The following is a 72,089-nucleotide window of genomic DNA, read 5'->3' as shown; positions in this document are numbered from 1 at the left end:
CATAAAGTGAATCCATTTTGGACATTATAACCCTCAGTGAAATAATCTATAGGAGTAGTGACTATTTTGATTCGACAGGCACTTTCCGGAAATTAGCACGCAGTGGATGTTGGAGAGTGAAAATTACAAATTTATAATTTCAGTACCCAACACATAGTGTCCAGATTGTGCTCCAGGAGACACACACCGTAAATTTAGTGGGTTCTTCTCACTATAGTAATGTCATATACATGGATGCTAAATGTATTTTGGGCACACTGCAAGGCTCAGAAGCGAGGGGGAGATCTGACTTTGGGAGAGTGGATATTGCTGAATTGGTTTATGGAAGCCATGTTGTTTTTCAAAAGCCTTTGAGCCACTAATAATGTGGAAACTTCTGATTTTCCATTGACAGATGATGGACCTGAGTGGGGACTTGTTTTTTGTGAGATGAGTAGAAGTTTTTATTGATATTATTTTCCCCTACATAACATTGTTTGATGGCTTTTTATTCCATATTTGGGAGGCAGAATGAACAAACAGTTGAACACCACGATCCACTGGTTCATCTTATGGGGTTTTCTATTAGAATGTGAACTGTTATTGTCTTGATGAATAATGACGGCTAACATAGGGCAAAATTTAAAAAAAATCACAGAAAAACATACAGCCTTACCAGCACCAAATCATATAACAAATGCACTAGCAGGATGCCGCAGACCCCCATGATAAAGGTGGGGGCAAAATACTGATGGAGAAACCACTCCCAGACCTACCAAATTCATGGAGGGTGTGGTTGCCTAGTATTAAAGATGCACACAGAAGAAGCTTGCATAGGACGCCAGTCACACAGGTAGGTGTGATGCACAGTGTCTGGCTTAGGATAGTGATGATGCCCATACTATTAGATCAGGAGGGCTGCCCAGCACTATATAAGTGCACCCCACATGGACAGACACCCCAGTACACCCAACCAACACTAAAATGCTAATGCATTTGTTATCTGATTTGGTGTTGGTAAGGCTGATTTTTTTCTGTGATGTTTTCTTGGTAAATAATGATACTTTTACATAATGTACATTTTTATGGAGACTTTAAGTAGAAATATTCAACAATATAAATTTTAAGGATATGTTATTCATAAATAATAATTGGTTTTATTCTTGGCAGATGACTGTACCAGGAGATCAGAGGGACAGCTGACATCTTCAATTTTTAAATCAGATGATCTTGAGATCACACAAGATACAATTGAAGTGAATGCCATTAACCCAGATATACCATCATCCCTTCACAGCAAAGATCTGTCATCTGATCCTATGAAACAGGTCCTGTCTTCTGATTCATTACCGACCACTAAGGAAAATCAAAGTCACAAAATAAGCATTAAAAAACAAATTGCTCCTAAAGCAAAGAAGCCATTTTCATGTTCAGAATATGGAAATAGTTTTTCCCTCGAAAAGTCTTTTCTTAAACATCAAAGCATTCACACAGCAGAGAATAGATTTTTTTTGTTTCAAGTGTGGGAAATTTTTTAACCAGAAAGCACATCTTGTTAATCACCAGAGAAGTCACATAGAGGAGAAGCCATTTTCTTGTTCAGAAAGTGGAAAATGTTTTACAGAGAAATCAAGTTTAATCAGACATCAGAGAACTCACACAGGGGAGAAGCCTTTTTCATGCTCAGAATGTGGGAAAGGTTTTACATTGAAATCAAATTGTATCAGACATCAGAGAACTCAAACAGGGGAGAAACCTTTTTCCTGTTCAGAATGTGGAAAATGTTTTAGCTGCAAATCAGATTTGGTTAAGCACCAGAGAATTCACACAGGGGAGAAGCCTTTTTCCTGTTCAGAATGTAGAAAATGTTTTAGCCGGAAAAAAGATTTGGTTGAGCACAAGAGAATTCACACAGGGGAGAAGCCTTTTTTTCTGTTCAGAATGTGGAAAATATTTTAGCTGGAAATCAGGTTTTGTTACACACAAGAGAATTCACAGAGGGGAGAAGCCTTTTTCCTGTTCAGAATGTGGAAAATGTTTTAGCTACAAATCACATTTGGTTGAACACAAGAAAACTCACACAGGGGAGAAGCCTTTTTCCTGTTCAGAATGTGGAAAATATTTTAGCTGCAAATCAGATTTGGTTAAGCACCAGAGAATTCACACAGGGGAGAAGCCTTTTTCCTGTTCAGAATGTAGAAAATGTTTTAGCCGGAAAAAAGATTTGGTTGAGCACAAGAGAATTCACACAGGGGAGAAGCCTTTTTTTCTGTTCAGAATGTGGAAAATATTTTAGCTGGAAATCAGGTTTTGTTACACACAAGAGAACTCACACAGGGGAAAAGCCTTTTTCCTGTTCAGAATGTGGAAAATGTTTTATCCAGAAATCAGATTTGGTTATACACCAGAGAAATCACACAGGGGAGAAGCCTTTTTCCTGTTCAGAATGTGGGAAATGTTTTATCCATAAATCAGGTTTAGTTAAGCACAAGAGAACTCACACAGGGGAAAAGCCTTTTTCCTGTTCAGAATGTGGGAAATGTTTTAGCCAAAAATCAGATTTGGTTAAGCACAAGAGAAATCACACATGGGAGAAACCTTTTTCCTGTTCAGAATGTGGGAAATGTTTTGTGAAGAAATCATCACTTCTTAGTCACTAGAGAACTCACACAGACGAGAAGCCATTTTCATGTTCTTAATGCAGGAAATGTTTTACACGGAAATCAACCCTTAACAAACTTCAGAGAAACAGGGGAGAATACTTTTTCATTTTTAGCCAAAAATTATATCTTCATAAAGGGGTTGTCCACTACTAGGATAACTCCTTCTCATTCCTCATGTTTGGCCTTTTTAAAATAAAAACACTCATACGCACTTCCTGTTCTGGCGTCATTCCATTGGCGTCACAACTCGCATTTCCGTAAGGATGTTACATCACACAAGATTGTTACATCACACAATCCTGCTTCCAATCAACGCCACCTTCAGACGTATTGTACATCAACAAGAAGGACATGGCCTGGACACAGCACCAAGAGAATGCACACACTGAAAGCACTCTCTTCAGACCGTGTTCCTGGGGGAATTATAAGCAATTTACAGCCTCAAACATGACTTTCGATATGGGAAAGAAAAAAGAGATCAGAGGTTAATCTGAGGTCTGTCACCTCTGTCAGCATGTCTGGTATGCAGCGTTTCTTATGGAAGGTCTTATCTTCCTGCTCCGGAGCTATTACTGCCTCACCTCAGCGTGGAAAAAGAAGCAGTCTTAACCCTCATGATGCCAGACAGCTCCAGACTGTAAGTCCTGCACCAACTTCTCTCTTAATGTCGGCCTCACAAGAAAACAGCTCCACCAATCTCCCTGTACTCTCACCAAAGCCCACATACTGAGCAGTGCTTGCTTCACAGGGACATTTACCTCCCAGCCACAGGTTATTCTGATATGGGGAACAACATAACTTATTTGTATATCAGATTGCGTTTATCCCGACTAAAGAAGACATGGAGCAATATATTCAGAGGCTGGAGACAACATACAATACTGAAATACGTCCCCTCACTTCTATCCTGTCACAGCTTACTGATAAGGTACAGAGATTAGAGGATAATCTCATCCAAGTTAGAGGCCATCATAATGCTCAGAAACTAAAGGCCCCGTCACACTTAGCGACGCTGCAACGATCCGGACAACGATACGACCTGTCAGGGATCGTTGCTGCGTCGCTATGTGGTCGCTGGTGAGCTGTCAAACAGGCAGGCTCACCAATGATCAGGGGAGCAGCGACATCGTGGAAAGAATCGTTCCACGATGTCCTGCTCCTGGTTACGAGCCTGCTGAAGCAGGAGCAGGCTGGTAACTATGGTAAACATCGGGTTACTAGGGGCACACGCGCTCCTAGTAACCCGTTGTTTATCATGGTTACCACTCTGCTACAGTGAGCGGGAGGTTACCGCTCACTTTAGCAAGCTCATAACCATGATAAACAGCGGGTTACTAGGTGCGCGTGTGCCCCTAGTAACCCGATGTTTACCATAGTTACCAGCCTGATCGCTGCTCCCGCTGGTCACACACAGCGATGTGTGCTGACCAGCGGGAGAGCAACGACCAAAAAATGGTCCAGGACACTTTGCAGCGATCAGCGACCTCATGTCACGGGTGTGTCGCCACGAAGATCGTCACGAGTACACAGCCTGACTTCTCGCAGCTGACTTGTTTGTGCTTTGTGTTTTTCGGCAGTGAGGGAGTTAATTCTCTCTCTCTCTGTGCTAGACGAGGTCCAGCCTCGCCCAGCTGCAATCAATACTTCTGTAGTGAGACTCCTTCAAATGCCTGCTGGTCTGTTTGGGAAGTGTCGGTGAAAGCTTTTCATTCAGACTTACAGAGCGGATCGTGGTGTTTGGAGTTTCTGAGATAAGTGTACTTGGAGTGTATTTTCCCTTCCTCGCTTTATCATTTATCTCCTTTCCCGTTGGTGTTCCCTCTGTTGTAGTTGTGTAGTTGTTGTATGCAAGGTGGTTTTGGTTTTTCCCTTGTACTGTCTCGTTCGTCTAAGTACTGTGTGTGGGCATATTATTTCTTGTCCCCTTTTGTTGTGATCGGGGTCCTTCTCAGGACTAGATTACTTAGGTGCAGGGATCGTCAGGAGGTAGGGGTTACGCTGGCGGCCTGGACCTCTGTACCTTTAACAGTACCTCCAGGTTGAGGGATTAGTCAGGTCCCCAGCTTAGGGTCAGCTTAGGCCCCCTACCTCCAGTATACTGAGACAGCGTGACACCTCACAGCAGGGGCCTGATCGTTGCAAAGTGTCACACATAGCGACATCGCTGGTGAGGTCGCTGTTGCATCACCAAAACCGTGACACAGCAGCGATCTCGCTATGTGAGACGGGGGCTTAACACTGGATCTTCACAGCCAGTAAATAAACCATCTGGTTGATGATCAAGAAAATCACAATAATATCTGGATAAGGGGTATACCTGAAAGCATCAATGCACAAGTGATTATGCCAACACTGCGATCATTATTCATAATGTCCTTGGTGATTCTATTGATAAGGAGGTGGAGATTTAAAAGGCGCACCATACAATAGGCAATCATGCCCAGATCCTGAGTGTCCAAGGGACATTATCTGTCGCATACTTTTTTTCAATGTAAAAGATGCCATTGTGAGGAAAGCAGAAGAGTTGGGTCCTGGTGATTTCAATGGAAAACGCATATAATTGCTCACATATCTATCCTGAATGACACTTGCTAAAAGAATGGTATTGAAACCACTACTTGATGCCATCCGGGAAAATGGCCTGATGTACTCCTGGGGGTACCCATTACAGCTGTATATTTTCAAAGATCCAAGCAACATGAGACCTTTCTGTGATGCCCTGGACATTCCATATATCTGACTGTCCACCTGCTCCACCATTGCCACAGAGAGTTCCAGCACGTCACAGAAGATGTTCAATGGATCAGGAACTTGATGGTGATGCAGCAGGTGGGAAAGGAACCTGCCAATCATATGAGCTCCTGAAATGAATCTTGTCTTCCTTGATGAGAGACAGTTTGCAGATGCTTACTTATTTCTTTAAGCATATAATTAGATGTATCTAAATAGAGCATTAGGTGCCACTCTTCCACTATATAGAATGTCTAAGTTCATATAACATCTTAGACCAGCATATAAATTGAGTTCACATGATACTACTGTAATATCAGGCTGTATTACTTTACTTGCTTTATATTCCATGGTTCCACCTAATAGGAATCCTAGAACTGAAAGTTTGACTTACGCCTGTAGAGACATCCTCCAGTTAGGGACTTGCATTGGGATCTGCTTGTTTCACAATTTCCTACTGTTTTGATATATTCATAATCTATACTTCTTAGACACAGAGATTACTATCTACCATCTATAAATCCTCTTTTCTCTTAACCTTTCTCTCTTCCATTCCCCCTTTTTTTCATATAATATGGCACTACTCAAAACTTGTTCATTAAATGTCAGAGGACTTAATGTTCCAGAGAAAGGAGCTCAAGTGTTTTATCATTGGCATAAACAGCACGTACATTTTCTCTTTCTTCAGGAGTCACACTTTAGAGGCGATCATATACTGTACCTCACTTTACTAATAGATAGCATTTTTCTGGGATGCCAAGATGATTAATGTTTTGAAGTCTAGGGTGCTGAGTATAGGCCGCCACAGATCACTGCTGCATACTATTGTAGAAACACTGTCTGACACGAAGAGGAGGTTCGTGTTTGTTAAGATCTCCGTCTACTCCAAAATTTTGACTTTGGAAAACTTCTATCTCCCTAATTGTGACCAAATTAAGACATGCCGTCATTACTTAAACAAACTAAAATATTTTGCGGAGGACCTTATCATCATTGGAGGTGACATTAATTTTGTCTTGGATCCTTCTTTAGACGCGTCCCGGGGCTGGTGTCACCAATCTAAAACACAAACAAAAGCTTTGCTAAACGTGCTCCGGTCTCAATCGGTCGATATATGGAGGATACTACATGCAGACGTAAAGGATTATACCTATTATTCTCCTTTACACAATATGCATAGCCATATAGTCCTTTTCTTAATTAGCCGTCACTTGCCTACATTACAACCTACATCTCAGGTAGGAACTGCTGTATGGTCAGATCATGCTCCTGTATATTGTAATCTGACTATGCCGGACTCCACCAAGACTTCAGATGTTGGATCCTAAATGATAATCTGCTGAAAGACTCACTCTGTGTCTCAGACCTTCTTGAGGCTATAGACTGCTTCAAATATATGAGCATGATGAAACTGCCTTACCATTTAAATGGGAAGCGCTCACATGCGTCCTCAGAGGGATAATAATAAAACTTAGATAAAGGCTAAAAAAAGGAGAGAACAGCTAAAGTCTCCCATTTGCTTGAGCGGATTGATCTCCTTGACAAACAACATAAATGATCTGCTTCCCTCCAGGTATATATAGACCTGCTTAACACTAGAAGTGAGCTAAAGTAGTTTCATGGATGGGGTACTTGCAAATATTGTGTAATTTCAAGGCACCTACTTATGGAAGGAACCAAGTGGAAACTTCCATTCTCGGTACTAGATATGGGGCCTCCTCGAGAAAATGACTTAAAATGTCGTACACTAAAGTTAATATATAAGGCGCAGGATAGGGGTAAAAATATTCTGGGAATTGGAAAGTACACAAGCTATACTCCTTTATGGCAGAACTATAACTTACCAGAACTACATAAACTAAAAAATGTTAGTGAGTGTGAGGATAGGGGTATACGTTTGGTGTCACAACTCTTGAGGGATGGATTATTCAAGAGGTTTGAACAAATAAAGGCAGATTTTAACCTTCCACATAGGGTGTTTTATCAATATCTGCAAATACATCTTGCATATAGTACACAACTAAAATAAACGCCATACTGATTTATAGACATCACCCAATAGATACCATTACTACATCGTTGGATACAAAAGGTCTAATATCCATTATTTATAAGCGGTTACTGGCCCTACATTTGGATAAATATCCTTTGATAGTTAAGACATGGGAGGGGGGTGAGGGTCCCTTATCTGAGGAGCAATGGGGGAGATACTGGATTTGACAACGAAACTTTCATTGTCAGTCACAAAGATTGTCCCGAATTCTTCTCATTCATAGGGTATATAGATCCCCAAGTATTTTATTTGAAATTGAAATACAAATGGATGACACATGTCCTAGATGTGGTCTAAAGGACGCCCACCTGATGCATGTGACGTGGGAATGTGTAAATATTGGCGACTACTGGAAGGGGGTGATCGCTCTTGTACTCTCTGTATTTGGAATACAACTTCAGTTGGAACCTAAAATCTGTATCCTAGGACTCCTGGGAGAGGACGTAGATCCAGACTCCCATATGGCAGTAGCTAGCTCAAGAATATTATTCCAAGCCAGAAAGTTGTTGGCACTACATTGGATAGACAATTCTCCCCCAACGATAACAGAACTAAAATCCAGGATAAATAACACTCTATGCTTGGAAAGTGGATCTTATATTAAAGGAACGCTCTCAAGAAATCCATACACATATGGGAGCAATGGTTAATTACCCCAGATTACTTCAGAAATACTATACTGGACCATTTGTACATTATCCCTGCAGAAAACCAGGAATTTATATCCTTTATACCGAAGGCGTCAGCAAATAATAATTGTCTCAGTCCACACAATTGCCCCTTCTTAGATAGATTCTTTTTCTTTTGATGTCCCAATAGGGAAAAAAAGCCGTCAGGAAGTATTCAGATATTTATGTACAAATGTAAAATTACTATTCCAAAACATTGTACTATAGAGCGATATTGGGATTTATATCATTGTAAACCGGTTCTTGTATTGTTTACTGTTTTTTCTTTCTTTTTATTTATTTTTTTGTCACAAAGTTTATATGACAAAAACAAAATGTTGGTCTTTCTTTTGTTAAATAAAAATTATCTGATTGAAAAAAAGAAAGGAGCGAAGGTCTTTACTAGATCAAACGTATACAAAATATCAAGATCGCATGTGAAGGTACTCGTATGAATTCACAGATAAATGTGGTCTCTCATTGACAAGGAAGTTACATCCACGGATGCAAAGGACATACGGCTCCGGCAAAAATTAAGAGACCACTGAACAGTTTTCTATTGGAAAGCATGGAAAGACTGGTGGAAAGCATGGCAAGACGAATGAAAGCTGTGATTAAAAATCATGGTTAGTCCACCAAATATTGATTTCACATTTAAAACATGAGTAATTTGAGGTCTTAAAGCACTGTTTCTTTTTTAGTATTTTGACACTTTATCATTTGCTGCAAATAAATTCAACATTTTTAGCTTTGAATTTTGGAGACATGTTGTCAGTAGTTTATAGACTAAAACATCAATGTACATTTTACTCTATAATATACCTATAAAGAGAAAAATCAGAGAAAATTTTGCAGTGGTCTCTTAATTTTTGCCAGAGATGTATGTATCCAAAATAAAAGGAGCACCACTGCTATAAATTCATAACCCCACTGACATAGCTGACGCATTTCAATGCTGTTATAGCTCACTACATAATATTCATGGAAAACACCATGACATGCCACCTAATTTTCTTGAAACAAAAACTGACAAGTATATTAAGGACACTGCCCTTCCTTCCTTACAGACCCCTGAGCAGGAGATACTAGACAAAGCTTTCACTGAACAAGAGATAGGACAGGCCATTAAATCATTCCCTATCGGGAAGAGCCATGGGCCAGATGGATTCAATAATAGATTTTATAACATGTTTGCACCTCTGTTATTACCATTAGTGTTCAATAATATCTCAGAAGACTCCCCCTTTGCCCCCCAATCACTTGAGGCTCACATAACAGTTTTATCAAAGCCTGGAAAAGAACTAAATACCTGCCCTAATGTTCATCCAATTTCATTAATATATACATCAAAATATTCTCTAAAATAATTGCACCATGGCTCTCCCACTACCTACCCTCAATTGTTAGCAACGATCAGGTTGGCTTCGTTAAGGGTAGAGAAGTGCGTGATCATACAAATAAAACGTTGTTAGTTTCACGTGCAAAAAAATCGGGGATCCCAATGTGCCTTGTTTCTGTGGACACTGAAAAAGTGTTTGACAGAATGAATGCACTGGACTTTCTTGAAGAGCACCTTATGACAAAATGGGTTAGGCTCTTTCTTGTTACCTAAAATTCTATCCTTCTACACTGACCCTAAAGCGATAGGGTAAACTGCCTTCTATATGACACATTTTCTATTAAAAATGAGACAAAGCAAGAGTGTCCCTTATCACCTCTCCTATACACATTAGTGATGGACCATTTTGCGGTAGCATTACAAAAAAAATCCAGATATTAGTGGAGTTACTATAGGCTCACATCACTATAAACCAGCTCTATACGCAGATGACTTGTTGCTCTGTTTCAAACCCAATTATTTCATTTCCTTCTATACTAAACGAATTCGAAGAATTTGGCAAAGTAAGCAATTTTAAAGTCAACTACTCTAAATCAGAAACAATAACATAAGATAACAGCTAATTTTTAACTTTCCCTTTAAGTGACAGAAAGACACATCTAAGTACCTCGGTACACAAATTCCAGGGAACATGGATGATCTATATAGTTTAACGCCCTTGTTTGACAACCCAGATTTTCCCTCTGCTTCAGGTATGGACTCATTTCTAATCTGGGCCTGATCTGATGGGGTTAGATTGAGACCCGTTCTCATGGGATCAGGCTCTTTTCCTTCCTTTATAGAACTTCGTGGCTCCTTTCCAATTAGGAGTCTATCCTGCCTGGCTTATTTCCAGCTCAGGTCATTTATAAATTCTCACATGTTACTAGTATAAAGGATGAACTCACTCCGTTTGAAACCTTAATCACTCAAGTAGGTCCTTGTACTAAACTTCTATCTTGCATACACAAAGCAACACAAATGGACACCAGCAATGACCCTCTACCCTTTACTGGGGTTGGGAGAAGGAATTGGGTAGTCAAATTTCAGAGAAGGATAGGCAAAAAACATTCATACTCTCCCACAAATTATCTATTACTTGCCGTGCCCAGGAGAAAAACGATAAGATTTTATCTAGATGGCACCATTGTCACACTATGCTACGTAGCATCTTCGGACTTGTTCTGGCGGTGTGGTTGTGCAGACGGGTCTGTGTTACATATATGGTGGGAATGCCCATCATCGTCAGATTCGGTGGACTACGCTGGACCTGAATGCTTTTCTTTTGGGGGGGGGGGGGTTGGTTTAATAAAAAAAAAGTGTTGGGGAGTGTTTATTCAAATTAAGTATTTTTTCGTGGGTGTTTTTATTTTTGGTTACTGTGTCAGCAATGGGTTTGTCTGATAGACACCTCTCCATTACTATCACCAGGGTTTGATGCCAGCTGTGATTTTTGACAAACCACAGCTGACATTAACCCCAAGATACTTTACACCAATTGTCAATGCATCTGGGCAATTGGGAAGAGCAAAGGCAAAAAGCCATAATTGGTGCATCTCGTGATGCGCCACTTCTAGGGTGGCTATGAGCTGGTATTTTTTGGCTGGGGAGGGCCCAATAACCAGGGACCTTCCAAACTTGATAATATCAGCTCTCAGCTGTCTGCTTTACCTTTGCTCGTTACAAAAAATAGGGGGACCCCATGTCGTTTTTTTTAAATTATTTATTAGGTTAAACAAGGCTCAACTCCCTTTAGTTCCACATGAAAGGCTCTAAAGGGTGCAGATTTATAACATATAGGGAGTTGTGAAATGATATTTCAGCAGGACATCTATCTATTCTCTATCATATCTCTATAACTTCTTTCTATCTATCTCTGTATATAAGATTGTTTTCTTAGTTTTATAAACCAGCTTTAAGTTACACAGAGGATTATAGTAAGTAAAAGACGATGTTAAAAGCGCATTGTATATGGATGCAGGCGAGAAAAACATGGCACACTCGCATGACACTCGTCTAACTATTCAAGATGAGCATCAGAGCAATTTATAATCTGCTGATGTGAACATGGTCTTAGCCGGACTCTTCTGAGTATTGTCTTTCAAGGCCGCCCTCCCTGGAAGGGGTTAAACATATGAGATTTCGGCCTTTTAGCTCCTGGTATGAAGTGGATAGCACAATCATATGCCGCCATATAGTAGACGTCCGGTAACTGGTGATAATCACCTCATGTGTCGTCTATTTGTCTCCAAGCAGGAAAATCCCACATTACATTCACACATAAAACTGTAGAAAAGGCGGCGCGGGGTAATTGTGCCAGTAGTGAGGGGCAAATAATGCCGGAAATGTCACTGACTGCGGAGACGTCTCCATGTAGCGTCTTCACTCCGGATATCACTGTACAGGAGCCGCACAGTTCACACTGTGCATTCACTGAGGCCCCTGATCATGTGACCCCTGACTCCTCCCCTCCTGTGACCTCATCACAGCTCCTGTGCGCACAGAGCAGCCATATATGTGATGGCGGCTCTGCAGGTGGAGGTATGTGGAGATCCGCCATTACTGGGCGCAGGGGGCATTAACCCCTTCAGCACGGAGACTCTTTTGGGGTCTCTGTGTGGTGTGAACAGTGAGGTAACAGCTGTGCACAGAATGCGGCTTAGCTGGTTCCCGTCCACATTAGATCCATTCAGATGACTGCAGGATGAAGGACAGAAGCCCAGAGAAGTCCTCACACAACGCCATTATTCCTCTCCTAGCTCCAGCACAGTAATGTAGATAGTGGTGATAACCGTCCACACATAGAGGACGATCCAGGACCTCAAATAACATAAAACTTTTATTCCTTCATTTTATAACCTTATGTCACAATAATGATGGGACGTCATCAGAACATTGGAGGAAAGAATCCAGAGAGAATTAAGGTGGAGGTGACGCGTTTCGGAGTGATACTTCTTACCCAGAACCGAAGGTAAGAATGAAACCCGAGCCGGATATAAATGTCTCTGGAGCAGCCGCTCCTGTGCACAGGATGAATGGCGGCATTAATAGATGTAATAGATGTGATACAAAGAAAGACAATGATGAAACACAATCATCTTACAGTCATCACAATATGGCCCCTTCACCGGTCTGGTAATGTAAGATCAGATCCGTCCTTCTCTTTATACCCTCCGGTACGATGGATTTGGCCTCAGTGTCCAGGAAGCTTCACGGTTCAGCAATGCTCCTCTGCCATCTCCCCGACACCTGAACGATTTACCCTTTCAATGCCACAAAACTGAAAGTTCTTGAAGTCACCGTTGTGTTCTCTTAGGAAATGTGTGGAAACGTTGGAAGGGTTAATGGCCGCGGGATTAGTGGGGTCTCCTATGTGCTCATTAATTCTCTGCCTTATTTACAAGAGGAGCAGCCGACATATCTGACATTACATCCCAGACACTGAATACAATATACTGCAAATTCACTGCTGCAGGTGATACATTGTGTAATGAAAGGTTTTATTTAATGTGATTAAATCTATTTCTTGTGTTCGGCATATTTACATGGTGGACATTTATCAATGCCGCATCTGTGAAACCCCAGAGGTGTAAGCCAGGTTCTCGTTATGTGTTTTGACGCGCCCCCTGGGCCAGTGCTGTAGTGCGGCGCACGTGTGCGCGGGGGAATACCCGGAGCCGGATCCGATGGGGGTAGTAGTCTCCGAGTGGCGGGGACCCGGTCCGTGCCCAGGGTGGTCAAACTAAGTGTGTGGCAGTCTTTGTAGATGTTGTTTAAGTGTCGACTACGCCACCCGTTGATTTGCGGTCGCAAGGCCGCCGCTGCAGAACAGTCCGCTGAGGCCGGTGGTATGTGTGCAGCAATGGTGGTATAACCCCCAACGGGAGAGGTATGGCCTCAGGGCAGCTGGTGCGGGTGAAGGGAGTGATAGAAAGGGCGTCCCGGTACCTTTAGTGCTGGTAGTGCGATGGAACACAGAGACTGATTGCAGTTTTCAATGCTTTACTCACAGATGTTATCAGTGTCAGTCCTGCAGGTGATGACGACCCGAGCCGTGCTGCGTCCACCAGGTACGGGGCTCGACCAACCCCCAGGCAGTTCCAGAGTGTGACCTTGAACTCCTTTCTCCGTTCCTTTCTCTGGCCGTCCCCACTAGGGACCCACCCATGTCCAGCTTCCTCGGGTCTTCTGGTGGCGAAACCTATCTCCGGTTTCCCTGACCCTATGTGGCGTGCTTTCGTGGTGAGTGTAGTGAGTGGTCGCGCCAAGACGTGGCCACGACCTCCGGTTCCTGGCTGAGGATAAGTGGCCTCCACCAGTTCGGGATCCGGTACCCTGATCTGCCAACCCTTCACCCGCTGACTCCTAGCGTGTTCGGGTTCCCTCTTCCTTCATGTCTCTGGGCCTTTCTCCAGGTTCCATTCCTTCCTTGTTCCTTGTTCCTTTCCTCTTGTCTTTCTCTCTCTTGCTCCCTTCAGGAGCAGCACCCAGACAGGGCTGCTGCTCCCTGTCACTACTCTTCTCCTCTTCTTCTGTCTGACTGAACTCAACTCCTAAGATGGTGCCCACCTTTTATACTCCCTCTGACACCCGAGCCCAGGTGACTAGCCACCAATGGGCTCATTCCTATGCCCAGAGTCCCGCCCCTCTCTGCTCCTGCACCACTGGGATATTCCTCCCCCCCTCCCACTCCAGCCAGGGACAGACGCTGTCGTACCTGCACATCTATCCGGTGGGAGTACCGTTGATCTGTCCCCCGGAAATGGGATGTATGTGGTGCATGCAGCTAACTGAGTTCTAGTCCACACTCCATCCTTACCCGGGAGTGGAATACCACACCTCTGGTTCGAGGTGCAATACCCCTGTAGCAGCCGAGCCCTCGGGGTGCTACATTCCCCCCTGGTAAACCACAGCACGTCCTCGGGCTGAAATAGAGTAAAAACAATTTTTAAAGTGTACGTACACATAAAACACATCAACTTTCATCCATCCCTTTATGGGAGGTTTTCTCAACAGCTGGCTAATGCCACCGGAACTCTTTTACAAAAACACTATGTAAAACTTTGGCATCATATCAAATTTCACATTAAGGCATTCTCAAATAAAACATTCTTGAATTCTCGGGTTCTTGGGATCTTGGGATCTGGCCGCTCTCAGTCTTCGGCCAGGTAGAGGGAAGGGATGACCGCTCTCAGTCCTCGGTCAGGTTAGGGATTAGGGCAAAAATAGGCAACAGTTCTCTTTCTGTCCCAACGGGGACCACACTCTTAATGGAAACAGTCCCACAACAGTCCTTATACCCGGTCGGGTAACTATTTACATCTCCTCTTTTACCGTTTACGATTAACGGTGTGCTCCACACGCTCCTTTCTCTTCCTCAGGTTCAGACCCGTCCGGGCCCTCTTTCTCCTCCTCCTCCTGGTACGATTGCTCCTCTTCTTCCTTGACCCGGTGGACATGAAGGGCGTACCACCCCTTCACTCCCTTATGCCTGGTATAGGTGACGGTATCTCCAGGCACCAGGTCCCGTCCACTGTGCCCCTCCGGTAGGTGGGACTCTACGTCGCTCCTGTTTACAAACACCTGGCTTATGGTCTTCGGGTCTTAGATGATACCCCAGCCACATACCATGTGAAACTTAACAACAGTCCCGGTGACTCGGGGACCGTGAGCTGTACGGGGGGGGGGTCCTGGCGGGTCCTTGTCTTCTGCTCCACGTTTTTAATATGGAGCCACTCCTCCTTCACTTTCCTCTCTCTCCACTCCCGCTCAAACGTTGCCAGTTGTTGGCGGCAGGTCTCATAGCGCCGGGCGGCGCCCGCCCGGGTCTCCTGAGTGAACCCCATCAGGTCTTCTCCAGTGGGGTCCCCCTCGAATTGGGCGTCCTCCAGCGGGGTGAAGAGAGGTCCACGGGCTCCGGAGCTGGGATTAGCGGTTCATCTGGGGCCCTTGCTCCTACGGGATGACTCTTCCTGGAGCGGGGGTTGGTGTACTCAGGCGGCCAGACGAATGGTGTCCCATCCGGGCAGGTGTGCTGCTCATACAGGTCTTTCCCCAATGATGGCACGACTGGGGGCCCCGGCTGGGGTGCAGCGCCCGCGGGCACTCGGCCTTTTAACCAGGCCGGTGACTTTCTGATCGTGCCCGGTGTTGGGGAGCACGGTTCAGGGCGAGGCTCCGCTGCAGAGCTTGCTGCTGGAGGGCTGACTACTGGTGGTGGAGGTACGGTGGGCGGTGCGGCACCCAGAGCTTCGGGTCCCGCGGCGGGAGGTAGGGGCAGGTCCGCGGCCTCAGGGCCCGGAGTAACGGCGTTCCCCTTACTTGTCGTTGCGGCCTCCCCCGCGGCGGCGTCCCCGGCCTCCGGTCCGCTTCTGCTGCCTCTCGGGATCGACGCGGTGCTGGATGGTGGCTGCACCTCCGGTTGGCAGGTCAGCGTGCGCCGGGTCAACTCCTCCTTCCACCCGGCCAGCACGTCTCGTTGCGCCCAGATCATCCTCCTGTTCAGCTCTTCCAGCGCGGCCTGCGCGTGCTCCGGTTCTTCCTTCTGGAGCACCGCTAGCAGCTCTGCAATCTGGTATGGCGGCTGTGGCGGTGAAGCTCTCCTCCGTATCCGACATCCTCCTCCCCCCTAGTGGACCGCGGCCTACCTCGCGATGATCCTCTTCCGTAGGCCGCGGCTCCGCAGTGGATCGTCAGGGTTGAGGACCTTCCGTCGCGCTCCTGTGACGTCGGCGTCACTGGGCTCCTTCCAGGACCTTACGCAACGTCCGGACGTGAGGCGAAGCTTCAGTTCTCGCGGGCTTTCGGAGTCCACACCCCTCTTCTTCTCGCGCGGCGTCCTCAAGATGGCGCCCAATGGCGGGAAAACTCCACGGATGGCGGGAAGAAGGCAGAAGATGGCGTCGAATGGCGGGAATCGACTCCGGACGGCGGGAAATTTCACCACAGGTAAGTAAAAAGTCTCTTTTTCAGGCACGCAGTACCCGGTGGTTACGGGCACGAAATCCTGCCGACTACGCCAAAGTTGACGCGCCCCCTGGGCCAGTGCTGTAGTGCGGCGCACGTGTGCGCGGGGGAATACCCGGAGCCGGATCCGATGGGGGTAGTAGTCTCCGAGTGGCGGGGACCCGGTCCGTGCCCAGGGTGGTCAAACTAAGTGTGTCGCAGTCTTTGTAGATGTTGTTTAAGTGTCGACTACGCCACCCGTTGATTTGCGGTCGCAACGCCGCCGCTGCAGAACAGTCCGCTGAGGCCGGTGGTATGTGTGCAGCAATGGTGGTATAACCCCCAACGGGAGAGGTATGGCCTCAGGGCAGCTGGTGCGGGTGAAGGGAGTGATAGAAAGGGCGTCCCGGTACCTTTAGTGCTGGTAGTGCGATGGAACACAGAGACTGATTGCAGTTTTCAATGCTTTACTCACAGATGTTATCAGTGTCAGTCCTGCAGGTGATGACGACCCGAGCCGTGCTGCGTCCACCAGGTACGGGGCTCGACCAACCCCCAGGCAGTTCCAGAGTGTGACCTTGAACTCCTTTCTCCGTTCCTTTCTCTGGCCGTCCCCACTAGGGACCCACCCATGTCCAGCTTCCTCGGGCCTTCTGGTGGCGAAACCTATCTCCGGTTTCCCTGACCCTATGTGGCGTGCCTTCGTGGTGAGTGTAGTGAGTGGTCGCGCCAAGACGTGGCCACGACCTCCGGTTCCTGGCTGAGGATAAGTGGCCTCCACCAGTTCGGGATCCGGTACCCTGATCTGCCAACCCTTCACCCGCTGACTCCTAGCGTGTTCGGGTTCCCTCTTCCTTCATGTCTCTGGGCCTTTCTCCAGGTTCCATTCCTTCCTTGTTCCTTGTTCCTTTCCTCTTGTCTTTCTCTCTCTTGCTCCCTTCAGGAGCAGCACCCAGACAGGGCTGCTGCTCCCTGTCACTACTCTTCTCCTCTTCTTCTGTCTGACTGAACTCAACTCCTAAGATGGTGCCCACCTTTTATACTCCCTCTGACACCCGAGCCCAGGTGACTAGCCACCAATGGGCTCCTTCCTATGCCCAGAGTCCCTCCCCTCTCTGCTCCTGCACCACTGGGATATTCCCCCCCCCCTCCCACTCCAGCCAGGGACAGACGCTGTCGTACCTGCACATCTATCTGGTGGGAGTACCGTTGATCTGTCCCCCGGAAATGGGATGTATGTGGTGCATGCAGCTAACTGAGTTCTAGTCCACACTCCATCCTTACCCGGGAGTGGAATACCACACCTCTGGTTCGAGGTGCAATACCCCTGTAGCAGCCGAGCCCTCGGGGTGCTACAGTTTCTCTTGTGATTAAACCAGGAGACAGGAGTTGTGAAAGGGTCGGGGCCGAGAACAAACAATCATCTCGTAAAACCATCAAACCACCATCTTGTGAGAAAGTATTCAGCTACAGACTCCGAGGAAGAAACTGCTGGTCTTCTGTGGCCAAAAATATATAGGTTTTATTACTAGGTGTAAAGAAGAAAACTAAATACTGTAAAATAATAAATCTCCTCATATATTTCCCTTATTGTCTCCAGTAATTGTATTATTACACAGGATTTTTATGATGTTACGTCGGCTCATCTTCTTCTCATTCAGGTCTCTACAATATCGGATCCTCTCAGTGAAGATCTTCTATATAAGAGAATTTTCCTGATTTACCAAAGATGGATATGGACAGAGACAAGATGGCAGAGAAAATATTATATCTCACCCTGGAGATCCTCTTCCGGCTTACTGGAGAGGTGAGAGATTCTGATGACGTCACATTACATCATTCTTATCTATGGGAATAACAGATGGACAGAACTGGAGAGGTGAGGACTCTGGAAATGTCTGGAGTGAGATTTATGAATGTGTCTCTCCATAACCAGGATTACACAGTAGTGAAGAAGACCTCTAGTGAGCGCTGTCAGGACCCTGTGTCTGAGAGATGGGGAAGACCCCTGAGCCCAATCACGAGGCCTCCACCTCACCCCCTGATACATGAGGACATCAATGACCAGAAGATCCTAGCACTCGCCTATAAGATGATTGAGCTGCTGACTGGAGAGGTGACACTGCTGGGAATGCTGGGACATTATACAGTAACGCTATGAAGGGATCAGGGGGATGACGGTATTATTGCATGTGTCAGGTTCCTATAAGGTGTCAGGATGTCACTGTCTATTTCTCCATGGAGGAGTGGGAGTATTTAGAAGGACACAAACATCTGTACAAGGATGTCATGATGGAGGTTCCTCAGCCCCTCACATCACCAGGTAATAGACAGGACTAAATACACACAGCCTATAATTATCTGTATGTAAAGAACGAATTCAGTCCCTGTATGTGTTTCCTCCAGTTTTATCCAGTAAGAGGACAACACCAGAGAGATGTCCCCGTCCTCTTCTTCTACAGGACTCTAAACAAGAAGATCCCAATCTTCCTCAGGATCATCAGGTAGATGGAGAGAAGGTGTCATGAGATCTCCCCTATGATGTGTAGACGGCTGTGAAGGTCTTGTGCTCAGTCTTGTTTTATCCACCAGTATTATATGTTTTATACTTGTGTAATGAAAACGGTGGAGATGGCAGGATTAGAACTGATCATAGATGTGACTTCTCCATCTGTCTGTGACTTTTACAATATTTGTTTCAGGGTGAAGATCTGACCCATATTAATACTACAGAGACATATGTGAGGGGTGATGAGCGGTGTAAAGAGGAGTTTCCTACATATGACTACCGTAACATGTTGACATGTCTTTCTGGTAATGAGCTCATTTTTTATGACAGTGTAAATTTCTCCTGCAATGACTTAGTCCGGCCATTAGGGGTCAGCAAGAAACAAGTAAAGAAAAAGCCCGGGAAAACACTGATCCAGGAAGTCCAGAAAGAAGGCAACAGGTGTCTGAATGCTGTTTTGATGTTGGAGAGCTCATACAGACTGGGGCCATACTGTGTGTCCAAGGAGAGGCTGTGCCCTGTGAGTAACTGAGATATGTGACCGGTCACCAACTGTGTAGTCAGTTAGGGAAAGCTAGTTAGTGATTCCAGTAGTGCTGAGAACTGCCTGGTGTATATCACTGCTGATGGACTGAGCAGGCATGATCCAGAGATTGTAAAGGATCTGGTATACTAAGACTGTGCACGTGGATACTACAAAGGAGCCCTGTTGGGAACTACACTTTGAGACTGAGATTGATTCTAATTCCTGCTGACACCTGGATGTGCTGGAGAGCTTGGTGAGAAGGAGAAGCAGATCAAACCCTGTGGCCGGAGATCAGAGTCTAGTTAAAGGTTTAGTTTGTTAACTGTTTGCATATGCATTAAGTCTGAGAGATTTCTCTTTGCTCTTGTAAGAAGAGAAACTGTACACTGTATAGGTAACGCGTTGGTAAAATATATATGAGTGTTCTCTAAGGGGAAAACAAGGGTACCCAGATCTCATTGTATTAGTGTGGGAGGGGGGTATAAGGTTATATTCCTGGGAGGACCACGTGCCACGTCCGCGGTAACGTCCTTGGTAGGTCCTGTACTGAATAAGGGTGGGAGCGGCATAGCCCAGGGGTAGATTGGCTCATCCCCGCGAGATTGGCACTTGGGCTCTCTCGGGCTGCATAACTTGTATTTTGTGTTAGTGGCTGTTGTGGCCCATATTTTGTAGAATTGTTTAACCTTGTCATTTTTGTGACCAGTAAAAAGAAAGTTATTTGCCACTATACAAAGGTCGGAGTCATTCATAGCAGCGCCGTATTCCTCATACACATGCGACCGGAGTTCCAGTCGTTACATCTTGGTGTAGTCGGCAGGATACGGTGGTCGCCAGTAGCGCGGAAGGTTCTGCCGCGTCCACTGTAGTACGCCACCCCCCTTCTCCCGTTGTGACCGGTAGAGACCGGTTAGTTGGTTGCTCTGCAACGGGCGTGCTACTTAACCACCTGGCCAAGTTTGATGGGTATAACTTGCTCTTCAGTGATTGGGTAGGCAGGGTGAAGAATGCTATTGCCTTGCACGGTGTCAGCTTTCAGCTGGAACCGGAAGTCACGCTGAATGCTCTGGAGGGGGATGCCCGTAAAGTTGTCATGTTAAAATCCGAGGATAGGCGAAAAACGGTCGACGACATCATCCGGATACTAGGGAAAGCATTTGATCACGTGGCGGCAGCAGGGCAACTACGAGTACAGTTTTTCGCCCGGACCCAGAGAGACGGGAAAAGCCTGATCCAGTATGCTATAGCGCTGGAGGAATTGCATCAAGAGATCAAAAAGAAGTCGCCTGTAACCGTGGGTACTGAAGCCGATGTCGACAGCATTCTTCGGGATCAGTTCATCGAGGGGATACGGAGTGAGGCGCTAAGGAACGAATTGTTGCTGAAGGCGCTTAATACCCCTGGTGTCACCTATGCGAAATATTGGAAGAGGCGGTAGCATGGACTTTGGAAGTGAAGCCTGCTCTGCAGTGGAGCAGCCTGCAAGTGGCTAACACAAGAGAGCCGAGACCAGATCCTGTTCAGGCACAGCTGGCTGCTTTGCAGAAAACCGTGGAAAACCTGACGGAACAGGTACAATAGATGCAAGTTCGGGGAACGCCTCCGATATGCTCGGCCTTGACGAATCCCTCTATTCCCCTTTATGATCAACCCCCCTATACCTCAGGAAGGACTCCGACTGCTCCTAGACCTGAGGTATCCGGAGGTAGGGCAAGAAGACCACTTCAATGTTGGCGATGCCAAGAACTGGGGCATATGCAGCGGTACTGCCCGAGGAGTCTGCCAGCTGGAGTCCCGGCATCGGTAAAAGAGAGGCCCTTGCTGTAGTTGGGCATACGGCAAGGCAGGAATGAAAATCAGTGAGCAATGTCTGTTCCGAGGATCTGATTGCAGAGAGTCCCACGTTGGATGTGCAGTTTGCAGGAAAAAAGGTGGCGTGCTTGGTGGATACCGGATCGGAGGTGACGACCATGCCGATGGAATTTTTCAAGATGCACTTCGAAGAGACTGTCAAAATGGAGTCAGGACACCTGCTATGGCTGAAGGCCGCTATTAATGAAGAAATTCCAGTGGCAGGCATCGCTTGGATTAGAGTACAGCTGTGCGGCCAGGAGTTGGGAACCAAAGGAGTGGTGCTCGTGAAAACTCAGGCGAGGCCGAATCTCCTGGTGGTTCTGGGAATGAATATCCTGAGAGAACTGGACTCCCTTTTGTTTGAGCGTGATGGTCCAAGATACTGGAAACGAGCGACACCCCACAAAGCCACTCAGAGGGCCCTGCAACAGGTGGTCCATTCGTGCGGCATTCAAAAGAGTTCGGCTGAAGGAAGAGCAGTGGGAGCGGTGTATGTCCCACGTGGGTCTGCCATTGTAATCGCTCCGGATCAAGAGAAGCTTGTATTGATGCCGGTAGGGACGCACAGGAAACTGAATGGTGTGGAGGTGATTCTGGAACCGGTGGGACGGTCAGAAGATACTGATAGCCCGATGATAGCCCAAACACTGGCCATTGTGCAAGATGGAAGTGTACCAGTGAGATGTCTGAATCTGCAGAATCATGAGGTGACTCTGGCAGTGGGCACAAATCTGGCTGACATGTATGTGTGTGGTGAAGGAGTCATCCCCAAAAGCCAGTTCACACTGAGGGCAGACCGCCGGACCGCCTGGACCCTGTCGATGCAGACGACAGCTGAAGAATCCCCCACGCCTGAGTGGAATGGCAGAAGGATTATGGAAATAATGGGAGTGGATGAGTCCCAGTTGACTCCCGAACAGGCTCGCAGACTGGAGGCTGCGCTGTGGGAATATCAGGCTGCCTTCTCCAGGGGAGATGAAGACTTTGGTTGCACCAAGGCTGTGGAGCACCCACGGGAAACACCCCCCCCAATTCGGGAGAGATATCGCCAGATCCCACCGAGTCTTTATCAGGAGGTCAAAGGAATGCTGGCGCAGATGCTGGATAATGGGGTGATCCAGCCAAGTCAAAGTCCTTGGGCTGCACCGGTCGTGCTGGTCTGGAAAAAGGATGGGACCGTACTGTTTTGTGTTGATTACCGTAAGCTGAATGCGCATACAGTACGTGATTCCTACCCATTGCCCCGGATCGAGGAATCCCTGTCTGCCCTGGGAAAGCTGAAGTACTTCTCCACTCTTGACCTGGCCAGCTGCTACTGGCAGGTGCCCGTGGCAGCTCTAGATCGGCAGAAGACAGCATTCATCTTGCCGATGGGACTGTATGAATTTAATCGAATGCCCTTCGGACTGACTAATGCTCCAGGAACATTTCAGTGGTTAATGGAATACTGCTTGGGCGATTACAATTTCGATTCCGTGCTGATCTATTTGGATGATGTGATTATATTTGGAGATTCGTTCGACGACCACCTGAAGAAGCTCCAGCAAGTGTTGCACCGACTGAGAGACAATGGACTTAAGATCAAGCCGAAGAAATGTTACTTGTTCCAGACACAGATCGAGTATCTGGGGCATGAAGTGTCTGCTGAGGGTGTGCGACCAGCACCTAGTAAAATTGAGGCCATTCAGGGGTAGCCCCATCCCAAGACCGTGAGAGAAATACGAGCGTTCCTTGGTTTAGCTGGATACTACCGTCGGTTTGTGAAGGACTTTGCTAAGGTGGCTGAACCATTGAATGAGTTGTTGAGAGGGACGGCACAGTTGCCCAAGAATCAGCCAATTCGGTGGACTGACCGACAGCAACAGGCATTTGATCGGGTCAGGGCCGCCCTCGTACAGGCACCTTTATTGGCGTATGCTCGCTTTGACTAACCGTTCACCCTGTACACAGATGGAAGTCTCCATGCTCTGGGAGCTGTGTTAGCCCAAGAACAAGATGGGCGTAAGAGGGTCATCGCGTATGCTAGCCGGTCTCTACGGGACACCGAGCGAAATCCGGACAATTACAGCTTGTTTAAGCTGGAGATGTTGGCCCTGGTGTGGGCCATGAGCTGGTTCTGAGATTCTCATGATGACGGACAATAATCCGCTTGCACACTTGGAAAACGCTAAGCTTGGAGCCCTGGAGCAGAGATGGGTAGCTCGGATGTCCAAGTTTAATTACCGGATTCGGTTGCGTTCGGGTAAAGAGAGCTCCAATGCTGACACATTATAACGAGTGACCCGGGGCGCACCCGAGCATGGGGTGGATGAAGACCTCGAGGATACTGAGATCCCCTATTTGAGGCGATTGCCTGTGTTTGTGGACGTGGCACGTTCAAGTGGGGTGGCGACACGGGTCGCCACGTTGCTGGGCAAGACTCGTCAAGAGTGGGCTGAGTTACAGGATGCAGACTCCGAACTGTCACGAGTAAAGAAATGGCTGAGTCAAAAGTCCTGGCCCGATGGGAGAGCAAGAGCCCGGCTGGGAGCCGAAGGACAAAAGCTGCTAAGGCAGTGGGATCGATTGGTCATAGCGGAGGGGATACTGTATCGCTGGATCTACATAGCAGCGGAGCCGGGGTACCGTTTGCAGGTAGTAATTCCAGCTTCAGTGGCTCCGGACATTGCCCAGGAAGCTCATACACGGGGTGCACATTTCGGGCCTGAGAAGACTTATCGTTGGCTGCACCGGTACGTGTACACGCCTGGCTTAGAAGAAGTTGTGAGAGAGGTGTGTGGTAGGTGCCGGGCATGTGAGCTGAATAAGTCCCCAGAGCAGAGGGCTCCTGTCCAGACAATCGTGACGTCTGCCCCACTGGAAATGCTAATGGTGGATTATTTGTCAATTGGGTACGCCAGAAGTGGTCATCAGTCATGTCTGGTCATGACTGATCACTTTACTAAGTTTGCCGTCGCTGTCCCCACCAAGGATCAGACTGCTAAGTCTGCAGCGGAGGCAATTTGTAAGAATTTCATCCAGGTTTATGGATGTTCTCAAAAGATACATTCAGATCAAGGTGTTTGCTTCCAAGGTCAGCTCATAACGGAGTTGCTGCAAGTCTATAGGATTCAGCAATCCCGGACAACGCCCCACCATCCGCAGGGAAATGGGGCCTGTGAACGGTTCAACCGAACCCTGCTCCAGATGCTGAGAACGCTTGAACAGAGGCAGAAGGAGCGATGGACTGAGTTCCTCCCAGAACTTATGTGGGCCTATAACAATCGGGTCCATAGCACCACAGGATTCACTCCGTACGCGATGATGTTCAGTCGGCCTGGGTGAGAGATTAAAGAACTTAGTCTCACTGTACCCATGAACCAGAATATCATACAGCCAGTGAGTGGGTCCAGGATCATCGCCGAAGGTAGCGTGAAATCCACCGGATAGTAAAAGACCGTGTGCAGAATCATCCCCACCGAGATCGGGGGCCGTTGCACCTAGATGAGTTCCGGGTAGGTGATAAGGTGCTAGTACGAGTCACGCGTCCGGGAGGGAAGTTGAGCGACAGGTGGGAGGAAACGCCCTACACAGTAGTGGAAAGGGTATTCCCAGGGGGAAGTGTGTACACAGTGGTTCCCGAAGGGTGCATTGGACCCCGTCGCACAATGCACCGGAACTGGCTAAAGAGGTGTATGTCCGACACACCTGCCTGTCACCCTGAGTCACCTGCGCCACCTACGGCAGTTGCACCGAGCAATGTTGAATGCGACTGTTGGGATGACTTCGGGGTGAGACCATCGGACGTGCAGAGTCCGATAGCGCAAGTTCCAGGTGTTCCAGACACCGCCCCTGATGTTACTGTTCCACTAGATGCGGTGGACCCTCCATCAAGCTCGGCAGGTACTGGTTTGCGGAGATCGGAGAGGAGCACAGCTGGTGTTCCCCCAATACGATATAATCCTGAGGAGTATGTGTTACATATGAGTGGTATGAAACCATTTGTCGGGACGCCAAATTGTAAGTGGGGTGGAGTGTAACATGTTGACATGTCTTTCTGGTAATGAGCTCATTTTTTATGACCGTGTAAATTTCTCCTGCAATGACTTAGTCCGGCCATTAGGGGTCAGCAAGAAACAAGTAAAGAAAAAGCCCGGGAAAACACTGATCCAGGTAGTCCAGAAAGAAGGCGACAGGCGTCTGAATGCTGTTTTGATGTTGGAGAGCTTATACAGACTGGGGCCATACTGTGTGTCCAAGGAGAGGCTGTGCCCTGTGAGTAACTGAGATATGTGACCGGTCACCAACTGTGTAGTCAGTTAGGGAAAGCTAGTTAGTGATTCCAGTAGTGCTGAGAACTGCCTGGTGTATATCACTGCTGATGGACATACTAAGACTGTGTACGTGGATACTACAAAGGAGCCCTGTTATGAACTAAGGGGAAAACAAGGGTACCCAGATCCCATTGTATTAGTGTGGGAGGGGGGTGTAAGGTTATATTCCTGGGAGGACCACGTGCCACGTCCGCGGTAACGTCCTGGGTAGGCCCTGTACTGAATAAGGGTGGGAGCGGCATAGCCCAGGGGTAGATTGGCTCATCCCCGCGAGATTGGCACTTGGGCTCTCTCGGGCTGCCTAACTTGTATTTTGTGTTAGTGGCTGTTGTGGCCCATATTTTGTAGAATTGTTTAACCCTGTCATTTTTGTGACCAGTAAAAAGAAAGTTATTTGCCACTATACAAAGGTCGGAGTCATTCATAGCAGCGCCGCATTCCTCATACACATTCGACCGGCATTCCGGTCATTACAGCGCCACTCATTTGCATAAAATAAGGGCAGAAGCCGCACGGCTATCCCGCAGCTTTGGGGCTGCAGGTGGCTCCTGACCATGGGCACATACCCTTAATGTGTGATTACTGAGGATGTGGTGCATAAGTGGAGTTTTTCCAAGAGTGGCCGGTGTGACTATGGAAGGCTCGAGGAGTGAAGGCTGAGCTGGGGTGGAGCCTGGGTGGAGTCTCACGGGGCCCGAAAATTTTGCCAGTAAGCGACCTGAAATTCCTGGTGGCAGCCCTGCACACATATACATACACTCATATACTAATCTTTTATGATATAGGGGTCTTCTGGAGAGGGCTGCAGAATGCACTGTGGAGGAGGGGACACAGCAGACAGGACTGATTTCAGCTTCCTGCCCCTGCGTGCTGTTTGATGTCCGACTCTCCTCCCCCACCCTCTACTCTTTGAGGAAATGCTGCTGGGAAAGGAACAGCAGGAGGCAGAAGACCCCCTGTAAGACCCTGCAGGAGGACAGACAAAGCAGTCAATCAGCGCTCTCATCAGTCTGATGAGGAATCGTTCATTGGCCAGCGGCCTCTCTCCTGCATGACACGCCCCCTTTTTCAATGGGCGCACTCTGCCCTGGGTATCAAAAATCATGATGGGTGGGAGTGGACAAGGTTAAGCAGCATCGGGCCCCTTGACTGATCGTGGTCTACTGCCTGAGCACTACGCCCCTTCCTGCATGGGACCCCCTCCACCTCTGGGCCTGGGTGCAGCTGCATCGGCGGTGTGTCCGCCCCTTGCTGAACCCCTCGCTGCGGCTCTAAGCAAATGTAATATTATTTGCACACAAACGAGTGGTAAAGAAATCAGTGAGACCCCTGTGGGATAACAACGCCCATTACCAGGGCCGGCTCCAGGTTTTTGTGGGCCTCAGGTGAAAGAGTCTCAGTGGCCCCTTTAACACATACCACGATTCATGATGCACAGATACCGCAGAGAAATATATATATATATATAGTACAATGCAAAGATTTCACTTCTTACATTACATGAGTGATATCTATTGTAAATTCTACAATAGCTCAGAAACCGGCGAATCGCTCCACACAGTATACTGGCCCCCATATAACGCTCCATACAGGATAGTGGCCCCACATATAACGCTCCATACAGAATACTGGTCCCCATATAATGTTCCATGCAGGCTGTGACCCCACATAATGCTCCATGCAGGCTGTTCCCCCCACATAATGCCTCATGCAGGTTGTTACCCCCACTTAATGCCCCACACATGCTGTTTCCCCCACATAATGCCCCACACAGGCTGTTCCCCCCACATAATGCCCCATGCAGGCTGTTCCTGCCACATAATGCCCCATGTAGGATGTCACCCCCCCCTACCTTATAATGCCCCATGCAGGATGTCACCCCCCCCTCCCTTATAATGCCCCATACAGGATGTCACTGCCCCTCCCTTATAATGGCCCATGCAGGATGTCACACCCCCCCTCACTTATAATGCCCCATGCAGGATGTCACCCCCGTCCCTTATAATGCCACATGCAGGATGTCACCCCCCCTCCCTTATAATGCCCCATGCAGGATGTCTCACACCCCCTCCCTTATAATGCCCCATGCAGGATGTCACCCCCCCTTATAATGCCCCACACAGGATGTCACATCCCCCCTTATAATGCTCCATGCAGGATGTCACACACCCCTCCCTTATAATGCCCCATACAGGATGTCACCCCCCCTTATAATGCCCCACACAGGATGTCACCCCCCCTTATAATGCCCCATGCAGGATGTCACCCCCCCTCCCTTATAATGCCCCATGCAGGATGTCACACCCCCCTCCCTTATAATGCCCCATGCAGGATGTCACACCCCACCCCTTATAATGCCCCATGCAGGATGTCACACCCCCCTCCCTTATAATGCCCCATGCAGGATGTCACCCCCCCCCCCCTTATAATGCCCCATGCTGGAGGTCACCCCCCCTCCCTTATAATGCCCCATGCAGGATTTCACCCCCCCTCCCTTATAATGCCCCATGCAGGTCACCCCCCCTCTCTTATAATGTCCCATGCAGGATGTCACACCCTCCTCCCTTATAATGCCCCATGCAGGATGTCATACACCCGCTCCCTTATAATGCCCCATACAGGATGTCACCCCCCTCCCTTATAATGCCCCATACAGGATGTCACCCCCCCTTATAATGCCCCATACAGGATGCACCCCCCCCTTCCTTATAATGCCCCATACAGGATGTCACCCCCCCTTATAATGCCCATGCAGGATGTCACACCCCACCCCTTATAATGCCCCATAAAGGAGGTCACCCCCCCTTATAATGCCCCATGCAGGATGTCACACCCCCCCCTCCCCACCCCACCATATAATGCCCCATGCCTCCATACAATAAAAAAAATCAAATACTCACCTCACTTCTCCTTACCTGCTGCCGCTGCTCCAGACTCCTCAGCGACTTACCACTCTGCGCTGTGACGGCTCAGGAGAGAGCGTGGTGTAAAGACGTCACAATGCAGCAGCCGCGGAAGAGACCGGATCTGCTGCGGAGGCACAGGGAGAGGTAAGTATTGTGCTGGCTGCCGGGGCCCTGAGCAAGCGGGGGTGGGGCGGGCGCTGGCACCACTCTCCTCCGCTCACAGGTCCCATAGCGCAGCGGGGTGCCCGACGGCAAGTGGGCCCCCCACCTGCTCAGGGCCCGAGTCCGCCGGGTGCTGACACCGGCCCTGCCCATTACACCCTCAGATGACTTCCCTGGTGGGTACAGTGTCTGAAATGGGGTCACTTTAGGGGGTTGTATGTTCTTCACACCTTGGGGGCATAGCTATTGGCCCCCACAAGTGAGGACTGACAAACACTCACGGCTCCGCTTCGTTCACACGCGGCTCCGCTTCGTTCACACGCGGCTCCGCTCCGTACGCCTTGTACACGCGCGGCTCCGCTCAGTACGCCTCATACACGTGCGGCTCCGCTCAGTACGCCTCGTACACGCGCGGCTCCGCTCAGTACGCCTCGTACACGCGCGGCTCCGCTCAGTACGCCTCGTACACGCGCGGCTCCGCTCAGTACGCCTCGTAAACGCGCGGCTCCGCTCAGTACGCCTCGTACACGCGCGGCTCCGCTCCGTATGCCTCGTACACACTCGGCTCTGCTCCGTACACCCCGTACACACGCGGCTCTGCTACATCCACACTGTAAACCCCTCCTGACCCCACACATAAACTTCAGCTCATCCAGCACCATGACAACCAGCACAGCAGAGTCCGGCATCCACTGAGGCCCCTGATCATGTGACCCCTGACTCCTCCCCTCCTGTGACCTCATCACAGGTCCTGTGCACAGAACAGCCATATATGTGGTGGCGGCTCTGCAGGTGGAGGTATGTGGAGATCCCCCATTACTGGACGCAGGGGGCATTAACCCCTTCAGCATGGAGACGCTTTTGGGGTCTTGTGTTGCCCCTTTATAAGAATCATAAGGTTTTTGTTCTGTTTCCTGTAATAGATACATACGACCCAACTATGGATACAGGAAGGGAGGAAATGTATCGTTCTCATAGTACAGGGCTCCTTTACTGGCCCCACAGTGTAATGCCCCCATTATGCCCCTTATGCAGTATGTATGATGCCCCCACAGTGTAATGCCCCCATTATGCCCCTTATGCTCTGGCTCGGGATAGCACGCGTGCTGGGTCACGCGTGCAATAGATTTGAAGTGCAATAGTTAAAATTGCAGTTATACATGACAGTTGGACAGGGCAGGAGACAGGTAAGGTGCATAAGATATTCATACAAACATGCTTCTCGGTCAGTCATACTGCATTATGCATTAGTCTTATCAATCTGCTTTTTATTTGTTTTCACTTCTGCTTTCTCACAACTCGCCTGCCCTTTAACACATTTTGTGCACTCTCCCTATATCAACCCCTCCCTTCTCCCCTCTCCCATGTATAACTCTGAGGCTCTACTGACATTCCTCACCCACTGCAAGCCATCCTCTACCTCCATACAGCACTCAAAACGTTCATACAAATCATTAGACCACCTGCTCTTTCTCTTCTTTCTCCTTTTACTAGTCGCAGGAAACATCTCCCCCCAACCCTGGGCCCCCCTCCACTAGCCTACATTACTCTCCTCCAGCTGCATATAGAAACCCTGCTAATTTTATTAACGTTCAGTGCATGCCCTCTCTTATCGATTTCCATTGTGCTCTCTGGAACGCACGGTCTGTGTGTAACAAACTAACTTACATCCATGATTTTTTCCTCTCTAATTCCATTAAGCTTCTGGCTATCACAGAAACCTGGATTCAGCAGCCAGACACCACCGCTGCTGCTGCTCTCTCGTTTGGTGGGCTGAAATTTTCACATACCGCCAGACCTGGCAACAGACAGGATGGAGGTGTTGGTCTGCTCCTTTCCTCACAATGTGTTTTCCAGGTCATCCCCCCCCCAGTTCCCTCACTTGTTTCCTTCCTTTGAAGTCCACACCATCAGACTCTTTAAACCCTTCTCCCTGCGAATGGCAATTGTGTATCGCCCTCCAGGCTCCTCCCGCCAGTTCTTGGATCACTTTGCCACCTGGCTTCCTCACTTTCTATCCTGTGACATCCCCACCCTCATCATGGGCGACTTTAACATCCCCATCGATGATCCCCTCTCCCAATCTGCCTCTCATCTACTTTCTCTAACCTCTTCATTCCGTCTCTCACAGTTTACTAATTCTCCTACCCATGAAGACGGGAATACTCTGGACCTGTTTTTTTCCAGTCTCTGCTTGCTGGATGACTTTACCAACTCCCCTCTCCCGCTCTCGGACCACAACCTTCTTTCCTTCTCTGTTAAGAATTGTCTCCTCACCCGGGACACCCCCACTTACCACACTTATAGGAATACACGTACCATTAATACCCAGCAGCTTATGAACAATCTCCACACATCTTTAGCCCCCATCTCCTCCTTCTCCTGTCCAGACTTAGCATTGTCACACTACAATAATACACTGAAGAGTGCCCTAGATGAAGCAGCTCCTTCTACTCGCAGAAAGATCCGACGCTGGCAACGGCAGCCCTGGCACACGATGCAAACACGTTTTCTTCAACGTTGCACAAGGTGTGCTGAGCGTCAGTGGAGAAAATCTCTTTTAGCAGAGGACTTCATCCACTATAAATTCATGCTCAAAACCTATAACTCTGCCCTTCATCTGGCCAAACAATCCTACTTCACCACCCTCATCACTTCAATGTCCAACAATCCAAAACGACTTTTCTAAACCTTAAACTCCCTCCTGAAACCTAAAGCACAGGCCCCCACCACCAACCTCAGCGGGGAGGATCTGGCCACTTATTTCTTTGAAAAAATCAACCACATCCATGAGGACATCTCAGCCCAATCTCCTCAGTGCCTGGATCCCCTTCCCTGCCGCACTTCAAGCTCACTTGCCATCTTTGAGCCTGTCACAGAAGAAGAAGTTACCCAGCTCCTCGCTTCTTCTCGGCCTACAACTTGCAACAGTGACCCCATTCCTTCACATCTCTTGCAGTCCCTCTGACCGATGGTCACCACTCACCTGACTAAAATATTTAACCTCTCTCTTTCTTCAGGTATCTTTCCCTCCTTATTTAAACATGCCATCATAACGCCTTTACTTAAAAAGCCATCCCTAGACCAGAATTGCGCTGCTAGCTACAGACCTGTCTCTAATCTTCCTTTCATCTCTAAAGTCCTGGAACGCTTGGTCCACTCCCATCTAATCCGCTATCTCTCTGATTAACTCTCTCCTTGACCCTCTACAATCTGGTTTCCGCTCCTTACACTCCACTGAAACTGCCCTCAGTAAAGTCTCTAATGATCTACTAACAGCCAAATCCAAAGGTCACTGCTCCCTGCTGATTCTCCTGGATCTCTCTGCAGCATTTGACACTGTGGATAACCAGCTCCTCCTCACTATGCTCCGCTCTATAGGTCTCAAGGAAACCGTTCTCTCCTGGTTCTCCTCCTACCTCTCTGACTGCTCCTTCACTGTATCTTTTGCCGACTCCTCTTCCCCTCCTCATCCCCTTACTATCGGGGTTCCGCAGGGCTCAGTCCTAGGCCCCCTCCTCTTCTCTCTATACACTGCCCCAATGGACAAACAATCAGCAGATTTGAGTTCCAGTATCATCTCTATGCTGATGACACCCAATTATGCACTTCTTCCCCTGACATCACCCCTACCCTAATACAAAATACCAAGGATTGTTTGTCTGCTGTGTCTAGCATGATGTCCTCCCTCTATCTTAAACTGAATCTCTCCAAAACTGAACTTCTTGTGTTTCCCCCCTCTACTAACCTAACTCTACCTAACATCGAAATTACCTTGGAGGGTTCAACCATAACTCCCAAGCAGCACGCCCGCTGCCTTGGGGTCATATTCGACACTAACCTTTCCTTTACTCCCTATCTCCGATCACTCACTCGCTCTTGTCACCTGCATCTTAAAAACATCTCCAGAATCCAATCTTTTCTCACTTTTGAAAATGCTAAAACTCTTACTGTCGCTCTTATTCACTCTCGTCTGGACTACTGCAACTCTCTTCTGATCGGTTTCCCTCTTACCAAAATTTCCCCTCTCCAATCTGTCCTGAATGCGGCAGCCAGGGTCATATTTCTGTTCAGCCGCTTCACTGATGCCTCCACCTTGTGCCAGTCATTACACTGGTTACCCATTCGCTACAGGGTCCACTATAAACTCATTGCTCTCACCCACAAAGCTCTCCACAGTTCTGCACCACCTTATATCTCCTCTCTCATCTCAGTCTATCATCCTACACGTGCCCTCCGTTCCACAAATGACCTAAGACTAACATCCCCCATAATCCGAACCTCGCACCTCCATCTCCAAGACTTCTCTCGTTCTGCGCCAGTTCTCTGGAATGCTCTACCCCAGACGATCCGATTGATGCCTAGCCCCGATGTCTTCAAGCGCGCTTTAAAAACCCATCTCTTTAAACAAGTCTACCACCTCAAATACCCAGTAAGCTAACTTTCCCCTGTTCCCTCCTAAATACTATTCAGAATCGGCCCCCTACTGATCATCTGTCTCTACACCCTCCATGCACACGATAACTGCACTCGGTAATTGAGTATTGCACTTGAACATACAGGCTGATGACCGGATCATACAGCTTTATATGATAATCCCGACTTATTATAATTGCCAGACCTGAAATAACAAGCACTTTCCACCTATTGTGTCCCCCCATTTCCTTGTACAATGTAGGCTTGCGAGCAGGGACCACACTCCTGATGTACTGTAACTGTTAAACTGTCTCACCTTGTATTGAATTTATTGTTTGTACATGTCCCCGCTTAATTGCAAAGTGCTGCGGAATATGTTGGCGCTATATAAATAAAAATTATCATTATTATTATTATTATGCAGTATGTATGATGCCCCCACACAGTGTAATGCCCCCATTATACCCCTTATGCAGGATGTATGATGCCCCCACACAGTGTAATGCCCCCATTATGCCCCTTATACAGTATGTATGATGCCCCCATTTTGCCCCTTATGCAAGATGTATGATGCCTCCACCCAGTATAATGTTCCTCCAGTACTGCCTGACTACCTGAAGTTGGAATAATCCCTCTGGAGTTGGTTTTCCCTTTCCCTGCTCCCCTCCATGTGGACCCTCGAGCATGTATACATGCATGTAGTGGAGCAGGCCTTACTAGATATCGAGGCTTATTACAGTAATATACAGTATGAGGATGGTATCAGAGGAGAAAGACATTTCTTGAAATCGAGATCAATAGAGTGTAGCAGACATAATGATTTCATGGAGGATCTTCTAAAATTCACTCTTACTCATAACTTCTTTATTTTTGACAGGCAGTACTTCCACCAGCTCACGGGTACTGCGATTGGGAGCCCCTGTGCCCCCTCATATGCTAACTAGGGTTGAGTGAGTATGTTCTGTCCGAGTATGCTTGGGCCGAGCTCCGAGTATTTACAGCTGCTCGGTGATAAGGTTAAATCGCTCCCGTGTGCATGATTTGCAACTGTTTGACAGCTTTATTACATGTAAGGAATGTCTATTTCTTACACATTCCTCACATGTAATAAAACTGTCAAACAGTTGCAAATCATGCACACGGGAGTGATTTAACCTTATCACCGAGCAGCTGTAAATACTTGGAGCTCGGCCCGAGCATACTCGGCGAAAGGGTTAATAGAACATACTCGCTCAACACTAATGCTAACCTTTTCCTGTGCTGGTGGGAGGAATCCACAATATCCAGGGATGATGATAAGTGGTGGCAGCCATATATTGGGGTATGGTACAAATATATTGACTACATTTTAATCATCTGGTCAGGGGCGAGTGAACAATCTTTTGAATGTGTCAGGGAACTCAACATCAATAGAGTGGGCCTGAGATTTATATCTGAATTTAATTATTACCAGTTGCCTTTCCTGGATGTACTAATCTAGATAGAACGGGATGGGACCCTAGGGACACTCATCTACCATAAACCTATAAGCACTAATAAACTATTGAAGTGGGATAACCACCACCCCCATCCCCATAAAAAGAGGAATACCCAGGGGCCAATTTTTATGGTTGAGAAGGTACTGCCATAATGTCACAGATTTTAATATACAGGCAATAGACCTGAACACAAGATTCAGGGAAAAAGGGTACTCCTGGTACATTTTGGACTCCGCATCATCGTTTGCAAAAAAATGGGAGAGACAGACACTCCTCCATACCTAACCAAGAGACCAAGAAAAAGATGGGATAACACGAGTAAGAAAAACTTATGACAATCAGAGTGACCGTATCTTTAATATCCTCAGAAAACACTGGGATAAACTTATGGCTGACCCGGCCCTGAGGGTGCTGTGGGATCTACTCCCACAATAACTTTCAGAAAGTGTTGGTCCATTAGGGACCATTTAGTGCATAGTTTCTACAAAATACCTGCACCCAAGGGGACTTGGCTAGATAAAAGAATCTGCTGTTTCTTTAGATGTGGAGAATGTTGTACATGTAATTGGATGAGACCATGTAAATCTTTCTCGAGTTCCTCCACGAGTAAAATCTTTTTACCAGTGGGATTATTCCAACTGTAAAACCTCAGGATTTGTATATATGGCCACATGCACCTGCCCCCTAGATTATGTATGCAAGACCAAGAGGCAGTCTAGGAAGAGAGTGGGGGATCATTTGGGCGATATACACCATGGTCGGGACACCTCATTAGCGAGACACATGAACAGTGTACATCGAGGTCAAACCGGAGACATCTCCTTTTGTATCATTGAGATGGTTAAACCCAATGTGAGGGGAGGTGATCACAATACATGTATCCTCAAAAAAGAAAGTGAGTGGATTTTTAGACTGGATTCACGAGCCCCTAAGGGACTCAATGAGCAAATTTCCTTTGCCTGTTTTGTGTGAATACAGCCCCATTCTGGATAACATTTTTGGATTTTATACTCTACCCATTGCTACTCAGTTCCCTGTGAATGGGGTTCACATATTGTTGTACTTCATCGAGATATCTGAGCTTCTATATCAGAATTATTTCTTATCAGTTATATCCCACATCTACTATTTCATAATTAACAAGTGTGATGTTCCTTGTGTATCTCTATGCAATAAGGGTCAAATTTGACCATTTAGGAATATACTGTGGGCCACCATCCCATATTTTATGTCGTGATAAAGTAGATCTACGTGCCTATTGCATGATGGGAGGATGTGCAATACTTGCTTTAGTCTCCCATGACGCTGATCTCAGAGAGAGGATTTTTCTATATTGGTGGAATGCAATCCAATACCATTATGCGCTCCGGTGTGGAACGCATGCTTCCGGACATGCGCAGTCGCAGATAGGAGACTGTGATGCACTCCGGCATGGAACGCACATGTTCGGGCACGTTAGAGCTTTCTGCCCGCCCTTCTCCGTTGTTTTGTGCTGAATTATGGGGAATACTTGAGAATTTATTTTTGTTCCATCTGTCTTTAGTTGATCCCACTGATACATCAGATAAGTCCTCAGAGAATTATAATTAGAGGAACCCATGGACACATTGGGATTTGTGAAGCTGACCTCCGCTCTCCTCTATTTCCTTTGAATTTATTGTGTGACCTGTATTTCAGAACAGTAGCTCTTGGTTTGTTTCATTTCCATGTGTAAATTGAATTTGACTTGTAGTCTTTGATATCTCTTTCAAACTTAGTTTTTTTGATGTCTGAGATCCTTCCTCCAGACTTTGTAAATTCTTTTGCATATTTTGTTTGAGTTTTGTATCCAAAAAGGCTTCTACACTGGGCGGAAAACTTTCACCTAGTTTTTTTTCAAGCAACAAATATCAAACACAATGTGACTTGATTATCCTTTATAAACTTATCTTTATTAAGTTTTGAAAAGGAAATACAAATACAAACGCCGGGTACTAGTTGTGCAACAAGTAGTAGGTCAAACATGACCCCATAACCATAACAATAACCAGTATTTCCACAACATTTGAAAACAAAATGAAATAATTAAACACAATACAAAGTAGAGTCACTAGTAGTGCATTGGTTCAATGTGTTTTAGGATATACCAGCGTGGTGACTCAGACTTAAACCTGAAGTCATTACATATTCATGTGGATTAACATACACTGCTCAAAAAAATAAATGGAACACTTAAACAACAGAATATAACTCCAAGTACAGTACAGACCAAAAGTTTGGACACACCTTATCATTTAAAGATTTTTCTGTATTTTCATGACTTTGAAAATTGTACATTCACACTGAAGGCATCAAAACTATGAATTAACACATGTGGAATTATATACTTAACAAAAAAGTGTGAAACAACTGAAAATATGTCTTATATTCTAGGTTCTTCAAAGTAGCCACCTTTTGCTTTGATGACTGCTTTGCACACTCTTGGCATTCTCTTGATGAGCTTCAAGAAGTAGTCACCGGAAATGGTCTTCCAACAATCTTGAAGGAGTTCCCAGAGATGCTTAGCACTTGTTGGCCCTTTTGCCTTTACTCTGCTGTCCAGCTCACCCTTTACCATCTCGATTGGGTTCAGGTCTGGTGACTGTGGAGGCCAGGTCATCTGGCGTAGCACCCCATCACTCTCCTTGGTCAAATAGCCCTTACACAGCCTGGAGGCGTGTTTGGGGTCATTGTCCTGTTGAAAAATGGTCCAACTAAACGCAAACCGGATGGAATAGCATGCCGCTGCAAGATGCTGTGGTAGCCATGCTGGTTCAGTATGCCTTCAATTTTGAACAAATCTCCAACAGTGTCACCAGCAAAGCACCCCCACACCATCACACCTCCTCCTCCATGCTTCACGGTGGGAACCAGGCATGTAGAGTCCATCCGTTCACCTTTTCTGCGTCGCACAAAGACACGGTGGTTGGAACCAAAGATCTCAAATTTGGACTCATCAGACCAAAGCACAGATTTCCACTGGTCTAATGTCCATTCCTTGTGTTCTTTAGTCCAAACAAGTCTCTTCTGCTTGTTGCCTGTCATTAGCAGTGGTTTCCTAGCAGCTATTTTACCATGAAGGCCTGCTGCACAAAGTCTCCTCTTAACAGTTGTTGAAGAGATGTGTCTGCGGCTAGAACTCTGTGTGGCATTGACCTGGTCTCTAATCTGAGCTGCTGTTAACCTGCAATTTCTGAGGCTGGTGACTTGGATATACTTATCCTCAGAAGCAGAGGTGACTCTTGGTCTTCCTTTCCTGGGGCGGTCCTCATGTGAGCCAGTTTCTTTGTAGCGCTTGATGGTTGTTGCAACTGCACTTGGGGACACTTTCAAAGTTTGCCCAATTTTTCGGACTGACTGACCTTCATTTCTTAAAGTAATGATGGCCACTCGTTTTTCTTTACTTAGCTGCTTTTTTCTTGCCATAATGCAAATTCTAACAGTCTATTCAGTAGGACTATCAGCTGTGTATCCACCTGACTTCTCCACAACACAACTGATGGTCCCAACCCCATTTATAAGACAAGAAATCCCACTTATTAAACCTGACAGGGCACACCTGTGAAGAGAAAACCATTTCCGGTGACTACCTCTTGAAGCTCATCAAGAGAATGCCAAGAGTGTGCAAAGCAGTCATCAAAGCAAAAGGTGGCTACTTTGAAGAACCAAGAATATAAGACATATTTTCAGTTGTTTCACACTTTTTTGTTTAGTATATAATACTACATGTGTTAATTCATAGTTTTGATGCCTTCAGTGTGAATGTACAATTTTCAATCTTTAAATGAGAAGGTGTGTCCAAACTTTTGGTCTGTACTGTACATCAAACTTCTGTGAAATCAAACTGTCCACTTAGAAAGCAACACTGATTGACAATCAATTTCCCATGCTGTTGTGCAAATGGAATAGACAATAGATGGAAATTATTGGCAATTATCAAGACACACTCAATAAAGGAGTGGTTCTGCAGGTGGGGACCACAGACCACATCTCAGTACCAATGCTTTCAGGCTGATGTTTTGGTCACTTTTGAATGCTGATTGTGCCTTCACACTCGTGGTAGCATGAGACGGACTCTACAACCCATAGAAGTTGCTCAGGTAGTGCAGCTCATCCAGGATGGCACATCAATTCGAGCTGTGGCAAGAAGGTTTGCTGTGTCTGTCAGCGTAGTGTCCAGAGGCTGGAGGCGCTACCAGGAGACATGGAGGGGGCCGTAGGAGGGCAAAAACCCAGCAGCAGGACCGCTACTTCTGCTTTTGTTCAAGGAGGAATAGGAAGAGCTCTGCCAGAGCCCAGCAGGCCACAAATGTGCATGTGTCTGCACAAACAGTTAGAAACCGACTCCATGAGGGTGGTATGAGGGCCCGACGTCCACAGATGGGGGTTGTGCTCACAGCCCAACACCGTGCAGGACGCTTGGCATTTGCCACAGAACACCAGGATTGGCAAAGTCGCCACTGGCGCCCTGTGCTCTTCACAGATGAAAGCAGGTTCACACTGAGCACATGTGACAGACGTGACAGAGTCTGGAGACGCTGTGGAGAGCTATCTGCTGCCTGCTACATGCTTCAGCATAACTGGTTTAGCAGTGGGTCAGTAATGGTGTGGGGTAGCATTTCTTTGGAGGGCCGCACAGCCCTCCATGTGCTCACCAGAGGTAGCTTGACTGCCATTAGGTACTGAGATGAGATCCTCAGACCCCTTGTGAGACCATATGCTGGTGCGGTTGGCCCTGGATTCCTCCTAATGCAGGACAAAGCCAGACCTCATGTGGCTGGAGTGTGTCAGCAGTTCCTGCAAGATGACGGCATTGAAGCTATGGACTGGCCCGTCTGTTCCCCAGACCTGAATCCGATTGAGCTCATCTGGGACATCATGTCTCGCTCCATCCACCAACGTCACATTGCACCACAGACTGTCCAGCAGTTGGCGGTAGTCCAGGTCTGGGAGGAGATCCCACAGGAGACCATCCGCAACCTCATCAGGATCATGCCCAGGCATTGTAGGGAGGTCATACAGGCACGTGGAGGCCACACACAATACTGAGCCTCATTTTGACTTGTTTTAAGGACATTACATCAAAGTTGGATCAGCCTCTAGTGTGTTTTTCCACTTTAATTTTGGGGGTGTAAAAAATGAGTAGTTAAAACCAAAAACACAAATTCAAACAAAGATAAAGGAAAGTGGGGGAAGGGATGTATGGGTAAGAGGGTTAGGGTAATATCAGAGGGGCTCCTGAAGTATAGACTTAAGCCCCATCACACTAAGCGAGATTGCTAGCGAGATCGCTGCTGAGTCAAAAGTTTTGTGATGCAACAGCGACTTCAGCATCGATCTCGCTACGTTTGACACATAGCAGCGACCAGGGCCATGCTGTGAGATCGCTGGTCGTGTCGAAATGGCCTGGACCAATTTTTGATCGTTGAGGTCCCACTGGGTAGCATGCATCGGTATGTTTGACACCTTACCAACGACCTCGTTGGCGACTCAGAACTGGGAAGTCGTTTTCTTATCGAGGTCTGAATCGTCAGAGTAGCTGCTATGTGACAGGGTCCCAACGACCGTCAACATCGTTATGCAGGTCCCTATGGGTCACCGTATCGTTGCTGCGTCGTTAGGAAGATCTGACTGTTTGACATCTCACCAGGGACCACATAGCGACGCAGTAACGATCCCTGCCAGGTCGTATCGTTGTCGGGATCGCTCTAGCATCGCGAAGTGTAACGGTACCTTTAGTTTTCCCCTATGAGGTCAAGGTAATCAGAGGAAGATTTAAACTCCAACCAGTAGAACCATGTTTTATAAAATTTATCATGGGAGTTATTGATCGTATAGGTGAGCTCCTCCGTTAACATAATCGCATTTATTTTGCAGAACCATAGTGAGATTGTCGGGATATTGTTACTTTTTTATAGCGAGGGAATACATGCTCTAGCAGATGTGATGAAGTGTCTCAGTATCGAGTTTTTATATGTTTTTAAAGGGATGTTGCTGTGATGGAGAAGGACGAAAGCTGGGTCAAGGTCTGAAATAAGATCAGTAAATTTACTAATCATTAGTAGTACTTTTCCCCAGAAAGGAGAAAGGAGTTTACAGGTCCAGAAAATATGTAGTAGGTCACCCTCCTCCTCCCCACATGTCCAACACATGGGACTAGCATCTGGGAATATAGAGTGTAGGCGAGTTGGGACCCTATACCACAGAGAAAGCAGTTTATAGCGAGCTGATTGATGATTTGTGTGTCAAGGTTAAGATTCGCTTCCACTGATCCCTCGTTAAGGTGCAACCCAGATCTCTCTCCCATTGAGATTGGAAGCGTGTTTTAGACTGGTCCAGTGGTTCAATCAGTAGGGAGTACGAGAGTGACAAAGTATGTCTTTATGGGCCAGTATTTGGCGACTTGGTTATCTTATAAGGTTTTTTTTTAAATGTGGACATACACCCTGTAAAACATGCAACTATGTTAATAAAGCTGACACATTTGAAGAAAATCTAACGGGACAGCAATTATCAATACACAATTTCATCAGTTGTAACACTATAGGGGTCATCTATTTAATAGAGTGTATAGAGAGTTAATTACAATATGCGGGATGCACGTCAGATCTGCTAAAAAAATGTATTAGACAATCATTAAACGTGTCTGTGGTTTCAAGACACTTTTCACAAAAACATAAAGGGGATATCAGATCCTTCAGATATTAGGAATAGAAAAGGCTTATAAACCATTAAGAGGTGGAGATATGAAAAGAAAAATGTTAAATAGAAAGTCATATTGGATATTTAAATTACAAACTAGAGCCCCACAGGGAATGAACATCAGACAGGATTAATATTACAGTACAATTAATTGTATTTGTCTTTGACTTCCAGTGATTTTATTGAATGTCTCATGCATGAGTTGTATTTGTGTATTATCTTTTACTTCCATACAATACAGGGTTAAATTTTCTGAGAAGTGCTCAGTAATCAATGGACACCCAGGAAAGGGAAGGATATAAAAGTATCACAGAGACTCACATGTTGTAAATCAGGAATAAGCATTGGTTTGGTCGGCACTTGGTGGTATGCCATCACAACAGTTTTTATGAATTCACAATAAATGTGACTTTTTAACAATATAGACAATGCTGGAGAATCCATCTCTCCTTCTTTCTCTACTTGCACCTTGAAATGTCCCTGACCAGGGCGGCTCCATGCCGTGATCTTCAGACAAGTTACATTGAATAAACAGTGAGCTGACCTCCCTCTCCATTTTACCATTATATGCATGTTTTCCCTATAGTGACAAATATTTATTTTTGCTAAAACTGTGATATTTTCACTTTAAAACTTTTTTTAAACTTTTTTTTAACAACTCTCCTTAGTGCTATCATACAACACAGAAGCCTCTGATCGCTCCGGTGATGCACTGTACTACTGTAGTGCCGTGTATTATCACTGCCTGTGCAATAGTAACGTCCCCATACACATGAGATAAGTGTTGGCTGAGCGGTCATTTGGCAGACGGCTATCTCTCCCGACTCCCCCATACACACAAATATTCCAGCTTTCCTGTGATTTGTATGACTGACTGTAGGGAGGCCCCCTATAGCCAACCAAAACCCCCAAAATCAGTGCTTCCATGCAACTGTAGTCAAATGTTTATGGGGTCGTTAAAAGGTAACTTTTGGAACGCTGCCTCTGGCCCGGCCTAATAGACTTTCATACATTGCAGGCCCAGACACCATTATTAGGCATTTCAGTATTGTAGGAACTAGTCAGCCCCCTACTATCGAGTACTTGGGGAGGAAGGGCATTCACCCGAACTCTGTCACACCTTCTTAGATGCCATGTTTGCTTTTTGCAGGAGCAAGTGGTTAAACTGCCAGGGATTTTATCCCTGTGATGTACATCTATGTTCTGGTGCCCAAAACAGTTCATATAAAACCAAAAACAAATGTTTAACGTGTTAAAAGAGGACAAAATGTGTCTTCTGATTTTTGCATGTTTTTTTTTTTTACAAGAATTGTTGGGGCCAATTGTCTCTTCAAACATTTTAATATCTCCTTTTTTCTGGGGTTTTTCTTGTAATATAGGAAAGCCTAAGGCCAGAAATAAACCCCATAATACACTATACATGTAGGCTTTAGTATCAAATCATTTCTGTCTGCCGTGTTTGTGCAAACAAAACAGCTTTCATAAAATCCTCAAACTTCTGTGTGTGAATCAGACATGAGATCTAACGTGATAGAAGATTACAGTCCGGGGAAGACGGGAAACATTCATATAGACGGCCGGTGGTGATGTTGTCAGTGACGGACTGTGGTCAAATATGGTTTTATAGCCGTAGTAGAAGATGTTGCCTCATCATGAAGTAGCTATTTCTCTTGTCACATGAAATAAATATCTCCTGCAGAATTGCTAATGTCAATGACAGTATAAGATAATAACCGCTGCACTACCGGACAGAGGTGCTCGAGTTTGGTCCAAACCTGTACTGTAACTGAGAATAACCTTGGCACTCAATGGTTCTTATAGAAAAATGTTTTTTTAATGCAGTCCAAAAACAAAAGTAAACGTTTCGGTCAATCTGACCTTCATCACTAACTGTTGGAAATAGCACAAAGAACAAAACAATAAATAAATGAATAATAATACATAATAAAATAAAAAAGCATATACAAATGGATCATAGCACAATAACATGATATCTCTTGTTTAACATGAACAATAAACATGCTGTCAAACAGTGTATAATATTTCGTCAAACCCCATTAATGCGGATACAACATCATAGTATAGAGCAAGTATATATACAAATTGAAGAGAGGTGACACCTACTAGACTGCTGGATGGTGTTCAAAGGTAGGAATTCAAAAGTCTGGAAATATGGTGACACTGGTTGCTTGGGTCTGCAGAAAGGAGCAGAGAGTGGCAGACTCAGAGTTAACCGCTGAGAGGGACTGTAGAGGCAGAGATACCCAGAATAGAGCTGGACGTAGCATACCTGTGACCCCTAGTTCCTGGTTATAAGTTGGTACTGCACGTAGTGGCTTAGAGGAACGCGGTGTCCACCGCTAGTTCCTGGTACTGTGCGCGTTGTCAGGGGCAGGATGGTATCTAAAGGCGGGGGGGCTTGAATAGTGAGGGTGGCTGACCAATTGCCGCCAATCCCACAGGGCTGTGTAGTGTGAACTCCGGAAGTGCACGTGTGTCGTCACTGGAAGTGACTCGCTGCTCCCAAGAAGCTGTGCGTTCCGCAGGCCAGTGTAAATGCATTTCAGTGAGTCGGAAGTTTGAGGGAGAGAGAACATGCGTTTCACCAGTATAGAACATAAGACCCAATGGGCATGAGCCTGATCCAGGAGAGGGGACAAGAGTGTGCCAGAGAGGAATAATCTGCAATAAAGGAGACAATATATGAGTAGGATATGGAGAACAAAACATGTATATTATTGACCTATTCAAATTGAAGACCACATTTCCAAACGTAAAATACATTTCAACATCGGGTCACATAAGATCCCTTGGTGACAAGTTTCTCTATACCAATTGTTCAATGAGAACCCAACTCCAAACATAAAAAAAAACCTTGTATAAAGGCCAGTAGGTCATAGTCCCTATTAAGGCCTTTCGGCTCTAGGGACTGTAATTCATGAATCCAGTAGGCTTCTCTACGTTTGAGAAGGCTCACTCGGTCGCCCCCCCGACGTGGTTTAAAAACTTGTTCCAATACCTGGTATTTGACTTGAGAAATACTATGTCCTGCCGTGATAAATTGTTGAGGAACGGGTAACATTAGGTTTTTGCACAGAATTGTGGACTTGTGCTTTGAAATCCTATCCCTTATGGGCTGTGTCGTCTCCCTCACATAGATTCGGCCGCATGGTCATTTAATAAGATATACCACATATGAACTGTCACATGTAAAGTATCCTTTGATATTGTATATCTTGCCAGTTTGTGAGTGATGAACAATGCTACCCCTGAGGACATTGTTGTATTGACGACATTGGAGACATGGGAATGTGCCCATTTTGGGATTGTGCAATAACCGTTGTGCGAGACCTTGGTGCGCTGCGCCCAAATCGGCACGTACCAGAGAGTCTCTAATATTGGCTGCTCTCTTAAAACACGGTAGGAAGGGTTGTTGGAATGCAGGGATCGTGGTATAGCCGGTTTGTAAGATGTTCCTGTGTTTCCTAATGGTTTTATGTAAGATGTAGGTGAAGGGGTGGAACGTGTGAACGAAGGGGATTCTGTCCTTAGTGTTTGGACGATCAGTTCTGGAATTCGACGCCTAGGGATGCAAGAAGCTAGGTGGATAGCCTCGTTCAGTTAATCTGGTCGACATTTCTTGTAACCTCTGACTGCAGATAGTTTCACTGGACACTATCCGTTTGACCCTCTGAAATTGTGATGTAGGTATAGATTTCTTCATCAACCTTGGATGATTGCTAGAAAAGTGTAATAGGCCATTGCAATCGGTGGGCTTGGAATAGATGTCAGTTGTTAGGTGGCCCTATGTATCCTTGATCACCATGGTATCAAGGAAACTGACACGGCTTGAATCATATGTCATGGTGAAGCTCAAATCTGGCCATGCGGAGTTCAGTGTGGAGAAAAACCTCTAAGGATTCCAAGGGACCCCCCCATATGCAAAAGATGTTGTCTATGAAACGTTTCCAGAGAATGGAATGTTCTTGAAAAAGTGGATTAAAGTAGACCACCTGACTCTCGAAGGCTGACATGTATCAATTTGCATATGGGGGGGCCACAATAGAGCCCATCGCAGTGTCCTTAACTTGGAGGTAATACAGTAGGTGTCCTGGAACAAGAAATAATTATTGGTAAGAACCAAAGTGAGTAATTCATTGCACAGATCAACTACCTGTCGATCCGTGTGTGACTCAATGAGAAGATTCTATACTGTCCTGATTCCTTGGTCATGGAGAATAGATGTATATGGATTTTTTACATCAAAAGAGACTAGGATAGCCCTAGTTGGGACCTTGTTTGAGTTCAGTGAGTATAGAGAGGAAAGCTCCTGTGTCCAGTAGGAAATATGGACTCTGTTGAATGAGGGGCGTAAGGACTTTTTCAAGGAAAATAGACAATGGGGATAGAAGTGTCTCTGTGGAGGCCACAATCGGCCTCCCCGATGGATCTGTTACACTTTTGTGAATCTTAGGCAAGACGTAAAAAAACGGTGTAATAGAATGTTTCTTTGAAAGGAATTCACCTGTTTTAATTTCAATGACTCCCGCCATAATGAAGTGGTTAATGACTGAAGATATTAAAGTGCTGTATTGGGGCAGGGGATCATGGGGCAATCAGCGATGTGTAGTCTGGGCACTAAATTGACGCTCTATTTCCCTGACATAGTCACACTCAGGGCCGGCGTCAGCACCCGGGCAAGTGCCGGGGCCCTGAGCAGGCAGAGGGGCCCACTGGCGGTCGCGCAACCCGCTGGGCTATGGGCGGAGGAGAGCGGTGTCAGCGCCCGCCCTTCTCCGCCGCTTGCTCAAGGCCCCGGCAGCTGGATACTTACCTCTCCCCGTGCCTCCGCAGATCAGCTGTCTTCCTGCTCTGCGCTCCCTGTGACGTCTCAGGTCAGAGGGTGCGGTGACTTCTTTACACCGCGCCCTCCCCTGAGCCGTCACAGGGAGCGCTGAGCGGGACAACGCCGACAACGCTGGAGTTCGGACCCGAGCAGCGGGCAGCAGGTAGCAGGTAGCAGGTGAGGAGAAGGGAGGTGAGTATTTGATTTTTTTTTTAATGTATGGAGGCATGGGGCAGTATAAAGAGGGGGGGGCATCCTCCATGGAGCATTATAAAGAGAGGGGGGGGCATCCTGCATGGGGCATTATAAAGAGGGGGGGTGACATCCTGCATGGGGCATTATAAAGAGAGGGGGGGACATCCTGCATGGGGCATTATAAAGAGGGGGGGGGAATCCTGCATGGGGCATTATAAAGAGAGGGGGGACATCCTGCATGGGGCATTATAAAGAGGGGGGGTGACATCCTGCATGGGGCATTATAAGGTGGGGAACAGCCTGCATGGGGCATTATAAAGGGGGGGGGCAGCCTGCATAGTGCATTATGTAGGGGGGAACAGCCTGCATGGAGCATTAAAAGGGGGGGGCCTGTATGGGGCATTATGTGGGGGGCAACAGCCTGCATGGAGCATTATAAGGGGGGGACAGCCTGTATGGGGCATTATGTGGGGGGTAACAGCCTGCATGCAGCATTATATGGGGGCCAGTATCCTGTATGGAGCGTTATAAGGGGACCGGTATCCTGTATGGAGCGTTATAAGGGGACCGGTATCCTGTATGGAGCGTTATATGGGGGCCAGTATCCTGTATGGAGTATTATAAGGGGACCAGTATCCTGTATGGAGCGTTATATGGGGGCCAGTATCCTGTATGGAGCTTTATAAGGGGACCAGTATCCTGTATGGAGCGTTATATGGGGGCCAGTATTCTGTATGGAGCCTTATATGGGGGCCAGTATTCCGTATGGAGGCCAGTATTCCGTATGGAGCCTTATATGGGGGCCAGTATTCCGTATGGAGCCTTATATGGGGGCCAGTATTCCGTATGGAGCCTTATATGGGGGCCAGTATTCCGTATGGGGCCTTATATGGGGGCCAGTATTCCGTATGGGGCCTTATATGGGGGCCAGTATTCCGTATGGGGCCTTATATGGGGGCCAGTATTCCGTATGGGGCCTTATACGGGGGCCAGTATTCCGTATGGAGCCTTATATGGGGGCCAGTATTCCGTATGGAGCCTTATATGGGGGCCAGTATTCCGCATGGGGCCTTATATGGGGGCCAGTATTCCTTATGGGGCCTTATATGGGGGCCAGTATTCCGTATGAAGCGTTATATGGGGGCCAGTATTCCGTATGGAGCCTTATATGGGGGCCAGTATTCTGTGTGGAGCGATTCACCGGTTTCTGAGCTATTGTGGAATTTACAATAGATATCACTCATGTAATGTAAGAAGTGAAATCTTTGCATTGTACTATTATATATATATATATTTCTCTGCCGTATCTCTGCATCATGAATCGTGGTATGTGTTAAAGGGGCCCACTGAGACTCTTTCGCCCGGGGCCCAGAAAAACCTGGAGCCGGCCCTGGTCACACTTATTCATGACCACAATTGCTCCTCCCTTGTCGGCTGGTTTTATGACCAAATTTTTGTCCTCTTTGAGACTTCTCAAAGCCTGTTGATCAAGGGAGGACAAATTGGGTTCATAGTGTAGTTTACCCCTGTCAACTTTGGAGCATAATTCCTAAAAAGCAGTGTCCACAAAGCTGATAAACGTTTCAAGGGCATGGGTGGTCTGTAGGAGCCTTTTGTGCGGAGGCCCAAACTACTGGATGTGATGGCTATAGCTGGATTGGGATGGATGCTACTAGAGTCATTAACGCCGGACATTTCAGTTTGAGCGAAATGTGCTTTCAGGCGTAAAGAGCGGTAAAACCGCTGCAGTTCTATATCCAAGTTAAAGGTATTGTATCTATTAACTGAACAAAAGGAGAGACCTTTTTGTAGTACTGATAGCTGGGCAGTGCTAAGTGTATAAGAGGAAATATTTACCACCAGGGGCCTGCGCCTGAGACCGAGTCACCCTGATGAAGTCGGTGTTGCCTCTCATGTTTTCCGCCTCTTCTCGTCTTCTTCTTGTTGTTTGACGTCGCCTTGGTTGTCCTAAAAAATGAGAAGAAGAGACATATGGGTCTCACCTGTCTAGTTCCGATCTGGAAGAGGAAAGCTCGGTGAATGATCTGTTGAATCGATTAGGATTTCTCCCAGAGAAAGATCTGTCCTGACATCGGTAAACTCTGTTCAGATCGTAATCCTCTGTATCTCTTAAGAACTTTCTTCGTTTCCTTGCCTCAGTGTCTCTCCGATGGCGGTCAGTGTTGTCTTTGATCTTACCCTAGAGGGTTGTCAATTCTTCAGTGCTGACTGTAGAGGAGAGTCGTGACTCGATGTTTTTGATTTGGTCCTTCGTTGAGTTGATAGCCTTATGTAAAAAATCGACTGTTGGCGTCATCAAATCAAATGAACACTTATTCAAAATCAGTTCAAATTTGGTACAGTAATCCGATTGATCGGAAAACAAGGTGGGACGTATTGGCACTCTAAGCCCCCTAGGGATCCTTTGGACCCTTAGGTATTTTGTTAGAGTTTCACAGTGCTGCTCTATGTTGATCAGATGTCGGTGTTGCCTTTCCACGTCCCGGCCTCTGGTTTCCTTAGGTGGGACCCTTAGGAAGTCACTTGGTATGCTGGTTTTTGCGAGAATGGTAGATGTCTCATCCGCATTATATAAAAAGGTCAGTGATGACATATCACTGCGATGTGCAAGCATACAGGCGCAGCAGGATAAGAAAATAACCGCTGCACTACCGGACAGAGGTGCTCGAGTTGGGTCCAAATCCATACTGTAACTGAGAATAACCTAAACACTCAATGGTTCTTATAGAATTTTTTTTTTTTTTAATGCAGTCCAAAAACAAAAGTAAACGTTTTGGTCGATTTGACCTTCATCAGTAACTGTTGGAAATAGCACAAAGAACAAAACAATAAATGAAAAAATAATAATAAATAATAAAATAAGAAAGCATATACAAATGGATCATAGCGAAATAACATGATAATATCTCTTGTTTAACCTGAGCAATAAACATGCTGTCAAACAGTGTATAATACTTCATCAAACCCCATTAATGCGGATACAACATCATAGTATAGAGCAAGTATATATACAAATTGAAGAGAGGTGACACCTACTAGACTGCTGGATGATATTCAAAGGTAGGAATTCAAAAGTGTGGAGATATGGTGACACTGGTTACTTGGGTCTGCAGAAAAGAGCAGAGAATGGCAGACTCAGAGTTATCAGCTGAGAGGGACTGTGGAGGCAGAGATAGACCGAACAGAGCTGGACGTAGCATAACTGTGACCCCTAGTTCCTGTTTATACAGTGGGTATGGAAAGTATTCAGACCCCTTTAAATTATTTCACTCTTTGTTCATTGCAGCCATTTGGTAAATTCTAAAAAGTTCATTTTTTTCTCATTAAAGTCCACTCTGCACCCCATCTTGACTGAAAAAAACAGAAATGTAGAAATTTTTGCAAATTTATTAAAAAAGAAAAACTGAAATATCACATGGTCATAAGTATTCAGACCCTTTGCTCAGACACTCATATTTAAGTCACATACTGTCCATTTCCTTGTGATCCTCCTTGAGATGGTTCTACTTCTTCATTGGAGTTCAACTGTGTTTAATTAAACTGATAGGACTTGATTTGGAAAGGCACACACCTGTCTATATAAGACCTCACAGCTCACAGTGCATGTCAGACCAAATGAGAATCCTGAGCTCAAAGGAACTGCCCAAGGAGCTACATGGCAGCCTTCAAGAGTCAGGTGGTCTACTCTAATCCACTTTTTCAAGAACATTGCATTCTCTGGAAACGTTTAATAGAAGACATCTTTTGCATATGGGGGGGTCCCTTGGAATCCTTAGAGTTTTTTCTCCACACTGAACTCCGCATGGACAGATTTGAGCTTTACCATGACATATGATTCAAGCCGGGTTAGTTTCCTTGATACCATGGTGATCAAGGATACACAGGGCCACCTAACAACTGACCTCCATTCCAAGCCGACCGATTGCAATGGCCTATTACACTTTTCTAGCAATCATCCAAGGTTGATGAAGAAATCTATACCTACATCACAATTTCAGAGGGTCAAATGGATAGTGTCCAGTGAAACTATCTGCAGTCAGAGGTTACAAGAAATGTCGACCAAATTCACTGAATGAGGCTATCCACCTAGCTTCTTGCATCCCTAGGCGTGTAATTCCAGAACTGATCTTCCAAACACTAAGGACAGAATCCCCTTCGTTCATACGTTCGACCCCTTAGCCTCATCTTGCATAAAACCATTAGGAAACACAGGAGCATCTTACAAACCGGCTATCCCACGATCCCTGCGTTCCATCAACCCTTCCTACCGTGTTTTAAGAGAGCAACCAATATTAAAGACTCTCTGGTACGTGCCGATTTGGGCGTAGCGTACCAAGGTCCCGCACAACCGTTCTTGCAGAATCCCAAATGGGCACATTCCAATGTCGTCAATGCAACAATGTCCACAGGGTAGCATTGTTCATCACCCACAAACTGGCAAGATGTACAACATCAAAGGGTACTTTACATGTGACAGTTCATATGTGGTATATCTTATTAAATGACCATGCGGCCGAATCTATGTGGGGGAGATAACACAGCCCATAAGGGATAGGATTTCAAAGCAGAAGTCCACAATTCTGTGCAAAAACCTAATGTTACCCATTCCCCAACACTTTATCACGGCAGGACATAGTATTTCTCAATTCAAGTACCAGGTATTGGAACAAGTTTTGACACCACGTCAGAGGGGGGCGACCAAGTGAGCCTTCTCAAACGTAGAGAAGCCTTCTGGATTCATGAATTACAGTCCTTAGAGCCGAAAGGCCTTAATAGGGACTATGACCTACTGGCGTTTATATAAGGTTTTTTTATGTTTGGAATTTGGTTCTCATTGAACAATTGGTATAGAGAAACTTGTCACCCAGGGATCTTATGTGACCCTATGTTGAAATGTATTTTATGTTTGGAAATGTGGTCTTCAATTTGAATAGGTCAATAATATACATGCTTTGATCTCCATATCCTACTCAAATATTGTCTCCTTTGTTGCAGATTATTCCTCTTGTCCCCTCTCCTGGATCCTTCTCCACTCCAACAAAGGCTCTGGCTCATGCCCATGGGGTCTTATGCTCTATACTGGTGGAACGCACGTTCTCTCTCCTTTGCACTCAAACTTCCGGCTCACTGCAATGCATTTACACCGGCCTGTGGAACGCACAGCTTCTTGGGAGCAGCGCGTCCCTTCCGGTGACGTCACACGTGCACTTCCGGAGTTCACACTACACAGCACTGCGGGATTGGTCAGCCACCCTCACTATTCCCGCCCCCCCGCCTTTAGATACCATCCTGCCCCTGACAACGCGCACAGTACCAGGAACTAGCGGTGGACACCGCGTTCCTCTAAACCACTACGTGCAGCACCACTTTATAACCAGGAACTAGGGGTCACAGGTATGCTACGTCCAGCTCTATTCAGCCTATCTCTGCCTCCACAGTCCCTCTCAGCTGTTAACTCTGAGTCTGCCACTCTCTGCTCTTTTCTGCAGACCCAAGTAACCAGTGTCACCATATCTCCACACTTTTGAATTCCTACCTTTGAACACCATCCAGCAGTCTAGTAGGTGTCACCTCTCTTCAATTTGTATATATACTTGCTCTATACTATGATGTTGTATCCGCATTAATGGGGTTTGACGAAATATTATACACTGTTTGACAGCATGTTTATTGTTCATGTTAAGCAAGAGATATTATCATGTTATTGTGCTATGATCCATTTGTATATGCTTTTTTATTTTATTATTTATTATTATTCTTTTATTTATTGTTTTGTTCTTTGTGCTATTTCCAATAGTTCTTGATTAAGGTCAGATCGACCGAAACGTTTACTTTTGCTTTTGGACTGCATTAAAAAAAATTTTTCTATAAGAACCATTGAGTGCCGAGGTTATTCTCAATGTCAATTCCAGTGTCAGAGAATTAGGTGAGAATTAGCGTTATGGAAGATGAGTCTATGAGAAACGTATTCAGCTGCAGACTCCGAGGAAGAAACTGCTCGTTGTCTGTGGCCTAAAATATATAGGTTTTATTACTAGATGTAAAGAAGAAAACTAAATACTGTAAAATAATAAATCTCCTCATATGTTTCCCCTCATTATCTCCAATAGATGTATTATTACACAGGTTATTTCTGATGTTCCATCAACTTATCTTCTTCTCATTCAGGTCTCTACAATATCAGATCCCTCAGTGAAGATCTTCTATAGAAGAGAATTTTCCTGATTTACCCATCAAAGATGGATATGGACAGAGACAAGATGGCGGAGAGGATATTACACCTCACCCTAGAGATCCTCTTCCGTATTACTGGAGAGGTGAGAGATTCTGATGACGTCACATTACATCATTCTTATCTATGGGAATAACAGATGGACAGAACTGGAGAGGTGAGGACTCTGGAAATGTCTGTAGTGAGATTTATGAATGTGTATCTCCATAACCAGAGATTAATCACGGGGCCTCCACCTCACCCCCTGATACATGAGGACATCAATGACCAGAAGATCCTAGAACTCGCCTACAAGATGATTGAGCTGCTGACTGGAGAGGTGACACTGCTGGGAATGCTGGGACATTAAACCGTAACACTATGAAGGGATCGGGGGATGACGGTATCATTGTATGTGTCAGGTTCCTATAAGGTGTCAGGATGTCGCCGTCTATTTCTCCATGGAGGAGTGGGAGTATTTAGAAGGACACAAAGATCTGTACAGGGACTTCATGATGGAGGTTCACCAGCCCCACACATCACCAGGTAATAGACAGGACTAAATACACACGGACTATAATTATCTGTATGTAAAGAATGAATTCAGTCCTTGTATGTGTTTCCTCCAGATCTATCCAGTAAGAGGACAACACCAGAGAGATGTCCATGTCCTCTTCTTCCACAGGACTGTAAACAAGAAGATCCCAATGTTCCTCAGGATCATCAGGTAGATGGAGAGAAGGTGTCATGAGATCTCCCCTATGATGTGTAGACGGCTGTAAAGGTTTTGTATTCAGTCTTGTTTTATCCACCATTATTATGTTTTATACTTGTGGTATGAGAACGGTGGAGATGGCAGGATTAGAGCTGATCATAGATGGGACTTCTCCATCTGTCTGTGACTTTTATAATATTTGTTTCAGGTTGAAGATCTGACCCATATTAATACTACAGAGACATATGTAAGGGGTGATGAGCGGTGTAAAGAGGAGATTCCTACATATGACTACCCAGGTGAGTAGTAACCACTAAATGTAGAGCAGTCACAGATTCTTCTCAGTCACCGGCTGTGGCTGCTTTATCAGTGGTGTAGTCCGGCCGTATCACAATCGTGTGATCACCATTTTGCCTCTAGACCACAACATTCTCCTCCATCTGAAAATGTTCAAATTACTTTGGCAAATTGTGAAAGCCCTTTTCTATAGAACTTACCCCCTGGGATTAGATGATGCTGACCGTTACCTGCCCAGATCTGTAAACTACAAAGCTAAATGACAGCGAACGTAGATTTTGCTGACAAATTAGAAAATCACATGAAGAAAAATATTGTGATGGACCTCTTAGGGAAAGCGGAGAGTAATGATGTTGTTGGCTTCCTAGAACCCTGATATCTTATTGGATGAATCTCCCTTCTGTGCTGCTGAATGTGCTCATATGGTCCCTACAAGACCAGGTCCAGTCTTTATGACCAAACTTCACATTTATGATCTACAACATTAAATGTGCAGTGAGGCCAAGTGTGAATTTCTGTCCAATAACAACAGACCTCCCCTTTATCCTGACTGTTCAATTTATTTTAAAACCAACTAACTTCAAATAGGATTGCGATAACGTACATAAATAACATTACACCTGTGCCATGATATATCTCTAAGCTGTGCACGGCTGATGGCTGTAATATACATTTATTCACGCCTGCAGGAGATGTGGTGGCTCCAGCCCTGGTTTCATGTATTCACTCCGCGTCATAAATTTCATTATGTTTTCAATCCTAAGGAATTCAGATTACTGCACAATCTCTCCTGAAATGGGGGCGCTAATACTTTCTCTACTCCTTCCCGCAGACAGTTTTGTGTTCCTAATCAGACCCATTCTTCTAATCTAACATGTGTCACTTTATGTGGTGATAACTTTGAAATTCTTCACAAAAGATATTAGAAAACAAATGGACCTTACAAATTATTTTCCAACTTCTCCTAAGTCTGACAATACCCTATATACGGTTGTACACTACTGTCTGGGCACATGGCAGGTTAAGAAGGGAAGGAGCGACATTTAGCTATTAGGAATGCAGATTTTGCTGGAATAGTTTTCAGACACAATGTATTGGGGACACTGTTCATGGTCACCTGGCAGCTCAAAAGATGGCTACCACAAACAGACTTGTCTTATCTACTCCGTTTACCGATTTCACAAATTACTTTGCTCATCACCCTTTAACCCCTCTACATGGATCTGGACTTACACAGAGACCCCTAGGCTTGAGCCACGGTGTTACCTGCTGTTCTGTGGAGTGAGATGGGAAGAAGAATAGTCAGGTAGCCGGGTCAGAACCAGGAGGGCAGAGAAAATACAAAATCAGAAGACACAAGAGTAGTCAGTAAACGGGCCGGGATCACAACAGGAGACAAATACACAAGCCGGGAGCTGAGCACAGAGGACTGAACCAGAGGAGAACAAGGCTGTATCTGGCAGCTTCCGAAAATATGCTTCCAGCTTTAGTAGGGTGTGGTGCTCTCCAAATGGCTGAAGCAGGGAGCAGATTACTTCAGCTGGACAGCACACACACCCATACTGCCAGACTGGATGGTACTACAGGTCCCAGCAACCCTAATCTTAGTGGCTGCGCAGAGCCTGTGCCTTCCAGAGCTTCTGGTTCTGACGTCTCTTCCATCACCAGCGCTGCCTGCTGAATGAATAAGGCGGCGCCTGGTGTCAAAAGCAGACGTCACACAAGTCGAAGCAGGAGGAGAAGTACATGCCCCAGACGAGATAGGACACACTGTAGCATCGGCGTCTCTGCCTCCTGACTGGCAGAGACGCCGTCCCTCTCACCTCCCCGCTCCCCGCGCGGCGTCCTCCTGCGCTCCTCTTCCTGCTGCGGCCGGCGCACGTTCTCTCCCGGGCACTGTGCTTAGGGCGCGCGCGCTCCCCCTCTCTTAAAGGGGCCCCGCGCGCCGTCCTAAGGAGTCCCCGGCCAATAACCGGAGGACCTCCCGTATTTAAGGCACCTCCTCCAAAATGGAGGTGTCCGAGCAAAAGTTGTTGCACAGTTTCTTATCTCTGCTTCAGCCCTCAGTTCCCGCTGCTAGCCTGACTCCTCCTCCTGCCTGCCAGCCTGTTATCTGCCCGTTACCTGCCGAGCCTGCCAGCCTGCTCACCTGGAGCTCTCACCTGTTACCTGCCTGTTACCTGCTGTGTCTGTCAGCCCGCTCACCTGGGAGCACCCGCCTGTTACCTGCTGTGTCCGTCAGCCCGCTCACCTGGGAGCGCCCACCTGTTACCTGCCTGTTACCTGCCTTGTCTGTCTGCCCACTCACCTGAGAGCACCCGCCTGTTTCCTGCTAGCCTACCTGGAGGCTCTGCCGTCACTTGCTGTGACCACCTGCCTGGTAAACCTAGAGACTACTACTTGCTCTGCTGTCACATACCGTGACCACCTGTCAGTTAACCAGAGACTTCTGCCTGCTTGCTGTGTCCATCCGTCATACCGGTCAGTTCCAGCCATCTGACCCGTGGGAGCCACTTGCTCTCTTACAAGGTCGTCCCCAGAGTAGCACCTGGTCCCTCTGCCCGGATCCTCCCTGGTCACGGAGTCGTTAGCCGCCGTCCGACCAGGGTCGGTTCGGGTTGATACTTAGTTACGCCCCTCTGGGTCCCTCCTTGCACCGCGGCACAGAGGTTCCACCACCCGGACCCGTAACAGTTTGCTCGGGCCATGGAACCCGGTGGCACCCAAGCTCCCTCTCTCTCTGACCTATACCACAAAGTCTCCCGTCAGAGATCCAAACAGGAATCCATCCTGAACCACCTGCGGAATGTCAACTCCCGCCTGGACACACTGACTGCTCCACCAGGACCCGCCTCTAGTTGCACGACTCGCACCCCGGCAGCTCCACTGCCCACCAATACCATGGTATCCGGCCCCGGTCCCCGGCTTTCTGCACCGCCTCGTTTTGGTGGAGACCCTGCCTTGGCTCGAGGTTTCATAAACCAGTGTACCCTGCACGTTGAACTCTTGGCACATCAGTTTATCTCCGACCGGGCCAAAGTGGCATTCATCATGTCCCATCTCACTGGGGAGGCACTGGCTTGGCTAAATCCCCTGTGGGAGAGAGGGGATCCCCTGGTGTCCGACCTATCGTCTTTCCTCACTGCTTTCCGGAAAGTCTTCGATGAACCGGGACGTAAGACCTCATCAGCCTCCTCTCTGCTACGTCTCCGCCAAGGGAGTCTCACCGTGGGCCAATATGCCATACGGTTCCGCACCCTCGCTTCTGAGCTTGCCTGGGATAACGAGGCCCTGGTGTCCGTCTTCTGGGAGGGCCTTTCCGGTCGGATTAAAGACGAGCTCGCCGGTCGGGACATTCCTACCACCCTGGATGACCTGTTGTCGCTGGCTACCCGGATTGACATCGGGTTTCAAGAACGCACCAAGGAGACCACCCGTGAGAGAGGGTTTCCCCGCCTTGCTCCTACTTTCCAGAGACCTGTCTCCTCTTCGGTCACACCCCGGGCGCACTCACCCGAGCCCATGCAGATCGACCAGACCAAGATGGTCAAATCTCGCCAAGAGTCACGCCGAGCCGAGGGGAGCTGTTTCTATTGTGGCAATAAGGAGCACCTGATCCGTTCCTGCCTGGAGAGGCCGGGAAACTCCAGTGTCTAGGACCGCTCGGAGAGGTCGCCCTAGACAAAAGTAAGCCCTCTCCATCCCTGAGTTTGCCTGTCTCTATCTCCTGGGGAGGGAACCGTCACTTTGAACTCACCCACCTGGATTCTCGAGCTGCTGGAAACCTCATTTCCCAGTCCCTGGTTGAGAAATACCGTATTCCCACCAAGTCTCTGGCTGAACCATTGTCAGTCGCCTCCGTGGATGGATGACTCCTTCCGGTGACCATCTTGCTCGTCACGGAACCCATAACCCTGCAGGTGGGAATGCTGCACTCTGAGGAAATCTCCTTCCATGTGCTACCCAGACTCTCTCACTCCCTATTGCTAGGCCTGCCTTGGCTCCAGACACATGAACCCGTGTTGAACTGGCAATCCGGTGAAGTACTCCGGTGGGGGCCGGACTGCCACAAGACCTGCCTGGTTCCGGTTCGTCCACCACCTACCCCAGCTAATTTACCCGGTCTTCTGGCTCCTTTTTGGCCCTATGCTGACGTCTTCGGTAAAAAGGAAGCAGAGACTTTGCCACCTCATAGGCCATATGATTGCCCGATCGACCTGGTACCTGGCGCCACTCCACCCTGTGGCCGTATTTACCCGTTGTCTGCGGCCGAAACCCGGGCCATGTCTGAGTACATTGAAGAGAATCTGGCTAGGGGATTCATCCGGAAGTCTACCTCCCCGGCTGGAGCCAGATTCTTCTTTGTCAAAAAAAAGGATGGCTCGCTACGCCCCTGTATTGACTATAGAGGACTCAATCAGATCGCGGTAAAGAATAAATACCCCCTGCCACTCATCTCCGAGTTGTTTGATCGCCTTAAAGGCGCCAGGATCTTTTCCAAGCTGGATCTACGTGGAGCATATAACCTGGTCCGTATTCCGGCAAGGAGACAAATGGAAGACGGCATTCAATACCCGGGACGGTCACTATGAGTACCGTGTGATGCCCTTCGGTCTCTGCAATGCTCCCGTCGTCTTCCAAGAACTGGTCAACGACATCTTCCGTGATCTTCTTTACTCCTGCGTGGTGGTATACCTGGATGACATCTTGGTCTTCTCTCCGGATCTTCCCACACACCGGAGGGATGTTCGTCAGGTCCTGCTTAGGCTCAGGCAGAACCACCTCTATGCTAAATATGAGAAGTGCCTCTTCGAACAGACCTCTCTTCCATTCCTAGGCTATGTTATCTCCCAGACAGGCTTGCGAATGGATCCCGAGAAACTCTCTGCTGTCCTAAAGTGGCCCCGTCTGGAGGGGTTGAAGGCGATTCAGCGATTCTTGGGCTTCGCCAACTACTATTGTCTCTTCATTCCCCACTTCTCGTCCCGGACGGCCCCCATATCTGCGCTCACCCGTAAGGGAGCAAATCCCAAGATATGGTCGCCCGAAGCCGAAGAGGCCTTCCTTTCCTTAAAGCAAGCCTTCTCCTCTGCCCCTGTACTGCACCGTCCGGACTGTAATAAACAATTCTACCTGAAGGTTGGTGCTTCCTCTTCCGGAGCCGGGGCGGTGCTCACCCAAAAATCTTATTCCAGGAGAATGGTAATCTGCGGCTTCTTCTCCAAAATCTTCTCATCTGAGCGCAACTACTCCATAGGAGACCGAGAATTGCTAGCCGTCAAATTGGCGCTGGAGGAGTGGCGTTACCTGCTTGAGGGGGCTCTATACCCGGTGATCATCTATACGGATCACAAAAATCTGGCATGCCCAAAGACTCAATCCGCGTCAGGCCCGGTGGTCTTTGTTTTTTGCCCGCTTCGACTTCATCCTGCATTTCCGCCCGGCGGACAAGAATGTCAAAGCCGATGCCTTGTCCCAATCCTTCCTGTCCTCCGATCAAGAGGAGGAGCCTATGCACATCATCGATCCCTCCAAGGTGATAAATGTGGCCCCCTTGGATGTAACTCGTCTTCCACCCAGTAAACATTTGTAGCGGTTCCAGACCGTGAGAAGGTTCTTCGCTGGGGCCATTCTTCTAAACTAGCTGGCCATGCTGGCCAAAAGAAGACCTTCCAGTTCATTACAAGGCATTACTGGTGGCCTACCCTGCGTAAGGATGTGGTAGACTTCGTCTCAGCCTGTTCATCTTGTGCCTGCAACAAAGTTCCCAGACATTTACCAGCCGGTCATCTCCTGCCTCTTCCCGTACCTGCTGCCCCGTGGCAACATATCGCTATAGACTTTATTACCGATCTCCTTGTTTCTGCCGGTTGTACAGTCATTTGGGTGGTCGCGGACCGCTTTTCTAAAATGGCCCACTTCATTCCTCTGCCTGGTCTCCCGTCTGCATCTGAGCTAGCTAAAGACTTCCTTCACCATATCTTTTGTCTCCATGGCCTAACCCTCCACATCGTGTCGGATCGAGGGGTTCAGTTCACCTCACGCTTCTGGAGAGCTACCTGTAAGCTGCTGGATGTCAACCTGGATTTCTCCTCTGCTTACCACCCTCAGTCCAATGGTCAAGTAGAGCGGATCAACCAGATCCTTACCAGCTACCTCCGGCACTTTGTCAATGCCCACCATTCTGATTGGGTGGACCTCCTGCCATGGGCCAAATTCTTTTATAACAATCATGAGAGCGAATCCACTTCCAAGTCCCCGTTCTTTATCGTCTATGGCCAACAACCCCGGATTCCGTTTCCCGTCTCCGCTTCTGTGGACAACCCTGCTGCGGAGTCCCTGGTCAGTGACTTTTCCACTATTTGGGAGAATACTAGGTGCGCACTTCTTCAGTCTTCTGAGCGGATAAAGAGATTTGCTGACAAAAGACGTCTGGATCCGCCTCAATTCCGTCCGGGAGACAAGGTTTGGCTCTCTTCCAAACATGTGCGGCTCAAAATACCCTCCTACAAGCTGGGCCCTCGGTTCATCGGTCCATTTCAGGTCCTTAAACAGATCAATCCAGTGGCCTACAAGTTGAAGCTTCCACCCACCCTACGCATTCCCAACTCCTTCCACGTATCTCTCCTCAAACCTGCTGTCTTTAACTCTTTCTCCAATGATTCAGGTACTCCTCCTGCTCCGTTTGCTGCTGAGGACGTTTTTGAGGTAGAGAATATTCTGGCCACCAAGAGGGTAAGAGGGTGAACCTTTTTTCTGGTGGATTGGAAGGGGTTTGACCCAGAGGAGAGCACTTGGGAACCCAGGGAGAACATCCACGCCCCGCTTCTCCTTGAAAAATTTCTTGCCAGCCTAAAAAATAGAGGGCATAAAGGGGGGGGGGATACTGTAGCATCAGTGTCTCTGCCTCCTGCCAGGCAGAAACGCCGTCCCTCTCACCTCCCCTCTCCCCGCGCGGCATCCTCCTGCGCTCCTCTTCCGGCTGCGGCCTGCGCGCGTTCTCTCCTGGGCACTGTGCTTAGGGTGCGCGCGCTTCCCCTCTCTTAAAGGGGCCGCGCGCGCCGTCCTAAAGAGTCCCCGGCCAATAACCGGAGGACCTCCAATAGTTAAGGTACCTCCTCCAAGATGGAGGTGCCCGAGCAAAAGTTGTTGCACAGTTTCTTATCTCTGCTTCAGCCCTCAGGTCCCGCTGCTAGCCTGACTCCTCGTCCTGCCTGCCAGCCTGTTATCTGCCCGTTACCTGCCGAGCCTGCCAGCCTGCTCACCTGGAGCGCTCACCTGTTACCTGCCTGTTACCTGCTGTGTCTGTCAGCCCGCTCACCTGGGAGCACCCGCCTTTTTCCTGCTAGCCTACCTGGAGGCTCTGCCGTCACTTGCTGTGACCACCTGCCTGGTAAACCTAGAGACTACTACTTGCTCTGCTGTCACATACCGTGACCACCTGTCAGTTAACCAGAGACTTCTGCCTGCTTGCTGTGTCCATCCGTCATACCGGTCAGTTCCAGCCATCTGACCCGTGGGAGCCACCTGCTCTCTTACAAGGTCGTCCCCAGAGTAGCACCTGGTCCCTCTGCCCGGATCTTCCCTGGTCACGGAGTCGTTAGCCGCCGTCCGACCGGGGTCGGTTCGAATTGATACTTAGTTACGCCCCTCTGGGTCCCTCCTTGCACCGTGGCACAGAGGTTCCACCACCCGGACCCGTAACACACACCTTTTGCAGAAGCCCTAATATGACAAAATGGCAGAAAACCAGAGCAGTAGAAATCCCCATAAAGTGACTCCATTTTGGAAATTATAACCCTCAGTGAATTAATCTATAGGAGAAGTGACTATTTTGACTCCACAGTCACTTTCCAGAAATTATCACGCAGTGGATGTTGGAGAGTGAAAAGTGCAAATATACTATTTTATTACCCAACACATAGTGCCCAGATTTTTCTCCAGGAGACACACAACGTAAATTAACAGGGTTCTTCTCACTATGGTAATGTCAAATACTGCAAAGCTCAGAAGCGAGGGGGAGATCTGACTTTGGGAGTGCAGCTATTGCTGGATTGGTTTATGGAAGCCATGTTGCTTTTCAAGAGCCTTTGAGACACTAATAATGTGGAAACCTCTGTTATTCCATTGACAGATGATGGACCTGAGTGGTGGCTTGTTTTTTGTGAGACGAATAGAAGTTTTTATTGGTATTATTATCACTTACATAACATTGTTGGCTTTTTATTCCATATTTGGGAGACAGAATGAAAAACAGTTGGACACCACGCTCTACTGGTTCATGCTATGAGGTTTTCTATTAGACAGTCATTGTCCTGGTGAATAAGTGAATTTTTTTTTATATAACTTGCCTTTTTATGGACAGTTTAAGTAGAAATGTTCAAATATAAAATTCAAGGATTTTTATTAAAAAATAATAATTGGTTTTATTCTTGGCAGATGACTGTACCAGGAGATCAGAGGGACACCTGACACCTTCAATTTTCAAATCAGATGATCTTGAGATCCCACAGGATACAATTGAAGTGAATGCCATTACTCCAGATATACCATCATCCCTTCACAGCAAAGATCTGTCATCTGATCCTTTGAAACAGGTCCTGTCTTCTGATTCATTACCGATTACTAAGGGAAATCAAAGTCACAAAATAAGCACTAAAAAACAAACTGCTTCTAATGCAAAGAAGACATTTTCACGTTCAGAATATAGAAATAGTTTTCCTCCCAAAAAGTCTTTTCTTAAACCTCAAAAAATTCACACAGCAAAGAATAGATTTTCTTGTTCCAAGTGTGGGAAATGTTTTGTACAGAAATCATATCTTAATATACATCAGAGAACTCACACAGGGGAGAAGCCTTTTTCTTGTTCAGAATGTGGAAAATGTTTTAACCAGAAATCAAATCTTATTATACATCAGAGAAAGCACACAGGGGAGAAGCCTTTTCCATGTTCAGAATGTGGAAAATGTTTTAACCAGAAATCTAGTTTTCTTAAGCACCAGAGAAACCACACAGAGAAGAAGCCATTTTCCTGTTCAGAATGTGGGAAATATTTTACAAAGAAATCAACTCTTATCAACCATCAGAGAACTCACACAGGAGAGAAGCCATTTTCCTGTTCAGAATGTGGGAAATGTTTTACAGAGAAATCAACTCTTATCAGCCATCAGAGAACTCACACAGGAGAGAAGCCATTTTCCTGTTCAGAATGTGGGAAATGTTTTATAGAGAAATCAACTCTTATCAACCATCAGAGAACTCACACAGGGGAGAAGCCATTTTCATGTTCAGAATGTGGAAAATGTTTTACAAGGAAATCAAATCTTAATATACATCAGAGAACTCACACAGGGGAGAAGCCTTTTCCATGTTCAGAATGTGGAAAATGTTTTAACCAGAAATCTAGTTTTGTTAAGCACCAGAGAAACCACACAGAGGAGAAGCCATTTTCCTGTTCAGAATGTGGGAAATATTTTACAGAGAAATCAACTCTTATCAGCCATCAGAGAACTCACACAGGAGAGAAGCCATTTTCCTGTTCAGAATGTGGGAAATCTTTTTCCGAGAAATCAACTCTTATCAACCATCAGAGAACTCACACAGGGGAGAAGCCTTTTCCATGTTCAGAATGTGGGAAATGTTTTAACCAGAAATCTAGTTTTCTTAAGCACCAGAGAACCCACACAGAGGAGAAACCTTTTTCATGCTCAGATTGTGGAAAATGTTTTGGACACAAATCATATCTTTATAAACATCAAAGAACTCACACAGGGAAGAAGCCTTTTTAATGTTCAGAATGTGGGAAATATTTTACAGAGAAATCTACTCTTATCAACCATCAGAGAACTCACACAGGAGAAAAGCCATTTTCCTGTTCAGAATGTGGGAAATGTTTTACAGAGAAATCAACTCCTACCAAACATCACAAAACTCACACAGGAGAAAAGCCATTTTCCTGTTCAGAATGTGGGAAATGTTTTACAGAGAAATCAACTCTTACCAAACATCACAAAACTCACACAGGGGAGAAGCCTTTTTCATGTCGAGAATGTGGGAAATGTTTTAACCAGAAAGCGCATCTTGATAACCATCGGAGAATCCACACAGGGGAGAATGCCGCAACTACACCCAACTAGTCTCTGTAGAGACAAGAAAGGCCCTAGCTGCACAACTAAAAACGCCACCACACACCTAACTAACTAATAAGCCATTGAGGAATTTCTCACACCTCCTGAGGAACCAGAGGGGAGGCAGAAACACACTATCAACAAGGGAAAAGGAAAGTATGAAGTAAAATACGAAAACCCTGAGTGCGAAACAAAAACACATTCATATAGGGCAAAGAAGGCAAGCTAACCAAAAATAAAAGGAACAAGTATAATCTCCCAGAAACCTAACATTGTTAGAATGAAAAGGTACTGGGAGGGAAAGCAAACTGACCGGGAGGATAGTTTCACCTTTGTGGTGAAACTTATAAAATTCATTCTCGCCAACTGTATATGTAAAACCCGTCCATTTATAATGACCATGGACAAGATAAAGATTCCCAACTCACATCAGGATTACAAGATTCCAGGTACTTTCAGCTGCATCACAACTAATGTAGTTACTTAATTATATATACCAAATGTCCAACTGGGGGTCTGTATGTAGAGGAGACAGGGCAAAAATTTAAAACAAGGATGAATTCTCATCGCCACACAATAAAAGAAAAAAGAATAGATCTACTTCTGGCCAAACATTTCTACGGCCACAACTGCTTCTCCCTCTCCCATGCTGATAGTTCTGCTTCAAGTCTCTTATCTTATCTATTGCATTATTCCTGTGCCCTGTTGGGTATAAATATGTGACTCTTCAGATTTTGTGTTATACTTTGTCTGATGAAGAGACCAGAGTAGTCTCAAAAGCTTACTGACTAATGGCTAACTGAAAAGATGGTATCAACCACTGAGGACTTTCAGATTTTTATATTTTTCTCCAAACAGCAATTTTAAGATCTCTACACAGGTGTTCAATGGGATTTAGATCCGGATTCATTGCTGGTCAGAACTGTCCAGGACTTTGTTTACATCCATTTTCTGGGTGCTTCTTGAAGTTCTGTATGTTTGGGGTCATTGTCATGCTGGAAGACCCATGACCTAGCACGCAAACCCAGCTTTCTGACACTAGGCACTACATTGTGCCCCAAAATTCTTTGCTAATCTTCAGATTTCATGATGCCTTGCACATGATCAAGGTACCTGACCAAAGGCAGCAAAACAACCCAAAAACATCTTTGAAGCGCCACCATATTTGACTGTATGTGTTGTAAATTTATTGATTATGTTGCGCAAGTTGGACAGAGGAACATCCGGATCTCAAAAGATGGACTTATAACCTTGAAATTATTGATATTTTTCAACAATTTTGGTTCTCAAGTCCTCAGACACTTCTCTTCTTCTTTTTCTGTTTTCTCCATGCTTAGTGTGGCACACATATGCACACAATGAAAAGATTGAATCAACTTCTCCCTTTTTTATCTGGTTTTAGTTGTGATTTTCATATTGCCCACACCTGTTACTTGCCACAATTGCGTTTGAACAAGCTTCACATGCTTGAAACAAAGTTGTTTACCCACAATTTTGGCAAGGTGTCAATAATTTTGTCCGACCTATTTTATGTGGTTTTGTGTGAAATTATGTTCAATTTGCCTTTTTTTTCTCTGTTTTCTTGTGCTGTTTCAATACACGCTAAGGAAATAAACGTGTATAATAAAACATGTAATTGCAATAATTTTCTGGGAGAATTACTTCATTTCTGGGACAATTTCAAGGGAGCCAACACTTTTGACCATGACTTGTTTTTGTTGCTTTTTTAATTTGTTGCAGCATATCATCCTCTACGTGTTCAGCTATATTAGGAGGCTTCTAGCAAAGTCCAGTTAGCAGCTTTCCATTATTGCCATTCCATGTACATTACCCATACTGATTTTACATCAGAGATGTAAAGGTCAAAACATGCAGAGGGCCGAAATGAAAAACTTGGATAAAGTTGTGGACCAACCAGTATACAGTATAATGGGCCCCACATAGTCCTCCATACAGAATAATGGGCCCCACAAAGTCCTCCATTCACAATAATAGCCCCACATAGGTGTGGTGGTTCTGGTGTCGTGGGTCAAATATAATCACCAAGAGTTGGGCATGTGTGCTGTACATTGTCGAAGCTGCCCCCCATGTCGTCATTGAGCTTGAGGTCTTAAGTTGGTTTTAACGAAAATACACACCCGTCTACCTATTTTTCTTTCCTATCCGTTTGAATGTAGTGTAACCCTCTATGTTTGACTCCCAAGTCATGGCTTTCATCCAACCAGGTTTCTGTAATCTGTGGCTGACCTAAGAGTCTCTGATTCATTCATTTTGTTTTCAAGACTTCTTTCATTTGCCTGCAGACATTTAATACTATTAGCACATTTATTACTGTTACTTTCCTCCTTACTTTCCTTGAATGTCTCACTCTCTGTCTATTCTACCTCCTTATTTGCACGGCTAACCTCTCTCCCCCAGATTCTAGTTTGAAAGCTCCTCCATCCATCTGACCATTTTTTTCCCCAGCACATCTGCATTCTCCACAATGAGGTGCAGCCTGTAGCCGACAGAGAAGTCAGCCCAGTTCTCCATGAACCTAAACCCTTTCTTCCTGACAATTATCTCCTTAAGTTCCCGCTGACTTTCTAGTGACGTAGTGGAATCAGCAGTATTTCTGAAAACACCACCTGTACTTCAGCTTCTCTCCTAATTCCCTGTAATCATTTTTAAAGACCTTTCACCTCTCTCTAACTTAGTCATTGGTACCAACGTGTACCATGACTGCTGGGTTTTCCCCAGCCCCACCCAATAATCTGTCTATCTGATCGCATGAGGGGCACACAAAATGTGTGTGTTCTCGTCTTAGTTGTCTGCCGCCAAATTGTATATAGGATCTATACGGTCGGAGAAATCACAAATGAACACTGAGCAGTGTCTCAAATAGGCTTTTTATAGGAAAAATCAGGGACCTTTCCACACATTACCTCATTGCCTTATCTCATAATTATGGCTGACATCTGTCGCTAATGAGTCATTTTAATATGTAAACAATTAAGTCAAGCTGACTCTCAATTAAATCAATTAAGTCCGTCTTGCACTTAAGGTTCAAAGGTCAATCAGAATAGTCACTTATCTTTTGTTATTCTGTAATTTCCCTAAAAGAAATAAAGATCATTAGCAAGTTCAATTTATCAGATTAATATGTTAGTCAATAATCATTAGGGATTTTCCATAATTCCATGTTCCACATAGTATGTGGATGTTTGATCATTATGAGGTTATTGGTACAATGTGGTACGAACAGGAGGAGGGCATTTTGTATTGTCTGCAATTCTTAACCCCTTTCCGACCATGTCAGTAATAGTACGTAGCTGTGCCCTGGGCCTATTGGGCCAGCTACGTATTATCACGCGCGAAGCGATCCCGCCCGCACACAAGCGGTGCGGGGCATTCGCCGCCGGGTGTCAGCTGATTATCACAGCTGACTCCCGGTGCTGGGAGTGGTCCTGCACCGCTCCCGGCACATTAACCCCCGCAATGCTGGTGGCAAGGGGGGAGGTGATCGTTACACTCACCTCTCCTGCCGGCGTCCAGCGATGTCTGTGGCGACTTCCGGATGTTGCCATGACAACCCGATGTCGTCATGACAACATCCGGGTCACCAGGAGGCAGGACGTTACTTTGGTCATGCGCAGTGCGCGACCAAAGTAATGTCTCCCCTGTGTGCAGCGCTGACAGGCTGCATGACAAAGGGAGCTGCTGCTCTCTATGCCATGCAGCCGATCAGGCTGCAAAAAGTGAAAGTCCCATAGTGGGACAATGTGTAAAAGTAAAAAAAAAAGGTAGAAAAGTAAAAAATAAAAAAAATTGTAAAAATATAAAAAAAATAATCCCCTAAAAATATATTGAACCCATAATATTTATTTATTATGAAAAAAAAAATAAACCAATAAAAGTACACATATTTGGTATCGCCGCGTCCGGAACGACCTGACCTATAAAACTGTCCCACTAGTTAACCCCTTTAGTGAACACGGTAAAAAAAAAAAAACCGAAGCAAAAAAACAATGCTTTATCATCATACCGCCAAACAAAAAATGGAATAACACGCGATCAAAAAGACGAATGTAAATAAAAATGGTACCGCTAAAAACGTCATCTTGTCCCGCAAAAAACAAGCCACAATACAGCTCCATCAGCCGAAAAATAAAAAAGTTATAGCTCTCAGAATAAAGCGATGCAAACAAATAATTTTTTCTATAAAATCGTTTTTGTGTAAAAGCGCCAAAACATAAAAAACTATATAAATGCGATACCGCTGTAAATGCACTGACCCGAAGAATAACGCTGCATTATCAATTTTACCACATGCAGAACGGCATAAAAAAAAAGCAAAAAAACAATTCCTGAATTGTTGTTTTTTTTTATTCTGCCTCCCAAAAATCAGAATAGAAAGCGATCAAAAAATGTCATGTGCCCGAAAATGGTACCAATAAAAACGTCAACTAGTCCCGCAAAAAAAAAGCCATCACATGACTGTCGGCCAAAATATGGAAAAATTATAGCTCTCAAAATATGGTGATGCCAACACTAGTCTTTGCAAAAAAAGTGTCTTTTAGTGTGTGACAGCTGTCAGTCATAAAAACCCGCTATGAATCTGATATTGCTGTAATCGCACCGACCCGAAGAATAAAGTCGTCTAATCACTTATACCGCACGAGGAATGGTGTAAAAAAATAAACTCTAGGGTTAGGATGGGCTAGGGTTAGGGTTGGGGCTAGGGTTGGGGTTTTTTCAAAAGTAAAGAAAAAAAAAATGATGACAACATAGTTGTTGACAGTTGTTTTGAGGAGCCCATGATGCCACTCTTCAGAGGAGATTCAAACATGAGAACAACTTGCAAGTGGCCACTTTAAGTAGCTTTTCTCATGATTGCATACACCTGGCTATGAAGTTCAAAGCTAAATGAGGTTACAAAACCAAAAAAAGTGCTTTAGTACGTCAGTAAAAAGTAGGTAGGAGTATTTAAAACAAGAAAATAAGGGTGCCCATACTTATGCACCTGTCAAATTTGTTTGAATGCAGATTGCACATTTTCTGTTAGTACAATAAACCTCATTTCAAGGCAGAAACATTACTGTGTCCAACAGTTATTACATATATCAAACTGAAATAGCTGTTGCAAAAACACCAATTTTTATAAAACATTAAGCTTAAGATTAATAGGGGTGCCCAAACTTTTTCATATAACTGTATATTTATCTATAACACCCCAAATTAACTTAGGAATAATCTTAAGGACCATAATCTTTCCACTTGACGAGATAATGCAGACCTGACCCACCTGGAACCAAGAATTCGCCTTACTTCATACTCCCAATACCCTTCCAAATCCACCTCAATTATGTCTTGAGGTCCCCTCAAATTTTTTTAAAAGAGAAGAATCGAAAGAATTATTGGTTTTCCAGGCAATAGGAAGTTGCAACTTAACTGTCACAGAATTTAAAATTGTAATAATTTTATAAGGACCTACAATTTTAGGTGCAAACTTTCTATATGTGATCTTTAAGCGCAGATTTTTTGAGAACAACCACACAAAATCCCCCACCCTAAAGACAGCAGCCTTCCTACATCTGCGGTTAGCAACTCTTTTCGCCCAATCACTATCTACCAAAAGATACATTTCGACCTCCCTCCAATCCTTAAAGAGGTTGTCCACTACTATTAACAATGCCCCCATGGATTTAAATTGTGCCAACAAGTTTTTTTTGTAAATACCTTGCTTGTTCTTTATTGCCTGTGAGCGGCGCTATTGCTAGCCGCTCACCAGCCATCACGTGACCCCGGCTGCAGCCGGCTCCGGTATCCGCTGATGTCACGTCAAGTTCCGGCTGCAGTCAGGCGTGAGCAAGTGACGCACTCCTCCTTGAGTGATGGGCTGTGGTCGGGGTTTCACCGCACATCACAGCCCAGATCCACCGTGCGCTTTCCTTCTCTGCTTTAGTTGGGAAAGAGCAATAAAAAATTGAATTGCACTCGGACCAATGTTAATGAATGAATGACATCTCATCTGCAATTTTTTTTCTGAGCTGAAATCGGGCTGATTCACAGCATGCTGCGATTTGCCGCGTATCTCAGACGAGACTCGCCAATGCAAGTCAATGAGTGCGTGAAAAAAAACGCACGCACAGCACTCGGACCATGCGAGTGGCATCCAATTTTCACGCACCCGTCTCTTTAAAAGCTGGCAATTAATCAGCCGCATACAGTTACAATACATCGGTGCCCAACAATTTAGAATAGAAAGAATAGCTATACACATAGAATAGATAGAAAGGTGTCAGTCATGTATATAATTAGTACAGTGACTGTGTTGGTTACTGTACTTGTCATTTATTGTTAAATTAAAGGATTTATTAAAAAAAAATTGGTGTGGGGTCCCCCGTAATTTTATAGTCTAGCAGAGGTTAAGCAGACGGCTGGGGCAGATTTTTGAAGCCAGGGAAAAGTGTAATACCCACGGAGCTTCCCAGGCTACTAATATCAGCCCCCCAGCTGAATACTTAGCCTTTACAGGCTATTAAAATGGGGGACCCCCCAAAAAAATTGACGTTGGGTCCCCCTATTTAACAGCTAGCAAAGGCTATGCAGACAGTTGGGGACTATATTTGGCCTAGGAAGGGGCCATGAATATTGGCCCCCTCCGAGGCTAGAGACAGCAGCCCTCAGCCGCCCCAGAAGTGGCGCATCAATAGGATGCATCAATTCTGGCTCTTCCCACTGCCCTGTAGTGGTGGCAGTGGGGTTATAGGGTTGGGGTTGATGTCAGCTTATAAGGCCAGCTGACATCAAGCCCGGTTAGTAATGGAGAGGCGTCTATAAGACGCCCCCATTAATAACACCGTGGTGAAAGTGATATGTGAAATAACTACAACACCATGAATAAAATATTTTATTTGAAATAAACACAGAGACCTTTTATTGTTCTAAATTAAACCCTACTTACCATAACGCCCATTCCAGTTGAAGCCAATGTCCCCTGCAACAAAAGTTAAATAATAAAGCAACCTCATCTTTACCTAACTAGAAACACTAGTGATCTTAGGCCACGGTCCCACTATCAGTATTTGGTCAGTATTCGGTCAGTATTTTTTCTCAGGAGTGGGAGCCAAAAGCAGGTGAGGAACAATCAGAGAAAAGGTATAATAGAAACGAGTCACCAATTCTGCATTTATCCCCCATTCCTGAGAAAAAATACTGACTGAATACTGATAGTGGGACTGGGGCATTAGAATAAAAAACTTCATTGTATTGACATCAGGGGTATAGATTTGAGTAACTAACTCAAAACCAACGAGGAATAAAGTGCAGATTTTTGGGGGCACATGATACAATATATACAATTGAAATCAGAAGTTTACATACACTATATAAAAAGACACATCTACATGTTTTTCTCAATATCTGACATGAAATCATAATAAATCTTTCCCTTTTTAGGTCAATTAGAATTACCATCATTTTTTATATTTGCCAAATGCCAGAATAATGAGAGAGAATGTTTTTAAGGCATTTTTATTACTTACTGCAAAGTCAAAAGTTTACATACATTTCATTAGTATTTGGTACCATAGACCTTAAACTGAATGACATGGGTCAATCGTTTGGGATCTCCTTCCACAAGCTTCTCACAATAGTTGGTCGGAATTTGGGCCCATTCCTCCTAACAAAACTGGTGTAACTAATCAAGGTTTGTAGGTCGCCTTGATGCCACCTGCCTTTTCAGCTTTGCCCATAAATTTTCAATAGGATGGAGATCAGGGCTTTGTGATGGCCACTCCAAAACATTGACTTTGTTATCCTTAAGCCACTTTGTTACCATTTTGGCAATATGCTTCGGGTTATTGTCCATTTGGAAGACCCATTTCCGCCCAAGCTTTAACTTCCTGACTTATGTCTTGAGATGTTGCTTCAGTATTTCCACATAATCTTCTTTGCTAATGATGCCATCTATTTTGTGAAGTGTACCAGTCCCTCCTTCAGCAAAACCCCACAACATGATGCTGCCCCCCTATGTTTCACAGTTGGGATAGTGTTCTTAGGCTTCCAAGCTTCTCCCTTTTTCCTCCCAATGTAACAATAGTCATTATGCCCAAAAAGTTGAATTTTAGTTTCATCAGACCACAGGACGTCTCCAAAAATTAAGGTCCTTTTTCCTGTGTGCATTTGCAAACATTAATCTGGCTTTTTTATGTTTCTTTTGGAGTAATGGCATCTTCCTGGCAGAGTGGCCTTTCAGCCCATGTTGATATAGTACTCGTTTCACTGTGAATATTGACACAATCTTACCAGCATCCGCCATCATCTTCACAAGGTCTTTTGCTTTGGTCCTTGGGTTGATATGTACATGTCGGACCAAAGCACGTTCATCTCTGGG

General features: G+C 46.0%; 2 protein-coding genes and 1 pseudogene across 2 annotated transcripts in view; all 3 read left to right on the top strand.

The window, feature by feature from the left end:
* Nucleotides 1-1,658, top strand: part of LOC141182645 (gastrula zinc finger protein XlCGF66.1-like) — a 15,478-nt gene extending 13,820 nt beyond the window's left edge. The window contains exon 7 of the mRNA XM_073660806.1: nucleotides 1,150-1,658. Within this exon, the coding sequence (XP_073516907.1) occupies nucleotides 1,150-1,517 (368 nt within the window). The 3' untranslated portion in view covers nucleotides 1,518-1,658. The remainder of the gene's footprint in view (nucleotides 1-1,149) is intronic.
* A 281-nt stretch (nucleotides 1,659-1,939) lies between these two features.
* LOC141182715 (uncharacterized) lies at nucleotides 1,940-2,678 on the top strand (annotated as a pseudogene).
* Nucleotides 2,679-29,409: 26,731 nt separating this feature from the next.
* Nucleotides 29,410-65,358, top strand: LOC141182644 (uncharacterized). The gene is made up of 7 exons (XM_073660805.1): nucleotides 29,410-29,484; nucleotides 52,531-52,679; nucleotides 52,809-52,913; nucleotides 52,996-53,119; nucleotides 53,203-53,300; nucleotides 53,497-53,587; nucleotides 62,025-65,358. Exons 2-7 carry the CDS (start codon nucleotides 52,602-52,604, stop codon nucleotides 63,371-63,373), a joined length of 1,845 nt encoding a protein of 614 aa, XP_073516906.1. The 5' UTR covers nucleotides 29,410-29,484; nucleotides 52,531-52,601; the 3' UTR covers nucleotides 63,374-65,358.
* Nucleotides 65,359-72,089: the final 6,731 nt, after the last annotated feature.

Source organism: Phyllobates terribilis, unplaced genomic scaffold (genome assembly GCF_046119375.1).
Source record: "Phyllobates terribilis strain yellow unplaced genomic scaffold, ASM4611937v1 Scaffold_35__1_contigs__length_13245226, whole genome shotgun sequence".
NCBI classification, from domain to species: Eukaryota; Metazoa; Chordata; class Amphibia; order Anura; family Dendrobatidae; genus Phyllobates; species Phyllobates terribilis.
This window is presented reverse-complemented; position numbering and strand designations above follow the sequence as displayed.

Bases quoted from the DNA above. Each gene is read 5' to 3' on its own strand.
- LOC141182644 (XM_073660805.1), top strand. From the start codon at position 52,602: ATGGATATGGACAGAGACAAGATGGCGGAGAGGATATTACACCTCACC. The intron at 53,120-53,202 runs GTAATAGACAGG...TGTTTCCTCCAG, and splicing joins CCAGCCCCACACATCACCAG to ATCTATCCAGTAAGAGGACA. The intron at 53,301-53,496 runs GTAGATGGAGAG...TATTTGTTTCAG, and splicing joins ATGTTCCTCAGGATCATCAG to GTTGAAGATCTGACCCATAT.